We start from the raw sequence: 72,089 nt of genomic DNA on the forward strand, positions 1-72,089 counted from the left end.
GGATAATATTGTGTTATGATCCGGGTGGCGCCTCTGGGGAAACCTCTGGGCGTAAATTCTTGCAGCCAAAGATGCGTTCCTCTGAGATTCCGCGAAGGCCAGGATCATGTCCACTCGTTCTTCGTTGGAGTACGAACCCATATCCTGACATTTGACATGGCGCAATATTCCGGGGTTTTTATTGCCTCCAAACCGAAGTTGCGCCCAATGAAAACAAGACATATCAGTGTCACATGTGCGATAAAGTGCGATTTATCTTACCCTATCAATGTCATGTACGAAGTCAGGTGCTGGCAGATCGCGTTGATCAAGGCCAGTCTCACTGTGTGCACAACTTAGTGATATCAGCACATCATTGTCAAGACAAACTTGACTTCACCAGGGGCGCTACAACGTACGGAATTTATTGGGTACCTGCAAAACGGTGCCCCCCTCCCCCAGCCGAGACACAACCACCATGCACATTCAATTCATGCCTACGTCCCGCAAACTCGAGCTAGTCTAAGTAAAGAAAAGAAAATGAAGAGTGGCAGATGCTACTGTCCTCGGCACAGGTTAATGCGGCGCTTCTTATCGCTTTATTCGCGCTTCTTCGGATTAGTATCCCGTTTCGAGCTCTGGCACGGTGAGCCTTTACGTGAAACGGAATACACAAAGTGAATTCACGTGTGGGAAGTACTACCATCGAACCGTCATAGCTCGCGCTCTATCTGCAGGGGAATATTGAGCCCCTTGAGGATCCCTGGGGGGCGGGGGGGAGTAGCCCCCGGAGCCCCTTCCGCCATCCCAATAGGGCACCAAATTCCCCTGCAGAAAGTGTGAATAGTACAGCGCAGTGTATCTACGGCAATTTCGTCAAGCCCCATACGAGAGAGCCATCTGCGCGGAACGGGCAGAAGACTACGGCACAATCGCGATCTGGGCGCGATGCAAATGTCAACGTCCAGAATCAGCACTACTGGGATCCTACTAACCCGCACTGGCTGCTGCATGGTAAGCACCAGTGGCAGTGGTCATTTAATGTCTGGTGTGGCATTCATGGTGACAGCGTCATTGGCCCATACATTTTTGACGTGCACCTAACTTCACATAGGTACATCGGTGAAGTGCTCGGGAACGTTGTCCAAGACTACGAAATGCTTTTGTCCGTCCTAGTGAAAAGCGGCTCCGTATGTGACTTGCCGCGGAAGGAAGGCATTTTGAACACGTCCTGTGATTTCTGTGCCGCAATAAATCAGATATGTGTTTTCCTAATTTTGTAGTCTGAACTTAAGAGGTTGCCTTCATTATAAGTAAAGAACGAATCTTCATTGCGGTTGCAAGCACAAGAATACATCGTGGCGGTGCATAAGGAGCACATCGCTCTCTGCACTGTCACACCACCGTCGATACATCGTCCAACGGTCGCCTATGGACATTCAGAGACTATGGCATTACAGAAGCGAAACCAAGTGGGGAAATGGCACGATACGCATAATTTCTCCTGCTTCGAGATTGAAAGTGAATAGAAGGTCAATTGGTCAGAAGTCTTGTTATTTCATGGTACGAAAGCTCAGGACAACAACAGAATCCCCGCTTCACTCCTTTGTTTTGCTTGTTTGTTTCGTGCGTACATTCTTTGTTTTGGCGATAAAAGCACGTTATCTCGACTACACGACGGCCCCGTAGAGCGGACTGTACATCAATCAGATAAACAGGAAGGAAGGTTGGCGAAGCGGGTTCTGCGGCTGTTACTTTTCTATCAGCACTCCCTGCTGCCAAACATGCGGAAGAACACGTAATTCCGAGGCGGATAGCAATGTGAAAGAACTTGTGTTTGCGGTCCTACGCGAGGAAAATATGTAAACCGAAACTAATTAATTATTCGCGAAAATGACTAGACCCGATGATTTTTTTTCTCTGAGGGGTATGTAGGGGTATCCCCAATGGTGTAGTAGATGTCGCGGTACCGACGCATACTTTGAAAGCTGTCACTTCCGGGTAATAGATTTTTATTTTTAGCTAATTAATGAAAGTGCGCACATCAACATCACACTGCATGGCTGGTGGACGATATCTCAGAGATGGTAACAAAAAAGAAAGTTTCCCGATAGATGGTGCCGTTCCCGAACTATTCAGCCCGGGGATTTATCTGACACACCCTGTATATATATGCGATAGTCCTGCTGCTTTCACTATTCTCTCTGGGCCGGCAGACATTCTTGGTCATATGTTGCTCAACCGTCAAATGACTACTTACCTAAGAATCGTTGAAAAAGCTGCGAAGCTGTCCTAAAAGAGAACATCTGTTCCTTACGGTGACATGATATCGTTACCGTTTTGATAAAAATAATGCGTTCGGTAGATAGTCCGTGAAAAATTTGTGGAGGAACACCATTTTTTTCTATATTCTGTTCATTGCGCATCTTCGGAGAGGCGTCTTTCCTTCACCCCCAGTGTGAGAGGGTGAAGGAGCACAGCACCGCCTCATGCATTGAAGATGAGCTTTAACTTGTACAAAAAAAAAGCGTGTGTATGGGGTTGCATTTTCTCTTTTCTGATATTTTTTCCAGGACGCAAGAGGCGACAGTGTGGTCTTTCTTCCTCTCACATTTGGGGTGAAAGAAAGACGGGTCTCCGAAGATGCGCAATGAACAAAATAAAGAAAAGTCAACGTACAGGTGGACGCATCAGCACAGTATCATGCGCGCAGGAAGAATTTGAAAATATTTGAGAAGGAAGAAAACAAATGCACAAAAACATTCCGCTGCGCTGAGCATTTCGTGATTGCCGTTGTTTTCAATTCATTTTCTTCAGCAAGGGGCTCTAAATGTACGTGAAAGTATTGTACGCTTGCAGCAGTTGGAGATTGCCACATGTGAGCCACGAAGTCTCGAGCCAGTCAAACTCACATGACCATATGACTCTCGTTTTGCAGGATAGCGAAGGAGGGTGAATGCCATAAAAAGCATCTTGATCAGTGCTACCAACATCTCATCCCTGCATATAAGTAAGGCTCATCTTTCATAATGGCTTCTCTCGGCGGATGTGTCGGTAGCGTGTCCGCCCGCCGATCCAAAGATAGCGAATTCAAAGCTGTCCGATGACGCTGGTAACTTTTTTGGAAGGGTACAAATCGCTGAGGAACTCCGCTGTGGCTGGTTTTTACATGTTAATAGTACGTCCATGGACTATCCAGTGGATTAAAATGGATATCTATTACAAGTGCACAATATCCAGGACTACACGTCTTATGGATGTTCATAAGACGTTTCTGGTTATCTGGTAAGATTCAAAGCAGGCCGATGACGATGGTAAGTTCTTTGGAAGGGCACAAGTTCCTGTCTTCCGCGACTGACATTAAATCTTGTGTCTCATGTGCCGAGATTTCGGTGCACGCTAAAGAAAAATTCCGGACTATGATTATGATCACGATTACTTACCTTCACAGTGGGACAGTTGGCCTCCATGAAAGGGGAAGATGCTTACATTAACGTATAAACTACGTGTTTTCTACACTGCACGTAAGCAATACCGTTCGAAGGTATAGACATGGAATCATGGGAATGATGGCATGTAGGCTTGCGTCGGAGTGCAAACATGAAAGGAAGGCTGCTGAATAGACGCATTGTTTTCATAAAAACTCAGGGCAAAATATGTTTGCCGCATGACGCCCTCTGTCCCAGTCGCAGAGCCCACTGGTACCCTTGCCTGATGCCCCTCAACGGAGAGCAGAGCATAGACGCTTAGCACGGAGACACAAATACGGATCGCATTTACAACAACTAAGAAGTCAGAGCAATGTATCTCAAGAATGATTAGCTCCGAGAGGGTTGAAGATGGCCATCTTAGTTCCAGTTTTTGGACAGCTCTTTTCCCATAGCGTAGCTACTCTGCCTGTACCAAAATTTCTGGACGCTAATTTGTTTGTTTACAGGGATGACTTGAATAGAAGCCTATGCTACACAACGACAGACACGCAAAGGGCGCCTACATTTTCAGGAGTAGTGGGATTCAATGTAGACAATTTCTGTAAGGCGGCCGCTACTTTAGATGGACTAACAGCGGTAAGCATCACTACGGGAAAAATCATATCTTTCGTATTTTCGTATTGTTTAAATTATGGAAATGTAAACGAGGTCGTAGTGCTGCGAAGTAATAGAACTTTTTTTTTCGACTGTTCGAATTCCTTTAAACTTTTTTCCGTGAAAACTCTTTGTTTTGAATTTTCCCGTAACTGCATTTCCAAGGAAATTGCTTCGCGCGTGTTGAAAAGAAGATGCGAGGATTGACGGCATTAACGTTTAATAGCGATCGATTTGATTGATTAATATTGTGCGAGCTCTAAGCGTCTCAGCAGCAGACTATTAGTGATGAGGTACTCTGGTACTACGGACGGACCGCTTCTTGATGGAACCAAAGAATAAATCCTACACTCAGGTTTAAGGAAATCCAATGTTGCAAACCTAGTGGAGTGGTTGCCAGGGTGTCCACATTCACGTATGATTAGTGATACTTTACTGACACAATGAATACGTCACTCACAAAGCAAGTCGTCTACCTCAGGCGGATCCTTCACCTCGCAACCAGAGAAACAAAACTCCTGGCATGCATACATTTTTTGCTCAACACAAGTATATCAGTGCTATTTCGGATCTCAGCACTAAATGGTACATTATTTACTACACCTGAAGGCATTTCAGGATAAGCACGCTTCATTTATATGGGAATACTACCGGTTTCAGCTATAACAACACTCTGAAAGATGTGTCCTTTATGTGCGTTTTATAGAAGCCCCGAAAGTGGAGAATACGAGGCCTCTGCTTAGGCACCACGTTAGGAAACACGCGTGAAGCAACATTAAGCATGGCGTGAAAGCATAGACATTATTCTGTGGTCATGTCGTTTTAGCGCTTGTCGACATATTCCGATTGGCTTCATGCCAGAAGACGAACGTATTTTGGCAACGTCAACTATACGATGCTTCTTTCGAGACATAGTAGCAGATTGCCCCTCAGTTTAAGCCAATCGCATCGACTCAGTGTGTAATAGTACGTCGTCATTGCATCTTTGAAAGTGGTCAAAAGTAGGAGACCTCACGTAGAAAACAGTGTTTAGTGCGAGATTATCGGATGAATATAACTACCGAGATCGAAGGACGCCCAGAACAGTGCACAAAAAGAGTAAATGGACTGTTTACAAACGATTTTCGAGCAGATCACGGGAGTAGTATAGAAAGAAGTCCTATAGCCAAGAGTTTTCTCTAATCCAATTCCAATCCAATTCTAATCCAATGCTAATCCAAATCCAATCCAATTCTAAGCCATAATCCAGTTAAAATCCAACACAATCCAGTTCTAAGCCAACTCAAGCCAAATCCAAAGCCATCTGATTGGCCGCCATTAGCTCCGCCCACTTCACGTTGATTGGCCCATGCTAAGCCTACTGATCTGATTGGCCGCCATTAGCTCCGCCCACTTCACGTTGATTGGCCCATGCTAAGCCTACTGATCATTGATTGGTTGACTGTAGCTCCGCCCCTTTATGCTAATTACTCGGCTCTGCCCACTTCACGCTGATTAGTGCATGCGTATCGCTGAGCACAGCTCCGCCCCTTTACGCCGATTAACTGGCTCCGCTGATTGGTCCATTCGAAGCCTACTGATCACTCTCCACATTTTCCAGACTTTCTAAGCCCTCTGATTGGTCGTCCCCCATTTAAGCCTACCGATTGGCCCCATTCTAAGCCCACTGATTGGCTGACTAAGCCCGCTGAACATAGCCTTCGTTAGCGCCCGCCAGATGGCGCACTCGGCAGCGACCCTGCTGCGGCTTTATCTCAGACAGACAGGAAAAAATACCTTTCAACGTTTATTGAGTACATGTTTGAGAAAAAGCATGGCGGTCTTGGAGAGATTGATTCCTTTGATGCTCGGCATGGTTCCACGGAAGTGACGGATCATGTAGACGTCTCCGAGACAGCGGCTGAGAAAAATTTCGTCCTCCGTGAGCTGGCACATCCGCGTGCACTGGATATCTTCGTAGCTGTCGCTCGCGTCCAGCGAGTGAAGGCACGCGCGCAGCGATCCAGTAGCGTTCCTATTCAGGTTAATACCGGATCGCATAGGCACCACATGCCACTCTCTGATGGCCAAGATGTCGCCAGGGCATTCGTGTGCGTACGTGTGCTTATCCTTCTCCAGCTTGATGCTCGCAGTACAGTTGCCAGCGTCCAGCGCCAGCGCGCACGAGACGAGCGAGAAGAGAACGAGGTGCCACATCCTTCCAGTGACGCAGGTCAAATGATGCTACTCCTACTCATCCACTGCATTATCTGTGCGGCGGGGGAAAGAACGCCAGGTGAAATCTCGCTATCTACGTCATCCACTCGAGCTTACCATATTCGCAGCTTCCGTACGGGTAGGAGTCCACGTCATTGTAGAGGTATTGTTTGTCGTCGTACGCCATCAGACTTCTTTTCACATTTCTGATGGTGTACATGCACTGTTTCTTTCCCACTATTGACACCTGTTCGTGCGATACGCTAGCGTGCTTGAATAGGGTATCGCGGTACGTATCATGGAGGAGGTGTTTGCGCACAATGTTCTTTTTGACCCCTTTAGCTCTTGCAATTTGTTTTCCCCCGGCTAATTTGATGGAATACAATTTGGCTTTCAAGCATATTACTTCCTCAATGGGTGCGCTACCCGTTTCACTTTTGAACGCGCCAAGTCTACCGCGATTCCTCTCGCTGTACAGTGGATGATCACGATCGAAGGAAGACAAATCTAAATGGTTGTCGGCGATCGCGCGTAACTGATCTTCATAGTCCTTGCAGAATAGGCCGAGGATCAGAGAATCCGTGTCAAAGTAGCACGTAATCACCGGACAAATGAGCTTACTCAACAGGGTTTCATAGTAGAACGAGTACATGGTTAACTTACTCAGTTCTAAAATCGTGAAGCCAATCCTCAGGGGGAAATCGCATCGCACTTTTCTTTTGCGCATTTCGTACATCACGCAATCGGGGGACAAAATTTCCATTCGCGCGCATTCCACCTGGCTCCCGAGGCGACTCGCCGTCTCCTCATCGAAGGCTACTCGAATGTCCCGCATATTAAATTTATTTAGTAGCGTACGCCCGAAGACCGCATTATTTGAGATTTTATAGAAATTTTTATCGAACGTCGTGCTCGATGCGACGCGTCTGGCAACATTGTCCTCGATGTAGGGACGCAGGAATGGTGCCTGACGAAATTTTAGAATTCGCTGAATTTTTGTCACCCGCATGCCCAGTCTACAATAGAGAGCGAGCAGCGCGTAATGAACAACGTACTCGACCTTGTCCTTGCACGTGAGCAGCAGCTTTTTGCTGTTCGCCGGCTGATACATTAACTCTTCGAGGAGCCCTCGCTGGAATGGCGAGAGCCATTCCTTCGGGACGACTGCCTTCTCAAGAGCCAGGGGGAAGTACCGCGTCAGCGCGTGGATAGATTTTGGATACTCCAAATCGCACACGTACACGTATCCCACATCCGAATCTGTGGGATGACGCATAAAATCCACGGAGCTAAAATCCTCGACCCATTCGAAATCGCAGACGGGGAGGTGCTTTATCATACTGAATCCGTAAAGATTGTTGCAATCTATGTACGATATGTACACCTCCTCTTTATCGGGATCGTAGCCACTGCACAGCGGGTTGTTAGCCCGTAAATGACGCCTGCTCGCCTGACAGAGTCCGCCTCTAACACCCGATTCGATGGTCCGGTACATGTCCTCGTCGATGATCAGCTCCAATTTTGCCAGCGTGTAATTTAGAGCGCATTGCCACGAATAGGATGCCAGAGAAACGCAATGAAGCAATTCCAAACCGCGCGCGTCGTAGCACAGGCGTCGGAAGTGCTGCATTACGTCAGCATGTAACAGGGCATCCGTTTTCAGGTACAATGCATTATAATCCCTCAGATTCGAGCATCCAAAACGTTCAAATACGTGCAGCGCGTACTGATAGTCTTCATCACTTATATCCTCCCCCGTCAGATCGTTTCAAAAGGCGGATTTTGCCGGCAGAGCCAATTCGTCGTAGACCGCGAAAGAGCTAACGTGGCTGTATGGGAATACTCCTTTAGGAAGCAAAATTTTGTAGTCGTCTCCAAATACCTGCTTCAGGCATTGGAACGCCTCTGCGCCCCCCATGGATTTGACGGTTTCCACGAGCTCTCCCAGCGACAAATTTAGGTACTGCATGGTATTTCTGAATAGGAAGGTGCCAATTTCGAACGATCGGATTTTTTCCATGGAACTGGCCACGATGAAGGGAGCTCGCTTCCACCCGAGAAGGTGAAATTCCCGCAGTAGTCCGGCCAAATTGTAGGCCAGATTGTGCACCATGATGGGCAGTTTTTCCCGCGTCGTGCACGCCACGTTACAGGGGTTACACAGCGTCGCGATGTAATTTGTCTCGCCGGCAGTACAACGCTTGGAATGGTCGTGGTGCCGGACACGGGGTAGATCTTGCGCGAACTCCCGCCCGCAGTACGCGCAGTGGGTGGCTCTGTGCCGTGCTCGTTGCTCATCATTCAGCACCATTTCCGCGGGGCAGGCGTTCAGGGCGATCATCTCGTCCCGCATTTCCATCAAAGCTCTGACCCACTGCCTCACAGAATCTTCACCGTGGTGCGTCCTGATGCGCATCACCTTCGAGTCGTGGGTGCGTACGAGCACGGCACAGAAGCTCGAGGTGGCGTGACGCTGCATGCCAACACCACTGGGCGCGAGTACGCTCTCCGTGTCCAACACGACGACGTAGTTGTACTGCTGCTTGTACTGTATTTTAGTAAACTCTACAAAGTTTTTGCCTGGTTCGCAAAATTCCAATATAATTTCGTTTACGTCCGCGCACAGGCGACGATGTTTCGCCATGCTCTCTTCCTTGTTAAAAGAGCGCGTGCAACGCTCGCAGACGAAACGCTTGTCTTTCCTAATCAGTAACCGCTCGAGGGACTTGATTCCAAAAAAATGCTGGTCTATAGCCAATAAGTGAATTTTCTTTTCATACTCGAGTTTTGGAGGTCGCGACACGTGCACTCCCTGATCGACGTAGTCATATACGTACACGGATATCATGTTTTTGTCTTCGAATTCGTCCAGGTCAGAGTAGGAAACGGGGAAGCGACTAGGCCACCAGTACTCCGCTGCATAATTTTCATATTTTTTTGACCATGTATTCCAACTCTGTGGATGCAGGAGGGCGAGCGTGTTGTATTTAAAACACTCACCCTCCTTACGTGACGGTAAATGAATATTTGTTAGCACGTTCCTGCGCTTAGCCAAATGATCGGGAAGTGTCCCATTGCATCCGATTTTTTTCGTTTTCACGGCGGAAATGCACATTTGAACGTTTTGGACGTCGGTGGACACGAACCCGCTCCCTTCCCGCTGATAATTTTCTACGCGTCCCGTGGACTCCTGAATCACATCCATCAGGGTATTCGCGATGGCTCCGTCGCTGTGGACTTCGCGAGCAAACGCCATAAAGTGGGCAATGTGCGCGATTATCTCCCCACGAGTTTCCTTTACCATTAAAACATCCGAACAAATGCAAAACCTAAAGGGTATTCTTTGCGCTCTCAATATAGCGACCATATCGTGAAAGTGACTCATTAAATATTGTCGCAAATCCTCTACTCCCTGATCGTGAACAGATGCCAATAGCACGTACCTTTTAACGACACTTCTAAATGCACTGTCAGTCTGGAAGAAGGGCAGGAAAGATGTATCCACGTCGGGGTGCGATCGCATCACGTGAGCAGACAGTGTAGGAGGTGCGCCGTCCCGAGGATCGTCGTCCGATTCATCCGATTCATCCTCGATATCGTGCGGATCAAAAAAGCAGAACACACACCGAGGCACTGAAAATAAACGGATCCGTAAAAAACGTGCAACAAGTGAGGCGAATAACTTACTTTTGAAGCGAGTGAAAGCAGACTGTTCCCCCCTGAGGCGATCGCGCGGCTTATAAACCAGCAGCCATGCTGCATGTCAGAACACGTTGGGGCCATGTGTTTTATAGCAAAGCTCGCATATTCCCATGCTTTGGCAGTCGTAAATCATGTGTTCCGAGAAATGAGGTCACAGAGGAGAAATGAGGTCACGGAGCTTCATCGGCCATCCCAACACGTTGGAGCCATCTGTTTTATATCAAAGCTCGTGTACTCCCATGCTTTGAAGGTCGTAAATCACGTTCTCCGAGAAATGAGGTCACGGAGCTTCATCGGCCACTCTGCACGTCAGAACACGTTGGGGCCATCTGTTTTATATCAAAGCTCGGGTACTCCCATGCTTTGGTAGTCGTAAATCATGTGTTCCAAGAAATGAGGTCAAGGGGCCTCCGCGGTCGTGGTGCACGTGTCAACACGTTGGGGCCATGTGTTTTATATCAAAGCTCGCATATTCCCACGCTTTGGCAGTCGTAAATCATGTGTTCCGAGAAATGAGGTCACGGAGCTTCATCGGCCATCCCAACACGTTGGGGCCATCTGTTTTATATCAAAGCTCGCGTACTGCCATGCTTTGGAGGTCGTAAATCATGTTTGTCAAGAAATGAGGTCATGGAGCCTCGGCCGCGGCGCTGCATGTCTCAACAAGTTGGGCCATCTGTTTTATATCAGCAAGCTTTCTGTAATCAAAAACAAAGGGTTCGCTGATGCACTTTGGTTTCCAAGAAGTTCCAAATGTCCTTCGCGTGCGCGCGCGCATCATAAATCACATGCTGTTCCTGCGTGATTGTGTAAACAGAATCGCACCACCCTTGCGCTCCTCCAGGGGTGCTTTATATAAAAGTTGCAATATATACAACTCATTTGAGGTCTGTGAAGCTACTTCCGTCGGTTGACTCTCGGTGAAGCGCACAACGAGAAAGGTATGTTTCACTATTGTCTTCAAGATGAGGAAAGTTAGGTAATAGTTGTCCTCATTTTCAGTTCATTTGGCGTGCGTAGAAACTTGCGCTGAGAGATATGTCATCTATTTTCGAGAAGCTGGATAAACTGAAGAAACCCGGTGATAGGGACATTCAGAAAATGAGCACTGTTCCGAACAACAAAAAGCTCGACGTGTTGGACTTGCGCAAAGTGGATACTATGTACGGGGAATCCGTGTACGTGGAACTCCTGACGGACAACGATAAACGCGTAAAGGTGTACCTACCCAGTCGTTTTAAGCGACTCACAGATGAAGATTTGCAAGAAATGCGAGAATTACCAGATCTGAAACTAGAGAAGGAGAGATTCAGGGATGGTAAAAGAGTCGCATCGCCCGACATCATCTTTACTCACGCGAAGAAGAAGTGACCGCGAGACCAGCGAGCGTCCCATATGTAATTAGCAGTAAAATAAAAATACATGTATTTCTCATTTTAAGTGTTGCGTTATTGTAATGGATTAGGAAGATAGGCTGATATGATGGGAAGCTGTATTGATAGAATGATATGATAGGGAGCTATAGCGTGTATTCATTGACTAAGCAAGTATAGTTTGTGGGGGAGCTATAGAGAATAAAGGACACCAGGCGTTTTTAAGCGACAAACAACTTTTCTAGCAGCTTTATTGATTTTAGGTCATTAGCGGCGAGATTATCGGAAAACAGGGATACAATGCTCTTCAGTGATTTTCCTTTCGCCAACAATGTCGCCGCGATACAACAGTACACACCACACATTGGAGAATACAGGCTTTGGATACAGACATCATTATATTCGTCGACGGTGAGGCGTTTCAACTCGGGTTCGATGGGCGGCAATCCGAAGGAATCAAAGTAGATGTGGTCATTTTTCATTTTCGCGTACAGAATCCAGTGCTCCCCAGCCTGCTGTCGCCGATCGGTGTTCACCACGATTATACCCGGTCTATCCAGTGCGGGCAGACGGTCGTCTCGAGCGTATACACCGCGAAAGAGCGCCGAAGTGTAATCGTTGTACTTCAGGAGTCTCTCGATATCTTGCTCGAACATTGCTAATCCAGTGTGACGTTCCTGTTCTTATCGATGGACATAATTCGCACACTCTCGGACAGTATCAATACGGTCGTGGGTTCGGCCAAGGCACGTCGGAACTTGAGTTGCAGACGAACGTTTCCACGCCTGATCGGTGACAGGTGGACGGAGGATTGATCCGGATCCAGGTCGTAGTACAGTAGGAACTTGTTTCCAACGTAGTGGTCGTATTCGTAGGAGACGTGCTTCTCACAGAGCTGCTCCAGGAAGTTGAAGTAGCTTCGGTGGTTCAGGTTATTGCTGAAGTCGAACGTGTCTATTCGCTGCGTCCCGTTCACGGTGAGCGTCGCCGACTCAATGTCGCAGTTCACGAATCGGTACGGGTCCCGATTGAATGCTCCCTGGTAGGCTAGGGTGGGCACGAATGCGACCACCACCTTAGAGGGTATCTTCTCAGGAAATAAATCTTCCAGGCATGCATCCAGGTTGCCAACTGGTAGCGAACGAATACGCGATTCACTTCCGGCCAGTGTGTAGAGAGCCTTGCGCTTCTGCAATTCCGTTTCGTGTCCGAGGAATAGGCTGGGGGACACGGTGATTTTCTTTATGTACAAGGTGGCACTCATGATTTCCACTTTATGCGTGTGCTGCTCCTGATCGGTCTTCATAATGCGGAACGCGTCGGAGCCTTGATAAAAAACAAGCCTAATTTCCACTCCCGATATGAGTAGCTTAGGCTGCAGGAAAATGTCCGAGTTGATCTTGGAAACCAGGTCGATGGTCTTGCCGCCACGTGTGAGGTTGTATCGTTCGGCCGGTCCACGAGCGCGAATGTTGTTTTCCGTTTGACGCGCTTCTTCTTGCGTGTACAGACCTGCTTTATGCACGGTATTTTGCTCCGTGGTGCTGGCGTGAAGCAAAATATCCAAGTAGCTTCTATAGCTATACAAATCATTATTCGTAATCATGGTCTGATTCAAGAAGACGGCTACGTTCTTGAAAAGCGAGCTGGCGAACGCGTTGACGGGGTAGACCTCGTCGTAGGTCGTCCGATCGCCAGCCTGTGTTTCCGGTAGCGAACCATCGTCACGTACGATGCGGACTTTCGTCACTATGTACGCGGAGTTGAAATCGAGATAGTGGTGCCCCAAATTCGAAAGCTGGAACTCTATGACGGAGGATATGTCAGCGACCGGGTAGAATACCTCATATTCCCCCTTCAGTATATGCCACTGCGTTCCCGGCACGGAAAATAACTGTGTTTCCAACTTATCCAACAGAGGAGTGTCGGGATGTACGACGTTAATCGTGTCCATCTCGCAACTAAATTGTGGCTGCGCAACCAGCGTGATTTATGCCGTCGAAGACGTCCGGTTTTCTCCTCTTTCTTCGCCCGCCAGCCCCTCCGAGGTCGCGGAGAATTTCACGGCCCGTATCTTTCGCCGACCTTTTAAGCGCACTTCGGAAAGAGTCTCCCTCCGACAGATTTTTGGCCACGTGCTTAGCGGCTGCAACAGCCGTCTTTTTTAAGTAGGGCGATACGCGTTTAAAGAGTGGAATAGCGAAACGCCCGAGCTGAGAAAAGAAATTGCCTCCCCTCTGGTACACGTGCGACCTGTATACCGTTGGAACGCCAAATCCGTAGATTGGTACCGCTTTAGTGTACATGCTTAAAGTGCAGCGTCAGCGTCGATCTACCGCGATTTTGTAGCGGTAGCTTGCGACCCGTGTCGTCGCGTATGGAGACGGTGATTGAGGAAATTTCGCGCTGCACTAACTTAAAATACTGAACGGGAAGAAAGCTGAAACTCAGTTGTTCTTTCGTTCTATCGAATACGAATGGAATTAATTTCAGTATCGGATGCCGCCCGTTTCCCACTACGGAGGGCGCGACGAGATCCGTGTATATCATAATACAGTTAATGGGAAGATCTATGGTCACTTCGTCGACGCCCGTATCGTTTTCGGCAAATACGGTTTTTGCGCCGAAACCCAGTAGGTACGCAAAGTAATCGGATAATGTAAGCGACACGTTTTCCCGCAAGCTCAACGAACACTTCCGTATCGTACCTGAGGGAAGCCTCTGGCTGCACACGCTCATGGATGGCGCTCACGAGAGCTTCGGGTGTTTCGTAGTAATTCGGTGGAAGTGAAATGCGCCGACTTTCCGTCTCTCGAGTGTTTATGTGGATGCGGTACGTCTTCACTATGGGATTACACGTGATGCGCTTTCGGGATCCTTCAACACGGACGTGCTTCCCCTGAATGAGGTCCAGGAACTCGGTCGACAAGTTGAAATTCACCGGGAGAGAGAGCGAGTAAGTGTTGTCTTTGTATTCCACCCTTGATTCTGTATCGTTCGTCGCTCTGAAGAATTCGTTGAATGTGTCGGTAATGAGCGATTGGGGTTCTAAAATTAGATCGTTATTGATCACTATCACCCGGCGAACTCGCATCATAACGGCTCTTTCCTCCGCGAGCGGTAACACGTTTGGGACGGCGCGTACTTTACCGCCCTCCGGATGATCTCCATCGATGTCGACGATTCCAAAGGCGAGATGCAGCGGTCTGTCGATTAGTTTCGCCGAGCGCACGCGCGACGGTAGCTTAAACGCGTAGTGATCTTCCTCGTAAGTCCACTCTATCCCATATTCGGGGAATATTTTATTCAATAGCGTGTCCGTGTCTTCGAACGTGAGCTGTTTTGTTTGCCACTTCTCCCTTGATAGCGTTATCAGGTTATCAGGCGCTTGGTTCACGTTCAGGAAGCTGTTGGGAATGGAAAATCCCTCTAGACGGACGACGTACGAATCATCCAGGTGTAGCGGCCTATCTAACGCGATCGTTAAGTCATTCAGCGTGTTGGACGGGTACAGGTCCATGCTAGCGTTCGAGAGCAGATACATGTAAAATTCATTTTCTGACATCGCTGGCGAGCACCCAAGAATCGTGATCTTTGGCGTATCTGAACCAACAAACCAAGTAGTGCAATACCCCGTTAATTTTCTTCTTTCTAATCACCGCGGATATGAGTCTCTTATCGTACGAGGAAAGATGGTGGACGGGCTGCAGCTCCTGCTCGTAGAATGATCCCAGTATTTCTTTTCCCGTCGAATCTTTCACGTACACTACGGGCGGATCGGTCATTCTCGTTCGTGACACCTCGAACACTTCGGCCGTCCACCTTTGATCGTAGCCTTTGGCGAACACGCCGCGATCTAACGCGAGCCTCACCTGGTCCCCTGATTTATACTTGCTCTCGCGCGGGGTCGTCTTACGATTCAATCTGTTGAACAGAGCTACTGCATTTCCGGCGTTCACGTTTTTCGGCTTTTCGCCCGTGACGGAGTGTAACGAGTCGTTATAGTCGGCCACTATCTTCGGCAGCGCGTTGATATAATTAAACTTCCCCGTACTAGTGAAATGCCTGGCTATTCTTTCTCTAATTGTTCTCTGGACGCGTTCACAGGAGGCCGCTTTCATTCCGCTCTGTGTGCTATAGTGATTTAGTAGCGACTGAAAGTACTGACGAACGGGGGAACCCGAAAATTCGCTCCCGCGATCAGTGAGCAAATTCTTCGGAATTCCGTGACGGAAAACTCGTTGGAAGGCTTTCTTTACGTCTTGCGGGCGCTTTGTGCGAATGGGGACCATGTACAGATACCTCGATAGCGTATCTATGACCGTTAGGATGTACCTGAAGCCCTTGTTAAATTTCTGATATTTACGCATATCCAGAAGGTCTGCCCGATATAAATCCCGCACGTGAGTTGCGATGATGGAGCGCCGCTTAAATTTTTTCTTCACTGGCTTGTGAAGGGTGTAAGCATCTTCTTTTTTCAGCTGTTCCACGGCTTCTGAGCGCGTGAGCTTGTGATAACGTCGGTACCGATCCACTCCACCTAACCCTTTCTCCTTGATCTTTCTATAGGGCCCCATATTTGCTCCAGTGAGCAATGCGGTGTATTTTCAGAGCGCTTATAATTTTCAATACTTTTTTGTACCAGCGGGGTTTCTTGATGAGTGCGCTACGACGTGCTAAGTAGCTCACGAGAGCCACAATGTTTGAGCGATTGATTCGATTCCCTCTATATACTAGCACATTATCCGCCTGCCAGGTGAAAACTTTCTTCAATTCTTTTAGCACAGATTTTGCGCGTGCTTTATCAACGCCGGAGGGTAGAAGATTAAAATCGAATGGATTGGGTTCCGGTTCAGGCTCCGAATGGACAGGTTCCAGAGGAGGAGGAGGAGGAGGATGATAGTGAGCGCGCTTCAGCAAGTAATAGAGGGCTTCCAGTATTTTGCCCACTTTTACATCGTCCGAATCGTTAGATTTCAGAACTTCACCTATTTCTATTCTATGAGCCATGACCGATGGCTTTGGATATCGCTCGCCCGGCGACTCCCGCCACGAGACTTGATAGCCCTGAGAGGAGCAGTGGAAGTATGGGAATGAGACCACCTCGTTGTCCCCTAATATATTTCTTCAACTGCCGGGGGCACTTATGAAGTGACTTGTAGGCGAGGAAGCGGAGGATTTTTTTGTGTTTCTTCAGGTTTGTATGAAGTTCCATCGAAAGTGGGATATTTTCGCGTAGAATATTCAGACAGATTTCCGAAAGGATTCGAATGTCGTCGCAGCTGAGCTCTTTAAGTAACTCTGCGCGGTGCGTCGGTTTGCTGGCGGCCAATACTTTGAGGAGCGTGAGATGTCTTCTAAGATCGGCCGTCATTTCGCGGGCATAAACAGGAACTGCCGGTCGTGCGGTAAAATACCCGTTCGCAGGCTACGAGAGGGAGGTGTTTGCGCGTGCAGATCCACAACTAAATAACCGTGCGCATTCTCCGTCGCCTGGTTATATGCGTCGAGAAAATAGGAGAGCCCCTGTTTCCCGAACACCTGACGTCCGAAGGTTTCAATCTGTTGTACGGACCGAGCGTTCCGGAACAATACGATATAACTGGCGTTCAGCGATATCGTTCGAAAAGCGGCGTTGTGATAGAACAAGGCTTGTGTGATCAGGATCATGGACGCAATCTTATGATGGCTACCACGTACAAACGACGACTCTACCTCCGATAGAACCCCCTTTTCCGTGATTTGATCGTCAATAACTATGAGAGTGGGATAACTCCACACCGTCAAAATCCTTTTCCCAGCCGGCTGCATACTTTCGTACGTAGAGTATCTTCTGCGGTGGAACGCTAAATAACTCGGGGTGTCTCATTATATTCTGCATGAGCACCGTCTTCCCACACATGGAGGTGCCGGAGATGAGAATTCGAGCGGGGTGCTGGAACTGCATGCGCATCGTGGAATAACTCGAGCAGACTGTGTAGCGAGGTGTGATGCATCTTTATTTTCATCCATAGCTCCTACCGCGATTGATGATCGTCTCCAGGACTTCCTGACATAGTTCCTGAAGCTCGCGCAGTGATTGCTCCCTGTAAGCCGACAGGTACTCATCCAAGATTTCGCGTATGATTTCCCGCAACTTGTTTGCGGTGATACGGGAGCGCAATATGTGGCAGCACATCTCGACGAAGTTCTCTCGCTCGTGTGACGCCTCGAAGTGGAACAGCGTGGAGTTGATGCACCTGAGTCGCGCCATCTGGTGGCATGAGGTAAGTTTGGACGTCTGAGATAAAGCCGCGGCAGGGTCGCTGCCGAGTGCGCCATCTGGCGGGCGCTAACGAAGGCTATGTTCAGCGGGCTTAGTCAGCCAATCAGTGGGCTTAGAATGGGGCCAATCGGTAGGCTTAAATGGGGGACGGCCAATCAGAGGGCTTAGAAAGTCTGGAAAATGTGGAGAGTGATCAGTAGGCTTCGAATGGACCAATCAGCGGAGCCAGTTAATCGGCGTAAAGGGGCGGAACTGTGCTCAGCGATACGCATGCACCAATCAGCGTAAAGTGGGCAGAGCCGAGTAATTAGCATAAAGGGGCGGAGCTACAGTCAACGAATCAATGATCAGTAGGCTTAGCACGGGCCATTCAGCGTGAACTGGGCGGAGCCAAGCCAACTAATTAGCATAAAGGACCGGAGCTACGGGCAGCCAATCAAAGATCAGTAGGCTTAGCATGGGCCAATCAACGTGAAGTGGGCGGAGCTAATGGAGGCCAATCAGATCAGTAGGCTTAGCATGGGCCAATCAACGTGAAGTGGGCGGAGCAAATGGCGGCCAATCAGATGGCTTTGGATTTGGCTTGCGTTGGCTTAGAACTGGATTGTGTTGGATTATAACTGGATTATGGCTTAGAATTGGATTAGCATTGGATTGGAATTGGATTAGAGAAAACTCTTGGCTATAGGACTTCTTTCTATACTACTCACGGGTGCGGCCATATTTATAGTCACGTGTGGGTTGACATTTCCTGTGACGTGCGACGAGGACCTGTCCCAAATGCATTGCCTTCTCCCAGCACGTTTTCGTCTATGGAGCAAGATTGGACGCTGCACCTGTGCCGTCGAGGCAGGGGAATTTCCTTGCCTGTTAGGCCGACTTCGGCGAGAACCGTCCTTATATCCATGCCGAAAGTAGAATACTCTTTTAAACCTCACACAAGTGTGCCACATAAGGTGTCGAGTAAAAAAGACGCATAGCCGTAGGGATGATCACATGCATTTGATTTCAGGCTTGATCCGAAGCACGCAATTGGCGTCAGGCGCTGCGTGAAGTCCTGGCGCTAGCGCGAAGTAAACTAAAAATAAGACGTTATAGTTCAGTCCAATCCCGGGCCCCGTGAAAATTCATCTAATGCTGTTGATTCTGAAACTTAACTGAAAATGCTCATGGGTGTCATTTTCATGTTGGATGTGTGACAATGATATGGTGAGTGATGAATACACGTCTCGTCTGTCACCGTTCTAGGGCCAAGGCTCTACAGTGAGCGAATCGTGTACCACGCTGTGTGGGGTTTCGGGACACACGTATAACACCAACTTCCTTGGTCCATGCAAGGCTCCGCAGACTGTAAGTGCATAGGGCAGAGTCAACACTATCTAGATGGATAAAGCCTTGTCACCCGTGGATGTGGCGTAGCCAATCAGAACAGTGTTTTTCACGGCGGTAGCAAATCCCGGTCGAAACTTCAGCTTCACCGGTCCTGGGGAGCGTCTCCACTCTTTTTTCCAAATTGGATTATGGATGTGCTGTGTACATTTCAGCACGGCCATCAACACTTAAAATTCTGGGCCCAGTAGGCCTCCAAAGACTACGTTTAGTTTTCAGAGCTTGGCCAATACAATGTCTATACATATAATCAAATCAGTGGTCTTTAGAGCAACGCAGGTTTTACCTGGCTGCTTCATCTGCATTAAGAATCAAGACCATCAAAACCCAACATATCAATGTGTGAGAGGCACACCGTTCAGACAGCATTTCTTGAACAGGCATTCAACCCTGTCTTCTTTTAGCGTTCGAATGTCACAACCAGGTGATCACTATGGCTTTCCAGAGTACAACTCTATCATCCTTGAGTCAAGTAAAAAACTCATTCATGGCAGCCCCTCCAAAATGTAACATGTACCTCTCCAGATACAACAAACGTGAAACTGTGAAACAACAAACTGCAACAGGAATTTGAGGTGCGAAAGGATAGCTTTGGCAGCGACAGAGAGTTGTACACTGATGGTTCAAAGGGTGTTTCCGAGGTATCATGCGCTATGGTCACATCGTGTGAAGGTCACCATGTCTGTCTTCACAGCAGAAGTGTATTCCATAATTTTAGCCCTTAATTATATCTTACAAAATCGTATGAAATTATCAGTCATATACCCAGATTCTTTGACTTCGCAGACTATCTGTAGCATTTATTGCACAAAAGACCCCATTGTCCATCGTGCAAGGAACCTAGCAAGTACAGAGTTTTTCGGTTACTTTTCTGCTGGGTACCCTGCCATGTTGGGATACCAGGAACAGCCGATCGAGCAGCTGGTACTGCCCTAACATACGGCATAACGCCCTTTGACATTCCATCAAAAGATCTCGGGCTATGTTTAAAAAGCAGCAGACACTGGCAGAGCTTTCGGGACCAACAGACAAGCAACAAATTACGCACTATAAAACCTATAAAACCTATTCCTCCATCTGCATCCAATGAACTGTATGAGGTGCTATCCTGTCGGCTCCGCCTGGGACACACCTATCTCTTACGGGAAGTAGACTGTCCCGAATGCAGTGACTGTGGGGAACAACTCTCAATCTTTCACATCCTCATTGTATGCCCAGCCTACCAGCATCTCCGTGAACGCCATTTTGTTTCGTGCAATAGAAACTTCTAGCCACTGCACCCGGCTCTTCAGCTCAGCAATGAAAGTTTTGTACCCTTTGAAAAGGTATACATGTTTTTTTAGAGATACCGAGTTTTTAAAGGATCTGTGATTTTAATTACTAACCTAGCACTTAGCACAGGTTTAGTAAGCACAAAAATTTTACCTAGGTAAAACATGCAGTACTATTTGACGCATTATGGCCTTATTAACTAATGCACCACAAAAAAACCAAATCAAATCAAATCAAAGCTTTTAGCTGTCGTAGCCACGTAGACGAACCACTGCCGTCCAGGCGTAGTAAATAGAAAAACTTCAAAATCAAGCTCAAAACTGTCCCATATTTCTATCGTGAGTAATTTTGTGGAAAGCGTTCTCTTTATCGACAGATTCGTGTCTACAGGCCCCAAGTTAGTTGCAATCATTTCGGAGTTCGTAACAGGGTAAACCGCAATCAGACGAAGTCAGGCTTTGTGTCCACGTAGAGAAGGAGGGAGACAAGGTAATAAGCAGACCTTCTGTATCTAGGTGGCGTTGGCAGAGGCCGCCAAACCGTTGGTGTTGGAAGAGCGCAATACAGCGTAACCGGCGCGGATTTTTTCCCCGTGCCATTGTTATATGGCGTCTAGTTCCACTACACCGTTGTCGTCATTAGCGATGCGACGCCTTAGCACCATGTGCGGAACACAGGGATTACACATGATCAGTGTTCTCTTGCTGGGTGATAACAATCGTGCCGTTCGTACGAATACGCTGCTGTCTTTTGGCTGTTGCCGTGTCAAAATTCCAGAACGCCTTTAGAAAAACAGAACAAAGTTATTTTATGTTCCGCTAAACATACGAGAGAATGACGTTGGGACGGGTTGCACACTTTCAATACAGGGCGCTATTAGCGACACTTCCCCGTTAACGGCTCAAACTTGGCATTATGGAGCCCCTATTGCCAAGTCTAATCGAATACGGGGAAACTCCTGGCAAAACCTTATGTGCTGCTGCCGACGCTCCCTACATCGGCCTAACATACGCTTTGCAACACCGCTCAGAGTTGGGCCGATGTCGGGTCAGGATATTGGCCAGATATGATTTGGACATGCTGCCGATGTCATTTCGACATGCTACCGATTTGTGAACGATGTTGCGCCAACACAATTTTGTATTTTTATTCGTGTGTTGGCAATCATAAGGATCAAAACAATGTGAGACTGGCTGTTTGCGAGGAAACTACATATTATTTCTACCATTGTTTATTACTCGTTTTATTTTCTGATGGTTTCCTTTATTTCTCGTATTTCCCATGGTGCAATGAGCGCGGCATTACAATAAGCAAGACGAAAAAAAGTTGCTGCATAAAAAACGAAGTGCAAGAAAGTTTCAAAAGGTACCGGTATTCCTTTCGAAACGAAAACACATACTATATATTTCATGTCTTACGAGCTTCCGCAAATTCGAGAGCCCTGTTCGTCTCGGAATCAAAATGGTGGAGGTGACGTGTCTCATTTTGATTCGCTCACACATACAAACAAGGCTCGAATGAGGAATTGCTTCGCATATTAACTCGACATCAACGTACCTAGACACGAATGTGTTTCCTACTTGCTTTCAGCGCGGGACACCAAGTAGGTCGATGGAAAGCCAGTGTCTGCGTCATGTTGTTTGCTGCGGTCAACATCTAGCCGACGATGCCAACTTCAGTGGGATGTTGGTCCCAAGTTGGCAGTGTCGGCGTCATGTCTCTCCTTTCTGTGATCATCAAGCCGACATTGTCAAGCTATGAGATGTCAATCGCGCGTTGACATTGTCAGCGTCATCTCGCTGGTGTCGGTCAACATCAAGCCGACATTGCCAACTTCAGCGTGATATCGGTCGCAAGTTGGCAGTGTCGGCTAGATGTCGCGTTTTCCATCAACATCGAGCCGACACTGCCAACTTCTGTCGTATATCGGTCACAAGTTGGCAGTGTCGGGGATATGTTGGGCCGACATGCCCAACTAGCTGCCGATATCGGCCCGGTGTCGTGTGCTGCCTGGGTTTTTGGTGTGCTGAGAACCGTCCTGGACCATGTCGAACAGTGGGAACACATGTCAGAACGCTTTTTCAGTACAGTCCGGCACACACAATACATCGACGCTGTGCCAGAATATTTTCGAGGAATAACTACATACCCGAATTTAAGCATGGTACATTTGCTCTGATGTGAACCCAATACGAAGTAGCAGGGTAAACGGGGTAGCAGGGTGTAAATATGTAGCACGAATACGGAAGCTTACTCTGTGAGATACCACGGCCATGGCCACGGCAGACATCGCCGTCAGTGAGACATCCACGGATGACGTATCGTCATGCAGCGTAGGGTGACGTAGCGTAGCGTCCTAACGAGAACAAATGCGATGGTCGATACCCTATCTGTTCTCACATCAGGGGTTGGTGCCGAACTTTGTATGATCTATCACACGATGGGGCACAGAAAATGTTTTCCTGTAAAACAGAAAAAAAACATTTTCCTTTGTACCCTTGAGTGTGCTATGATCTGATCCAAATGTACGAGAGCGTCACACAACTGTTTAACATTTCGTTATTGCCTTCCAGTCCCGACAAGCATGCTTCGACGACGACCATGTGGTACGTGCACTTTTATCTTCTAATTGGACAACCAACTTTATTAGCTAAGCCATGACCAGATGAAAGCACCAAAATATTTCGTGAAAACTGGTTGCATCTTTTGGCATTCCGTCAAACACTCTTGAATGCTTTATGGTGGCACTATAGGACATTGATACCAAATTTTTAATCACAGCGCCAAAAACAACCCAAAGGACGCACGCTTAGACACAGGCAGACACGACGCAGACACCTAGCTTCTTTATGTCTAGAGAGAAGTGCCCGTTTCGTCTCCGGTGACGCAGCTTGCAGCTCACGCACTCGTTTGAAGCGTCTGAGAAACGTCGTCCCTTCCAGAGCTCGCTCTGTCCTTCAATCGTCATTCGACTAGTATACCTTCAAAACATATCTAAATATAGAGGTGATAGACATGTAACACAACCCTCAGGAGAGCCTAAAATGTCTTGTACTTGTGCGCTACCACTCTCCTGGCTCTCTTAACGCGGCTGTCCTACGCTAATATGTCAAATACTTGAGCCCTGACTTCGACCTATTTTGGATGAAACCTCCAGGACGAGAGGGCACTGAAACATCAAGAGAGTCACCACGTCGATAGTCACCACGTAGTTGATACTGAGACTGAGTTACTGAGTTGACTGATACCAAGTTGATAGGATGATCTCACAATCACAACTTAGCAAGCAGACGCTTCATGGACAGACCGCTATACTTTCCATCACCCCATCCAAGATACTGCAGGCACCTGTGAAAATAGACAGTAAATACGTGAAACAAGTACACTGATGAACAATTTGTGCGCGTGTGTGTTTGTGTGTGTGTGCGCGCGTGTGCGTGTGACCACTGCCAGTATCTCAAACAACTGAACTACGTATGCACTATTTACGCACGCAATTTCTACTACAAAATTCTGCTACCCCAGGGAACGGGTTCACTGCAAAAATCAAAGTACGATTAAATGATGCATCATTAATGCGGCGGGATGCGCCTATTCTTTTTTTTTTCGTTTATTGCGGACGCACCGTTCACCCACTACCACTGCGCAGCTCTGTCCACCACTACCCAATCACTATCACTAGCTGTTACTAACTACCACTAACTCCAAAGCCACAACATGGACGCCAGCCTTCTCCCCCCTCGCCCCTGGCCTCGCTGCCTTAGAGAGGTATTCCATCTACCAGTGCGCCGATGCGGAATGCCGGTATTGAATGAGGAAGGGAGCGGAGAGGTTTTTTCTCCGGCCCTTCACACATCACTCAGACTGCCACGACTTTCCAACTAGGAAGCTTTAATGCTAAAACATAAAATGGTATTGCACTTTGTTTGGTGTTGAAAGATAGAATACATAAATTAATTAGCATAGTAAGTGCGAATTTAGGGGTTCCTTCGTTAGTCCCACTTAGTTCACACTTAGCATTCCTGTTTGTCCTTCCGTTATTTTATCATGTTATTTATGAATTATATATTTTCGATTATTTCGAACTTTATTAATGCCTTTCTAGTACTCGAAATCATTACACACTTTCGACCACCTTAGCAACAGAAAAATCGTACAACAGCCACGGTTCTCGGTCATACATTTCTGGCTGTGAGCGGGTCTGTCTCCAATCCACGTAGCACCCGTGTCGTGTTACTCTCCGTTGGGGAGCCTAGTGGCGCGAGGAAATTTATCGCATTAAAGGGACAGTCGCATTCTCCGAGGTCAATTTCGAAACTAATGCGAATTCTAATTCCTTGCCGAGCACTGAAATGGGCCTGAAAATACCATTTCAATCCGCGGCGTACTTTTCGCGCAATCCGATGAAAAGGAAACCGCAATCCTTACGCCCTCGCTCTCTAAAAGTGGGAGCAAACGTCACCCGGATAAAGCCAATCAGCGCGCGCCCTGGGTAAATGCGAGCCGCGCGCCTGTTTGGCGATCGCGAAGCGAAGGCGAAGGTAGCAAACATGGAGTCTGAAAACGAGAGTGATGTTTCTCTGTCTGGGGGAGATTCTGACGAACATGTAAGCGGTAGCGGCGACGAGTTAATGCTGGATGATGACCTATACTCTACGGACCCAATGCCTCTGGAACCCGCCGACCATGCACGAGATGTGGCTGCGGCTAACCCGCGGGATGACATTTTCAGGTGACGTATCTCTTTGCATGGTTGCCGTCGGATGTGCGAAACAGTTTAGAATGTTGAAATTGTTGTCGGCAGGTGTCTGTGTGGAGTCTGCGACCCACAGGAGCCCGACGAGCGCCTGTGTTGCCATTCTGTTGCCAGGGTGGTAGAAATGTGCAACAGTGCCGCCGTGCAGTGCATAACACAACACCCATTACTCAGGGACATCTGCCTCCGTAGGGAGCTTCTAGTGGTGTACGCGCCTCAATTCTGCCGCTATGATCAACATTTTAGGCGACTCAATCCCCAGGACCACAGGTAAGCCTGCTGCAGTGCTCTTCCGTTTGCTGTGATTACGACCGTAATGATTTTTTCGGTTTAAATGACCTCCCATCAAGATTCGGAAGGGTAAACTCGGGTGCTAGTCGGGTGTTGTTGGTTACGCAAATTGTCGAACCTAAAGTGGACAGGGGTTGTATACAAAAGGGGTGGCTATTCTCAGCAGCTTTTTGGCCTACACAAGTTTGTCCCCCATAAATCATAAGCGTGGCCGACAGCCGTGGAACGACCCAGAATCCTGGTCCAACAATTCCATTAGGAAAAGTGAAGCAACACAGTCGCCTCAGCTAGTCTCGATATGCTCTCAATTATGCCAGTTAGCCATGTCCTGATTGGCAATACAAAACTCTGATTGACAGATATCCAGTGAGAATTCTGAAGGACAGTCTTACAAGTCTGAAAACAGAAGCATTTGAGGTGCCAATAAAGGGGGGGGGGGAGCATGTTACTGAAGAATGTAAGAGTAATATATTTTGGGAGAAATTGGATTTTGCCGGAATTGGAGGGAAGCTGGTTCGGGAGGGAGTTAGCTGTTGGAATCGGGTTCATCCTGAAAGAGGCGGACCATTTTTCTGTTGCACACCTGCCAACTTTCCACATTCAAAATGCGGGAGACCCCGGAACTAAGAAAGGAATGCACAGGCTTTGAACTCCAAGGTTGGGATAGTGTCTGTTCTTCTGTTCTGGCCATTGTCTTCCCAACACTGTGGGAGATTTGGCAGGTATGCAAATGCCCACAAGATATAATGCTAAACAAAAAGAAATGTCATGTGGATTTGTCTTTTCCAGCTGCCTGAGGTTCACGGCATACTCGTCATTCACGAGATGGGTCTGGGGATACCTTCGTCCAAGGAACAGACGACAGGTTCCTGGATGCATTGTCCGAGCCATCAGGAGGGAGTTCCCATTTACGTCCTATCAAGGCTATCAGCGTTAGGACCATCGAAGTAGGGGTGTCTTGACAAGAGAGACAAGCTGGTGCATACTGATGGCTGGAACTGGAGACATGTAGTGGCAAGACAAAAATTTTGTTGACATAGGCACACTTTGTGTAAATGAGCCCTTGGTCATCCCCCTTGCCTCCCATCAGAGGTTTAGGAGGATGCTATTGGTGTCTGGTGTACGGATAAACCTATTCGCACACCACACACCTGTAGTATCCTCCAAAACCTCTGATGGGAGGCAAGGACCAACGATGGGACCAAGGGCTCATTTACACAAAATGTGCCTATGTCAGCAAAATTTTTGTCTTGCAGCAATTTTCGTCTTTTCGTAATTGCAGTGTGGGGGATGTTTTGTCTTGTCACTCTGTATCTCCAGTTGCAGTCAACAGACTGTCTACCCATCTGTACAGCAAAAACTACTACACGTGGCAATATTAGCTCTGGCATCAAATCCAGACTGTACTGCACTAATGCGGTGTAGTGACGGGAATAAAGAATGACCCTATAATTGTATCGATTTATTGTACAGTGGAGTATGATGGAGTGGGAATAACGAAATAGCATAGGTTTATTATGTTGTGCTGTGGTTCTACATTAATGTGGTGTGAAGTCTGGGCGGTTACAGGTACGCTGCCACAGGGATGTTAGGAGGGTTCATGTTGGCAGATCCATATCTGGTGTACTAATACGCTATGCAAGTCTGTGTCCATTGTTTTCCTCTTCCTGGAATCAGGGGATGACAACCCCCTTGTGAGATGCGCCGTGAAGTGGGTCCCCAGTACTTGCTTCAGCCATGACCTCCACATCTGAAATATGGCCTTGAGCGTTAACACTCAAAAGAATATGTTGAGGGCCTAGCAGGTACAATAACAAATATAAAAATGACTATGCAAATAAATCTTCCCCTTTGCGGTCCCTATTTCACTGGCACAGTTATTTTCCTGTCGACATTACGTTATAAACGCTGGCAGCCGCATCACACAAGATTCCTTTCACAGAACTCTACAATTTTCAGGGCTCGTACATATCCATTATTTTGTGGGACGTGCAAAAAGAATTGCAATATTTTCGTGGCTTGACAAAACATACCAAATCCACTTGATTCCATTGACGTGGTTGCAGCCGCCTGAAATAGAGCCAGAAATTAGCAACAAGGCTGCAGTAGAATACTGATGCAAGTGTCTCGGACGTAGCCAAACACAGATTGCGATGCTTTCACATCCCTGAATGCTACCATCAGGCTTACACTATGAACTGTAGAAACATCCACTAGCTGCAATAAGATTAGAATAACGCTGTCATGTGGGAGTGTTATGTTACTCCTGCATAATACTGGCAACAATTAGCACAGCAACAACACACCAATCTTTTTTCTCTAGAGTACGCGTACTATTGCGTCAGGATGCTGCAATCATTGTAATAATTTGTGTACATTAGTAGCCGGTGTGACCGTGACGTTACAATCGGCGGCGAGGCCAGGTGTTCGCGATTATGTTTACTGTGACAACTGATATTTTTCATCGCAGCGTATAGCTGTGACCACGCAAAATTGTCACTTACCTCCGTTACTGGTTCCTGCCCTTGTTCCTGATCGAATGTGGTAGGGGTGGTAGGCACGGCGTCAATCTTCAGCCGCTTCTGTTTCTGCCGTAGCCCAAGCCGAACTTGCAATATCTTCTTCATCAAAATAGGCGTCGTCGGCGAAATGACAGGAACAGACCCGTGAAACATTCAATCCTTGGAACACACCACAGTAGTGGCTGGCGATCGCTGCCTCCCACTTTCGTTTCGTTTCGCCATTGCGAGGTCGGTGAAATGTAAGCTCGGGATTCGCGTTATAAGTCTTTCTGCACCCGAGCACGTAGCACCGGTTTCCTGGCTGTGACATCGCACGTCAACGGCGTGAAATCCTAGGCCACACGCTATGGTTCAAAGTACTTCAAAGCAAACGCGACAAGACAACAAGAAAAAGGGGCAGCCGCACGCTCAGACACACACAGAATCTGCGGCGGGAAGGAGCGCCTCCTGATGGTTGGTTTATGCGGGTGACGTCATCCAGTGTCGGCGCCTTGCGGGGATTGCCGTGCGCGCCGGAAGCGCGAATATTTAAAAATCGTTTCTGAGTCAACCAAGTGGATTTGTGCGGAGAAAATTTGCCGGCGTACATTATGAACGACAGGGAACATGACCATAATAGTTCCGGAACACGCTTCCGGATGCGACTATCCCTTTAAGTTGTCAGTTGCAACGCATTCCGCAAAATCAACAAGCACAATTACCTGAAGCTCTCCTATGACATACTAAACACGAACAAAGAGAACGAAGTGGAGAAGAAAATTGTAACACAAAAAAAGAATATACCTCTGACTGCTTAGGATTCCTACGCTTGCGAGCCTTGCCGGAGACAACGATATTCCACGAAACACTTTTCCGGTACCCTCTGCATTAAAGCTTCACAGCTGGTTTGAGTCCTGTGTTGTCCTCTTCGTATTCTTTGTTGCTCAAATTCAACGATTGATTCAAATCAAATTCAACAATCAATGTACCTCTTTCATTAATATCCCTTGAACATCTCTACCTGGTCACGAAAGTCCTGAAAATCCGGATATCGTTGTGACATGTAGGGGATATCCCACAAATCCATTTACCTTGTGATTCTACCCAGTAAACAACACATGTCTCAGCACATGTCTGTGTACAGAATATCGCGCTCTGGATGTTTGCATTCCGATGTATAAAGCGCAGTTCATATATCCTGGGGAAGTTCCTGGACTATCCAAGAGACCAGGATATGAACACTCATTGAATGTCGCTCGAATGTCATTGGGAAGTCGTATTCGATATACGGATCTGTAGGATGTTTATACAATCTATTTTTTACTGTCAGTCTTATTTTACTGAGTAGTATTTCGATAGCGTTGGGAGCAAGCAAAAATAGCGTCTGAACGTATTATACAGCGTGAATACATAGTATTCTCGTGTTGCTCGCTTTGCAAAGCATTTACGTAGCATTCTTCAAGCAACAGATAATGGCCTTACAGCTCTACTTAGCAGGTACTCACAGTAGAGCTGACATCCTGAATTAAAAACACAGTAGTTGACAGGAAATTATGTCGGAATTATTTTTAGCATGCATTGACTCGATGCAGGTGTAGCGAAATTGCAAAGGCACATCCATCCTCGTCACCGCTACAAACTTTTTACGCCCCTCTATAATTAGCGCGATTTCGCTGAAATAACATTTGAAACGTTTTGTTTTATTCTGCGGTTTCGACCGATTGGCATCAAGCAAGGTGGTGACTCATTACAGCAGGTATACCAGCAGAGTTCCAGTGCATATTACAGTGGCATTGCCAGATATGTTGTTTCGAGCAATGTGTATAGTCTGCGGGAAGTTATTGAAATGTAACGACGCGTTGAGTAGGGCGCTTCACACGCTTCAAATTCCGATACTGCCGTGCGACTTGGCCATTTGGAACAGGTATCAATTCGGGTTCGTCCCATTATCTGTATTTTCATCATTAGGTGGTACACATGGGTAATATAGGTATGAGTAATATCTTGCTGACATTTTCCCCATATTGGTTGAATTTTTGCAATATGAGCCCACATTGGGGGGGCGACATTTTCCCCATTAGTGCTCACACTTGGCAATATGGAGCATAGACAAAATGGCGTAAATGCAGGCTAGCTCGTGGATAAATTCCATGATAGGCAAGCCAGAGCGACGGGCAAGACACGTAAACAAACACTAACACGGTGGCTCAAAACCAGCAAGATGTTCAATATGTAGTACTTCATGAACACGTAGATGGTGCGTGGGAAGACAGAGAGGTGGGGAATAGGGAATTGAGGACAAAGTCAGTAGAAGGAAGGTTAGAGGAGCCGCTTGAAGGCAGGGTGGATACATACAGACGGCACACTAACACAATTGCCCTGTATGGCCCCTATGGCCCTACTCTGTATGGCCAATGCTTCTCTCAAAAGACGTTTTCGCCTGTCTGGTTCCCACGCCAGCACCGCTGTCTGCGACCATAGGGGTTGACAATTATTACAGAGCCTTAGGTGGTCCGACAAATTTGAATCTGGGCTGTTTTTATGCTGGCCCAACCTTTGGTTAAAACCTTGAGATTCGGGGGCCGATTCACGAGCCACACGTTGCAGTTCTACCAAGCAGGATCGGGAACGAGCCATAAATATCAGATCATCAACGTATCTAGCCACCAAAACAGCGTCAGGCGAACACGAATTTACAAAAGCACGTAAATGAGAGTCGAGGCAACCTAAATAGATTTCAGATAAGAACGGTGCAAACAGACGAACCTATGAAAACACTATCTATTTGGGTGTATAAAACGCCATCTGTGAAAGTTACGTTAAATTCAAGTACAAATTCAGCAATTCCAAAAAATCACTTATAGCTATGCCAACCTGAGACTGGAAACGTACCAAATTTTCGTTCAAAAGACCCAAAGGCGATTCAACAGCAAAGGTTTCTTAAAAGAATAGTACAGATCTTTGACATCCAACGACATCGGGAACATTTCAGAGCCATGAAATGGCAAAAGCATTTTGACAAATTCTGACATTCTGGCATTTTAAAACTGTCAATGATTTCTGGATGAACGCTGATACCAACTTCTGCCAAGCGCTATTTTCATTAAGTACAATTATAAGGGGTGTATTGGGTGTGTGATCCTTCAATAAAATTTTTGAGAAAACTTACACACACTGGTTCGACGTAACAATGAAACAAAATGTATTATAATATGGGCAGTACACACACCGATGGTATTATAAAAGAAAGTTGCCAGCAGTGAGTCTGAGCACAAGGCGATTGCCAATTAAGAAATGAGGAATTAGCCAAGGAAAGGTAACTTCATATGCTATCAAAGCTCGCCCGAGATGTCGGTATCTCGGAGGCTCTCAACTGGATGTACCAGCGGCTGTAAATTAGGCTATAAACACAAAGCGCTTAGAATGCAAGTCACGTAAATCTAGTGCTCGAAACAGTATTCCCTTTTTCTTTTCTTTTTTCTTTTTTTGCACTCGCTTACATGCAATTTACCTTGATAATAACTCTATTATTCATGCAAAAATGACATTTTGGGATGTATATTTCTGGTAAGTAAGCATTATCAAATATTTGAATTCATTTACAGGGCGTTGGTGCAAAATACTTTTCAAAATTTTCATCGTAGAATAGACTTCTTTACCCGAAAACTTCAGTATTCCGTTCCCCCATGTTCCCTCTTCTTTTTCTTTCACATTACATCGGCTCAGAAAAATGTCAGTCGACAACCCCCAGTGACAGGGGACTCCCTTCTCGCCTTGGTGTGCCAGTCTGTAAAACCGTACAAAGGAGGCCAAGGGCGATAAACGCTTCGGGTCGACCCAACCAAGGAAGATACGGAAAGGTCGAGCGGCGGGGCCTTGCAGCGATATTCCCAACAAACTTTTTTTTTCTTTTTTCTGGATGCCAAGAGCAACGATTCGACAAAAAATTAAAGGACACAGAGTAGAAAGATATTAACAATAATCACCTGACAACATAACAGGTTCTTGCTTGACTGTTGCAAAAACTGCAGTTTGGTCTCGTTATCATGTGGGTCAGGAAAATCACTATTCTTGTAGGGCAACACAGATGCAATTACAAAATTGGTGTTTCCAGAGATGAATATGAGCGCTAGTTGCCAAATGGAGGAATGATCAGAGAGAAGCCGTTTCATATATTCAAAGCTCGCCCGAGATGCCGGATTTTCCTACCCGGAAAAAATGTCCCCGGGAAGAACCCTCCCCAGGAAAAAATGTCTCCTAGAGCAATCTCCGCAAGAACGAAAGCCGTTTGATCGAACGCGGGGCATTTGGTCGAAAGCCATTTGATCGAACACCGTTTGATGGAGACAGCAGCGGTCGTTTGATTCTTTATTGGTTCGTTCGAAACACATGCATACTCTAAACAATATTGAACTAAAATTTTATATGGCTGTTAATATATCTGCTTTCGAAATTTTTTTCTTAGCATTCAGACTTCGAGTGCCTTTCGTGCACACATCACTATCATCGTTCCCTGTCGCCAGCAATGAAAAGGGTGCACAGAAGAAGCACACACTATTGGCTGCTCCCAACTTGAAGACATTTTCTTCGGTATGCGTCCCACTTGTTCGCGGGATACAACAACAACAACAACAACTTTATTTCAGGATGATGGGTCGGGAGTTTCATCGCCGGGCGCGATACTCTACCGCATTGCTGGAGGTGAAGCGGGAATTGAAGTAATGGGTCCCGTTACAATTTCGTGGGATACTTCCGCATTGTTCTGTTCAACTTTATTTTCCTTTCGGATGGGAGAGCGTAAAAAGCCAGAAGGCCGTGCTGTTCGTGAATGACAAGGTCTGTAAATAACCAGTGGCCTCCTGTCTTTAGCTGAATAAAAAAGAAGCAAGAAACAAACAAACAAAAAAGGACAGGACACTGATTGCCTGCTCCGTATGTTCGAGTGAAAAGTTACAGAAAAAGAGGTGCTTAGGACACGCTGCGAGCTTAGAACTCCCTTCGAAGAAACCCTTATCAATTACGTTTCTTCAAATAACAGCTTAGGATATCGGAATATCCAGTTATAATGTGATGAGGACGATGCGATGAACTGTGGACGGTGGACTGTCAAAAACAAGCCTGAACTAACCTAACCTCTGAAAACTAACCTAGGACCCAGTTCTAAACTAGGTTCCCAACGGGGGCGCTTTCTCCGTATCCCGGAAATTACAGGAGCGCCGTTGTGAACAGCTGAGGCAACGGATCATAGCCGATCAAGCGCTATCACATTATTTGTTTAAATTGGGAGACGCGATTTTTTAAAATTAACATTCATGCTAACGCACCCATAACATAAATGCACCCGCTGCGCCGCTTGCGTTGTGCCGATTACATGTGTTATTTCTGTTCCTCTCTCGCAAATTTTGCTGAGTACTGACAACGCGGTGAGATTAGGAAGCGATTCTCCATCAACAAATAAATCTTGACTATGACGTTAGGTGATTCATCACTGGTGATTTTCCAAGGTCTTGCTGCCTTCTACGTATTTCTGGCAGATATGTTGGAAAAATGGTTCTTTTATAAAGGGGAGTGCTACAGAATACTGAGCGCGATAACCTTCTGTATTCGTACCAATGAAATGAAACGCATATGCCCACTATCATGACGCTCTGACTTCACGCTCGCTGAACGTGGGTATCGTCGGACTTAGTTCCCAACTCGGAATCAGTGGCGTAGACAGACCTCCAAGGTAGGGGGGGGAGCTCTATACCCCCCCCCCCCGCTGATCCTGGGTGCGACAACACACAATACTTGTGCACACCGCAGCATGCCATTGAAAAAAACGAAAATAATTAATTTGAACATTCACAATACGATAATGTCCAATGAGGTGGTGTCACGAGATTGGAAGGATATTTAAAAGCTCATACTTTGGAAACCATTCCAGTGTGCCGCTTGAACTGAAAGAACTTTCGCGATCGTCAAACTGTTCCCCCCCATATATTATGTTCTCCTCGGATTTGCACGATTTGCGTGGGTCGGTCAGTGGCATGTAGGGCGGGCTTGAGCCCTTCCCTAGCCTCCCCGTGGCTACGCCACTGACGGGAATACTAGTATTTTCATATACAGGGAGTCCCAATAAGTGTATACAGATTTTTTTTAAATATATATAACGATATATATATATATATATAGATACTCATGGAACGATGCGACAGCTCCAGGGGACACGTGTTTCGCCGAGTTTGCGGCTCGTCAGCCCTGGGTAGCTGCGCATCGTTCGGGATTGGCAAACCAGGGGTCACTCAGCGAGCGATATACACCTGGGAGGGTGACTGAGCATTCCTCATGCCACAGTGCAAGCCAGTGAATTACAAAAGGGGGGAAAAGCCATTAAAGAAATACGTAAATGACGCTAGACGTGTTTGAAATTCAAATTTACAGATTAAGATGGCTTCCATGGCTGCACGTAGAGAAACAGATACGCATGGAACGATGCGACAGCACCAGGGGACACGTGTTTCGCCGTGTTTGCGGCTCGTCAGCCCTGGGTAGCTGCGCATCGTTCGGGATATATATATATATATATATATATATATATATATAATGATGTAGGATGTGGGAAGACTATGAAGAGTATGTAATGTAGGATGTGTGAGGACGAGGAAGAAGGAAAGAGAAAAAAGGTTATTCGTACTTGACCGTACCAGGGTGTGGTTGTCTGAGGCTCCGTTCCTACACTGTAACGCCAGAGCCGTTACAACTTAACGCCCGAACTCTCATCGCTTGATGCACGGACGACGGTCCCTGGCACCCGCTCTTCACCCTCCGCTCTCAACCGATCGTCTTAAACCTACGTCCAAGATGGCGGACCATTCTTCTATGGAACGTTCCATCGCGAACTTCGACGAGATGGACGACGTCGGTAAAGCTGCGATTTGTGCCAGAGGTACAAGATGTCGACGTTCTCTTCTGGTCGATTGCAACCTATACCAGCGCACGCTCCATTCCATACCGTGGGCTTGGACATCATCGGTCCGTTCCAGCCGTCGCGCCGTTACAAGTTTGTCATCGTTGCCATAGACTACTTGACCAAATTCGTCGCAGCCAAGCCGGTCAGAAACATCGAGGCAACTACGATTCAGAACTTTATTGAAAGACGTCTGGTCCTCAAGCACGGCTGCGCGGCAGTGATAACCACTGATCGTGGAACCCAGATGATGGCACTGTCAACTGAATCGTTGCTCCGACATCGAGGGATCAAGCTCAACCCGACCACAGCATATCATCCGGCTGCTAATGGGCTTTGTGAACGGGCCAACAAGACAATCAAGCAGATGATGACGCTGGCAACGGCGGGGGGAGAGAAGTGGGCAGACATAATCTCCTATGTTGTATTTTGCTACAACACTGGATTCCAAGAATCCACCAAACAGTCTCCCTTCTTTCTTGTGTACGGCCGCGATCCGGTGCTGCCCCTCGATGTTGTCTTTAACCGACAGGAGCTCGCCGAGCTGAAAGACTCCGCGACATACACCACCGTGGTTCATGAGAGGCTGAACTGTGCAAGGAGAGCTGGCTGCCGAGAACATCAAACTGGCTCAAGAAAAACAGTCCTACTTTGCCAGGCGACGTCAGGACGTCACTTTCGAGAAGGGACAGTTGGTGCTCCTCAAGTCGCCCCCAACCGGTTTCAAGGGCTCCAAGAGCTTCCGGGGACCGTTTCGCATAGTGTCTCGTCTGTCTCCGGTCAATTATGAAATCGAGCCTGAGGACTGTGCCTGGAGCGACATCGTTCATGTTGAAAGACTAAAGCCCTACCTGAGGCCTCTTGCCTCCTATGATGTAAATATGTATATGATCTAATGTAGCCACTGTAACTATTGTATATACGATGCCGGGTCGGCACCTTTTAAAACTGGGCATGTGATGTAAGATCTGGGAAGACGATGAAGAGTATGTAATGTAGGATGTGTGAGGACGAGGAAGAAGGAAAGAGAAAAAAGGTTATCCGTACGTGACCGTACCAGGATGTGGTTGTCTGAGGCTCCGTTCGTACACTGTAACGCCAGAGCCGTTACAACACTTTTTCCAAGATGAAATCAATTGCAATGTAGCATATGCTGAAGGGCACTCCCTAAGAGGGCATTAGCAAAGTCCAAAGGCAATGTCTTAATTAGTTTTCATTAATTAGCTTGTTAATTATAAAAGCTACAAAGTTGTCCCAACGGATCATCTGTTCCTTTCGGTCACCTGATATCGTAGCCGTTTTCAGAACAAAAATCCGTTCCATAGATCGCCCGCAAAAAAATTAGTGAAGGAACGCCATTTTTTTCTTCATTTTATTCATTGCGTATCTTCGCAGATGCGTATTTCCTTCATCCCAACGTGAGAGGAGGAAGGAGCACAGTGCCGCCTCATGCGTCGAAGGTGAGCTTTAACTTGCGCAAACAAAACAAAAACAAATGTATCGGGTGACTCTATCGGAACTGGCCTTATCTTGGGTTGCATGTTCTGTTTCCTTTTAATCTTTTTCCAGGACGCGAGAGGCGATAGTGTGCTCTTTCTCCCTCTCACATTGGAGATAAAGGAAAGACGAGTCTTCTAAGAAGCACAATGAACGAAATAAAGGAAAAAATGGCAATTAATGTTGAACCCAGAACCATCATGTTTGTTCCATCTGCAAAAAAAATGTTGTGTATAGAATTCCGCTAGCTTATCCATGGCTTTGTATACATAGGTCAAACCACTCAATGCGCGCTCAAGGTTGGGCCAGCATAAAAACAGCCCAGATTCAAATTTGTCGGATCATCTAAGACTCTGTAATAATTGTCAACCCCTATGGTCCCAGACGGCGGTGCTGGCGTGGGAACCAGACAGGCGAAAACGTCTTTTGAGAGAAGCATTGGCCATACAGAGTGTGGGCAATTGTATTAGTGTGCCGTCTGTATGTATCCACCCGGCCTTCAAGCGGCTCCTCTGACCTTCCTTCAACTCACTTTGTCCTCAATTCCCTATTCCTCCTCTCTGTCTTCCCACGCACCGTCTACGTGTTCAGGAAGTTCGTTATTACCTATTATGCGTCTAGCTGGTTTTGAGCCCTCGTGTTAGTGTTTATTTACGTGTCTTTCCCATCGCTCAGGCTTGCCTATCATGGCAATATGGAGCCCTTGTGTCAAGTTTCAATATTGGGAAAATCCTGGCAACGCTTTCCCTTTGTGGGTCAATATTGTGTCTCCTGAAAACACGCGCTATAGATGTCACAGCGCTTTTTCAGTACAGTCTGGCCGCTCGATATATATTTAAGAGAAATGCTAAGCAGCTGAGACTGAATATAAACAAGAGGCTCAGCGAAAGTAAGTTCGAAAGTCATCCGCAGAACCATCCACTCCCGCCAGGACGCGGTCGAACAAGTTTGAATCTCGACGGGTGGATGACACATCCCAGACTGCCCCACAACCGCCCCACCACCGCCACTGCCCCGACTAGCCTTGGCTACGATCCTCGACTGAAGCACACTGTGACAAAATCCGTAGCCGACGGAAGCTCCGGAGCAAGCGTTGCCAATTGGTTTCGGAATTGCGCCTGCTTTCACCAGCTAAAAATGCGCTACGTTCCCTCGACTGATTCGGTATGCCTTCCTGCGGCCACCCACAGAGAAATTAGAGCTCCGTTCAGCTCATTTGCTCTCTTTTGGTCTTCCTCCCCGCCTTTCCTTCTAACCTCTATCCGTATGATTTAGTTGGCCTTCAAGAAAGCCACCTTTGCCGTTATGTGCAGTGATTGTTACTGAAAAGAACATTGTGTGAGCATCATCATGGTCGTCATCACTCCCTCTGACATTTCATCACTTTCACCGTCGCGTTCATGAAAGCGATGGGAGAGGCCACGAGAGTTCATAGGCCAGAATCGACGCATCATTATCTACGAGCTCTAATTCGACCTTTTACGAACCTAAAGTCTTAATGCTATCTTCTATAACGTCTAACTTGAATAAAAGTCGGCTTTGCTAGCACGCCTGCTGTTCACACCTTTATTCATCGATATCTGTCCTTCCCAAATGGAGATATCATCTGGACCACCACTGTGCCATCACGCGACCAGCTGGGCGACACCGTCATTAAATTTTTTGTGCCTGACATGGCGCGGTCGACAGGAGTTCCACTCTGTTACGGGGTAAGATGGTTCCATATTCGGTCGGTTCCGATTCCCTGCGGCATCTATTTTGTACAGTTCAGTAGTCACTGTTGCGTTCACCTCGGAGGTTTTCGGAGCAGAATAGAATTTTCGCGAGCTTGTCTCCCAAGCTGTAACCTCTTGGAGATCAGGAAAGTTCCTTACCTTGTACTTTTTTCTCGCCGCCGCGGAACACCGTCTAAGGCTGATTAGCAATATATGCGAGTTTAACGTGACGCATTTACGTCATTTTATGGCTTCGATCACGGATGATTGTGTTAACAAGAAGTTATTTTTATTTTTTTTTAATCTTACGCAAGTTCGGTGGAACGCTTTGCCACTGAAGTCTCTCGGGAAAATCAGTCGCTCTACCAGGACAAGCTCGTCCTACCTATTACCGAGCTAATGTCTTTCATAAAACGCCTGCTGCTCAATAGCTTTATCCATCACTATCGATCTTGGTCAAATGGGGACATAATCTGGACTGCCGCTTTTGTCATTACCGGCCGTCAGCGACTAGCCAGTCTTCCATTTTTTGTCCCTCGAAGTTCCCCGCTGGTTGTATTCGTTTTCATTCATTGGTGATTAAATATTGGTAACGATTTCCGTTCCTGCAGTATGTATTTCGGTTGTTTTTTGTGTCTCAGCTCAGTGTCTGGCTCCGTTCTCGTTTCTGTTCCCGATTCTGGTAAGACGAAAGAAAATACATTTTTGTTTCTGTTTCGGTTTCTGGTATTAGTAACGAAACCATTATCGTTTCTGTTTCTACTTTTGTTTCCGATGAAATTCACGTAGATACAATTCATAGTTTCAGCATCTGTTTCCCGTCACAATCCCTGGTTGCGTGGCACGAAACAGAAAACAGATTCATATAGCCGCGCAGATGCATTTTGTACTCAAATAGCGCACAATACACGACGAAAAGTCATTGGCTATCCAAGTGAGTTTGGACAACGTCGCACGTCTTCATGTACAGTTCTACGTATATCACATGACTGTTTATTTTTACCAAAAAAAAAAGAGAATTCGCGTGCCGATGCTTTCATTCCAACGACTCAGCTGAAATGACGATGGGTCTAAAGTTGAATAACTCTCGTACGATTCACGTTATTTGACCGCGATTTGGATTCAGACACAGGCGTTCATCTATGCGTACGTCCATGGTACGATCTGTTTAATGAACACAACAACACAGCGCAGCAACCATCGACGACAGGCGCTGAGTAACAGCTGAAGTTTATGCTGTGCACCGCAGGAAAGGAAAAGGGAAATGGGAGGGAACAAGGGAATACAGGGCACATTGGCTACACAGGAGACGCCTCTAGATAGGCAATCTCCCGTAGTTGAAACTCAATGCAAAGTGCACTGACACAGCTTTCTTTTCTGTCACGCATCGTGAGAGCTTCGAATATCGCTCTAGTGCACTGATCTCTTTGTCTGGCGAAAACCCGAGTGCTCCCTAACATCGGCCAGTAGCCAGCCGCAGCGCCAAATTGTTTCCTGTCCCTGATTTCAGAGATGTAGCATGTTACATAAGCCTATCATTAACGTACCTCCCCGTCTGGCTTACGCACGAATTGTCACAAGTCACCTGAATGTCATAATGGACAAAGTCGCTCTACTTTCCGTGCTAAACAATAATCGTTTCTCCTTTTTTTCCTACAGCTGTGCTTCTGGAAGCAATGTGAAAAGAAATACAGCGAGATAAAAGCGCTGTCCCGTCGTAACTGGAACATACCAGACATCCATTACGACGAAATCGATGCCTGTGCTAAATATCCATGACGTGGCGTTACTCTGCTCAAGATTACCTGGTCGTGTCGTGCTTTCTACTTCGATTCGACTAAGTGGCTGCTGCCGCTGTCTTATGTTCAATATTGCATTGAGACACTGTTTCAGAACTGGTCACAGTTGTGGACTATGTGGCTCTATAACAGATTATTCTCCTTTGCCACTTGTGTGTGATAATCGTTGAAACTGTGCTACAAGATCTATAACGTGAGGTTGCGTAAAGTTTGAGGCAACCCGAAACGTGGCTGATTCTTGGATGGTGATCCTACATTACGCGCTGTGAGTGCCATCAAACTACTTTGTAAGTGTAGGTTATCCGAATGGTTTTAAATTTGGTTTGCGAATGTCATGGCGAACGACAGGACAGAGGTAACTATGACAACATTACGCGTTATAAATACGCAATAACACTTGTACTTGTACACCTGGTTCGGTTGGGTTAGGTTAAAGGGAGACTCCGCAAGGATTTTTTTTTTTTAAAGGTGAGCATCACACCGAACACGGAGCACTCCTCAGTGCCGAATACAGCAAACTAATTCTTTTTGCGCCGGTAGTTAATTCGTAAATGATGACAATAGCACACTCAAACCGAAATGTGAAGAGCAAAAAAAAAAAAGAAAAAGTTGCGTACTAGGGTTCGACCTCAGTGGCTATTTTCAGTTTTGTTTCAAAGCAGCTTGCTTGTCCGGATAGTCAGCTATACCATTCTCCAGCAAGTATTTGCACACCAGCCGGGTGACACCCGGGCTGTGACGCCATCCAGTCCATGTGCACTACCAGGGAAAAAGAATGGAATGGCTCAACGCATGTGATCTCGCAGGCACGGTGGCCGTTCATTTTTTATCAGTGAGATCGCAAACAGCAATCCATCAAACATGCACACTATATATTGTCAGTTTATGTATACGTAGCAGGAGAAAGCGAATAGGTTACTTGCCTCGTGCACCTCTTGGCTACTTTCTACTTCTATCAAGGGACCGTGTCAGCAGACTCAACGTGCTAGATCGCGGTTTTACTAGTGGAATAGTTTTGCGCCCTGATAGCAGGTACCCTTCACAAACTTATTGAGTGGTTCACTGCACATTTTTTTCTTCCCCTGAGCTTTTTGCTTCGTCATAGAAAACAAAAAGTGTAAGTGTCCCACTTTCCTGCGTCCATGCATAGGTTATGAACAGTGCACTTGTTTATTGAGACTATTTGTGTCAGAGAGTCGAACATAATCCGAAAGGAACACTGTTACTAACCGTTATTTTTGGCCGAGCTGGAACTGAACCAAATCGCAACCGCCGACGCAGTTTTGGTGCTGAGCTACAACTGAACCGTTAGAAAAATACCGGTAACCGTTTCGGTGACGGGGAGGGCAGTCCCTCCATGGCACCGTCACTGCTAGCAGATAACAATCTTTCGTCATCAAAAGAGTTGATCACGTCCGCCGCTATGAGCTACCCTTATGAAAATGGGTGTTTAGTTTGTTTACTTTCTACAGACCCCAGTCAACATGGGTAGCAAACTCTCTTCAGAGTTTCTGTAGACATCGTGTTGACAGCGTATGTTTACTTCTTGTTGACTTATGGCCCTCAACTTTCTGTGGACATTTGGCTACAGAATAGCTGTGCGATTTTTGTTCACTTTATGTGTACTGTCAACACACTGTCCGGCGTATGGTGTGAAGACTTTTTGTGGACTTCCTGTGACTCTATACTCTTAGAAGTGAACTTCACCGCATAGCACGCTCCTGGCTAAACATCTCGAATGATATCGTTATCTGCCGATCTGCTGAAAACGGGAGGCGTACGCCATTTTTGTGACAATTATGAACAGCGTAAGTGTCACAAAAAAGGCGTACGCCTACCGTTTTGAACAAATCAGGGCACATAGCAATATAATTCGAGTTGATGATCGGCTAGGAGCGTGCTATGCGGTGAAGTTGTATTTCTATGAGTGCATATGTTCACTCACTCGCTGCACGCATAAATTGCACGAAATTAAGTACTCGAAAACTATATTTATCTATTTTATTCCGAAAATGCATACCTTGAGAGAAGCATCCAGTACCAACACAATCATACAATGCATCCCGGACACACAGTAGTGAAGTATTTCACAAGTACACATGCTTCGTGCCACACAGTGTCGCGTCGCACAATTGACAGTCAATGATCTGCTGTTCTTCTGGCGACCCACGATGAAACACTAAACGCTGGGCCTCAAAATTCATTGAATTTCGGCGAAAGCGACGTCTCCAAGCGTAGGGGAGAAATGTGTCTGAAATAGGGCGTGCAATTGCAAATTAATAATGTTCAAACGCAGGTGAGTAAAACTGAGTAAAATGTCCATAGGAACAACAAGGTTCGTTCACCCAGCTTACTGTTTAACAAAGTAAGGCCTGCAAAAACGAGAATGAAATTAGCAGAATCAACAACGGCGACGAACTGATACTTGTACACTTACCCGAACGGGACGCAAGACTGCAGCCGGTGCTCGAAGCAAACAACAAAAACCTACAGCACAACAGTCATGGTGTGAATACAAGTGAAGCTTAATCACACACTTCGGTCACACAGCTTACCCATTACGACGCAAAATCATATCCTACTTTGTTCTTTCATGGCCTGCAACAACGTGAATGAAATTAAAGCAACAACGGCGACGAACTGATACTTGTACACTTACTTGAACGGGACGCAAGACTGCAGCCGGTGCTCGAAGCAAACAACAAAAACCTACAGCACAACAGTCATGGTGTGAATACAAGTGAACCTTATTCACACACTTCGATCACACAGCTTACCCATACGGCGCAGAGTCACATCCTCCTTTGTTCTTTCATGGCCTGCAAAAACGAGAATGAAATTAGCAGAAGCAACACCGACCACGAAATGATACTTGTACACTTACCTGACAAGACTCAAGACTGCAGGCGCTGCTCGAAACAAACAACAAAAGCCTACAGCACAACAGTTATGGTGTGAATACAAATGAAACCTAAGAACACACTTCGATCACACAGCTTACCCCTTACGACGCAAAATCACGTCCTCCTTTGTTCACTAATGGACGAGCCAGTTGAAACATGTCGCAACCGTTCCAACGACATTCCGATGATGCTAATCGCGATGACTCCTTCGTGACAAGGCGAGGGCGAGGCACGGAGGCGCAGAGTCAAAATGTGGAGCAAACCTGTCGGTCGCATGTGCATGATCCTCATGTGGTCGTTGTATGCTGAACTGAAGTATAAATAATACGAGGAACAGCCTTCTCAAAGCCAACAAAAATGTTTACAGTTTTATAGTTTTAGTTTACAGTTTTAATGTGCAGCTAAAAGGTGACAAAGTGGCATTCAAGCTACTACATTTGATCATAAATTCAGATTCAAACACCGCTTTGTTTAGAGAGCCGATAACACGAATCTGTCTACCTCCCAGGAGGGGTGTATACCCGATATGTGTTGTTGTTTTTTTTTTTGTTTTTTTTCGCAACTCACTCTGAAATTGCTATCCATCCATCTATAAGATAAAACGGTCGAAATAAAAACTTGTTACATAGGTGCACAGAAAGACCACAAATTCTGCAGAAAGGCCACAGAAGACCACAAGAAGTCTGCAGAAAGGCAAAATGCATTTTCATAGGGGTGTTTCTGTCAACTATCAACATGCTCAACCTTCATAGACATAAGTAGTCAGCGGTTGAGCTGTTTCTTTGGGATGGGATAACGTATCAATTGTCTCTGTTGTAAATATGATGATGGTTATTGAATGAAGTTATGCGGTGTTAAACTTTGTTAAAGATTGTTTGTGTAACGTTGATGTTGTCATGCTGATGATCAAAAATATGTGGAGGCCTCACTCAGACAATCCATCTTCCTTAAATGCGTGATATACGGATGATGAACTGCCAGCTTCCCCGCGCAGACTGAAAAACATCTAAGTTGGTTTCGTAAGCCTTATTCTTGTCATTGAAGCTCGCGCATACCGATATTAACGTGCTGGTTGAGATAACATACAGATAATGCACAGAAAACATATTTCAGAAACTGCATGTATGTGAGGCATTGGCGGGGCTCTCTGCCCTAGTCAAGGTGAAACACAGCGCATGCAAGAAAGAATACATACTCTTGAGCTAATGGCTCAGAAGCTGTCACGTAACGATTAGTTCGGCGGAAATCCGTGAGAGGCGATTCAGTCGCGCGCGATGCGCCATCGAGACGCATGTAGAACCATCTAGTAGCGAGAGTACCATCCTTCGCTCAGCGCACCACTAATTCTAGTCCACAATATCAGAAGTGTGTTTATCTGAGCGCCCTATAGCTTCACAGAGACGCTCGTTTTGTAATAAATAGTTTTAATAAAATATACGCACTTCTGGAACGAGATATTTCCGATATACCACATCCTTTGTTGTGATTTCGTTGCTGAGTCAGGAGGACAGGCGACCAGGCGAGGACAAACGGCAGAGGACAATGAAATGTACGCGTGTATGCACTGCCGCGCATTTTGGTATTTCACGTAAGCAACTCAACGTAAGCAACTACGAAGGAAGTCCACCCTGTAAGCAATGTTCCAAGCTTAGCTGTGGAAACGTAGCGTAGTATTTGCTCTACATGATGCAGTTGCCTTGCAATAAAGCTTCGATATTAGAGTTGATGATGGCTGATTATCACCTTGACTGTTTGGTAGTGCTAGCTAATCAGCAAGTGAGCTGAGGTCAATGCAACCGGCACGTCCCGTGATGATAATGAAAGGGCGCTGTCTAGCTGGTTCGTACTGACGACCTGAGCAAAAAACGAGGCGCAAATAACAGACAAGTTCTCAGACACGGAACAAAATCTTAATGGTACCCAAGGCTTAGTCTCCGGAGAGGAGGAATGTGCAGAAAGGATAGATTGCTGATTCAATTGCCACGTGTAGCTGTCTCTGAAGATTCCCTAAGTAATCTACGCCATAAGTCCCTTTCTTTACACTGTCAAATTTACATGTTTTCAATACCTTTTTATGGTATAAAATCGGACGTGCAATAACTCGCACCTTTTTTTGCATGAATTTATACCACCACAAGGCATCTACTGTCTATACCTTCATGGAAGTATACCTCTGGGGATATATAAATTATACCTCGACAAAGGTATATATAAATATTTAGGGGTATATAAACTATACCTCTGTGGAGGTATACATGAGCACCTTAGGGGTGGATAAACTATACCTTTGCAAAGGGATATATGAATACCCGAGGGTATATAAACCATACCTTTGCGAAGGTATATATGCACACCTTAGACGTGCATAAATTATGCCTCTTCGAGTGTGCATTATTCCCCTTGGGGCGTACAAAATGGTGCGTTACATGCTGTACGTAACATGGGGCGTTCCATGGTGTACATGAGATATGCTTGGGATGTGCCTTGTTGTTACGTGCATCAGCGTTGATATATGTTTGTGCAGTACCTTATTTTACACTGTTGCTTGAACACCGAAACGCAAGCCTGAACCATGTATCATTGATCGATGGCAAGCACAAACTACAAAACGTAATTGGCAACTTGGCAAGAATATTTATTTTGTTGTGATATAATGGTTGTAAAAATTTATGAATTGCAAACATTTTACCCTTGGTTTTGTTTCGGAGAGCCCAACAAGCGCTATCTCAATAAATGTTGATGTGTTAAGTGCCTTCTTAGGGTAGACTATATTAATAATCCAAAAGGCAGCAAAAAGAGCAGAAACGGCTTGTGCTGCTCCGTCACATGCACGAACCAGCTGCCTGTCTAGCTGCGGTCTTTCTCCAGGATGACTGGGTGAAGCGGTAGGACGTCGCTCTGAAATTATTGTATTACACGGTATAGCACAAAGAAAGATGTGGTAATGAAAGCAGGTGACATTGTGGGTCTCCATTGCTAAATGGAGTTTGAAATAAATACCACACACCTTAGTGAATAGTGCATCCATGCTATCTCCACAGCGCTTTACCACTTGCAGCAACTGTGTCATCTGAAAGTCATAAAGCGAGCCGGCAACTGGTTTTACATTTACGACTTCAGCATAAATATTGCAAGTGCGTATACCATGCTATGCGGTCAGAAAAAGAAAGAGTTCAAGTATCCCAACACACGAAGATGCTTGTGTTCGCTGCCGTGACATGAATGTGTGGGGTAAGATCAATTTGTTTGGCACAGAAAACAAAAGGCGAATATAGATAACGCAGCTGGTACTGGGTAGTGTTGAATGTTTCAGAAACTATGTTGTCAGTAGCTACCATGTGAAAACTCAGACGTACTTCCGTATATGCGCTGTGCAAGCTAATAGAATACGGTCATGAAAGACGGTGGGCTAGTTGGTATAGGTAACTCATAATCACAAGCGCACAAACACACGGACGAAGGCCAGAAGACAACACAAGCGCACTTGTCTAGTGTTGTTCGTCTGCGTGTCTTCGTCCGTGTGTGTTTGCGCGCTTCTGAATATGACTTTTTTGTGGATGTCCTACCGTGAGCATTATGAGCGTGAACACCGAGCGGAGGGTAAATGACTTCGTGCCCGCCATGCAGAAGGTCGCAAATAGATAAAAGTAACATTAAAACACGACATCGCCGCTCTCGACCGATTTGTTGTTCAGATCGTGCACTGGGCGCCGCCACAAGTCGTGTGCGAGGCCGTTTACCACCGTGTTCTCTGAATGCTCACAGTAGTACTTACGCAAAACGAATTACGCTTACCTGTATACTGTACACTCGTGATATCTTCTTCACTTCCATGTTCATTAATGAAGGCTGTTATGGTCGTCAATCCACTCTGGATTGGCATAACCAGTTTCCTCTCTGTATTTCGAACTCCAATATGACCTGAATTCAGAGAAGATACATTGTGGTAACTGATGAAAGAGCTCATTGAGGGTCCCGTGGCAAGGCATACTAACCGCTGTCTGACTCTTGAGGAATGAACAGACGTTTGGCGTCTCCTGGACGGTCAGGGACTTGATATGTTATTGCCTTGCCTTTGCTGTAACCACCATTCTTTCCTTGTAGTGGTCCGTCTCCTTGGGTGCTGATGTTTGCTGTATGGTGGTGCTATTTTCACCTTCAATTTCAAAGTGGTCCATGTTCTGAAATCAAGTTATGTGCTTCGTGTGCTTCGGATCGTATGTGATTTCAATTGGTAACATGGGAGAACGTATTCAACGAGCCTGGAAACGTCAGCCAGAAGACGGCTTGTTATTCCTTTGAAAAGACGATAGACAAGCAACAGTTACTGTCTGTGCAATGCAAATGGCGGCATACAAGTGGTGCACTAAAAATTCTGGCCTGAAATTGCATCAACAGAATGTCCTGGTAACAACGTCAGAAAGTTGTAATAAAACGTATACTCGGCAAAGGCCCACGGTCCACGACATTTAATCTTATTACGCTTTTGCCAAATCCTGATGTGGATTCATTCCGTTTTTTTTAGCTTTATCCTCATCAAATATCACAACACAGCCCCGAAATTTGTAAAGTTAAGCTCGCTCTTTTATGCTACCAGGTAGAATCTGCCGGCGTCACTCCATTTTGTCACTATGCAAGTCTGTGTTCACGACCCAGGTGGCAAGAAAAATATCGTTATTATGTCTTCCTGCTGTCCTACGCGTGACCAGTTTAGCGGCCCGTTGCTCTCTGTGCAACGAGAGGAGGCTCTTAATCAGAGCCCAGACAACTTTAGGAGGAGATGGTGGGGGAAAAATTACAATTCCGCAATTGCAATTGCAACGCAATTGCAGTAGAAGTGAATGATAATTGCATGTGGTTATTTATACAATGTGCCCCGACTAACACTGCACCAACAGGTTTAAAGGAGCACTAAAGTGACTTTTAGCATGACATTGAATCTAAACTAGCCCTTCAAGCGCTTTATCAAGAGGAACCATGCATTTTTTTTATTTTTTTTCAGTGAGTCACGTAAGCGCCGCACAATCAAATTTGCAAAAGCGCCAGGGAAACGCATCCCACCGCCCCGTCTGCCGGGCCCACGTCCGCGTTACCAGATCATGTGGCGAATTATGTGAAGTTTTCTGCTGTGCCCCAGTGAAAGAGCAGAGGGCATTGCGAAGGGGACGCCATTCAGTGGCACGCGCCGCCATTTAACCAGCGTACCTCGTTCTTCGCAGCTACTCATTTTATGCATTGCAGAACACTCCGAAGCAAAATAACAAAAATCGGGGTTACTTTAGCGTAGACAGGACGCTTTACATGAACCAACACTGCAGGGCAGGGTAATATTACCAGTTCCAATTTATCTGTAGATGTCATTTTACAGGCGCATGTGAAGGCTCGCTGGGTACTGTGACGATGTACGTGCTTGTATATCGCGCTTTCTTTGTCAGCAGGAAAAAAACGCCAACGGGGGGCGTACATAGACGGAAACGGTCGCGATTGCGGTTTCTCAACACTCTCTACAACTTTGCAATCTACACCTTAGCTCTACAGTGAAAAAATTCCAAGTTTGCTAGTTAGTTATGCGTAATGAGAATATCAGAGGTGGTTTTGGAACACAACTTGCGTTTAGACCCACCGGTTTTCATTTACATGGAGCCCATCGTCTTTTTGAACCGTTCGTGCGCGTTAGTTTGGACACCCTGTATATAACACGATAGGAATGAGATGGTTTGTACACACACACATGCGGGATTCTTAGCTCACAATCTTTGGTGCTGGCGCATCTTCTCCTTTTCTGCAGGGCTTGGCCTTCTGCTTATGCTTTTCGCGAATGTTCCTCACTCCCTCCTCACTTGGCTCTAGCTTCGCTCTTTCATTTTTTAACTGTCGCCTCAGGTTCTCTTTCCACGATTGCTAAAATAAACCAAGTTTCGCGAGATACAGGAAGCGTAAGTAAAGTAAGTAACTTCTACAGCAGTCAGAAGTATCCATCTGACAGCATCCTATTAAATGTCTCCTCAATAATGAACAACAACAAACGTACCCCTCCAGTTCCAATAGTATCCATCAAGTGGGGGTACTTCAACAAAAATAGATCAACCGCCCTCTCGTATAGGCATGGAGACGGAAACCTAAACAGAAAATCGCGTTTTTTATGTAAAAGATATCGATACAAGCAAAAGAAATCATAATGCTGGTAGCATAAACTTAGCAGCGGTGGCAGACTAAGCTGCCGTGGCTTACCATGCAATTTTGACACACGCTTGAAACAGCTCTGAAACGATATGGCCTCTTGTTTTCCCATTTATGGGAGTACCCTTTGCCAGGACTCTTTCTTGGTTACCAAAGCCGGGAAGGACGAATTTTTTATAATCATCCGGGCCCTGCACTGGCGAGTGCGCTGTCTCAAGGGAAGCTACAAGCCTGAAAAATGTCAACACTTGGTACTCAAATAATAAAACTGCCGGAAGTAAGCTTTGTTCTGATAATTAGACAAAAGTTGCACACTTTGATAACCATGCAGTAATTGGTGCATAGGCTTCAGGAATAGTGCATTACTGTCGGCCAGGGACCATCAGGGGTGCTGCGTCTTCAAAATATTGCGTGCTGTTATGCTCTTCTGACGTGGCCTTCAAGTAATATGATAAAATTATGAAATCTCCAAACAATATAAACTAAAAGAGCCACATTATGAAACGAATTCCGAAATTTACCGTGGTGGCGGTAGTGATCCGGGAGTTGTGAACAATCTTAATTTTTGTAGCGTTTTGTTTCACTTCGTCCCACTCAAGGTCAATGAAATCTTGGAGATCCTGGTCAAACACCTGTGCAAACTGAGGCGGCATGTATAATGCAACAAGAAGAGAAGTCATCCTGTTCACGCTCTCGGTGTTTCTTTACAATATTTTCACTAAGCTACATTTTAGACTGTGGAGAGTCTAAAAGGAAAGCGAGGCGCACAGAAGCACAGCACTCGTTACCATGAACCTGCAAGCATGATGCAGAGGAGATGTTAGACAGAGGACGACGAAGCGGATGACAGGCGGGAAACACACACTATGGCGGGCTACACACACTGGACCCGTCTTCCTGTTACCTGCTTCGTCGTCCTCAGACTGAAATTAACGTTGCCCGTTACAAGCTAATACCAGTGTGAATGCATCATTTACCTGCCTCCAGGTAACCTGGTCTTCCTACATGCTTCAACTTGCAGTACTGTCCTGCCGAAATAGTCTCAACTTCACCATTTCTTATACTAGTCTTCATATATTTCTATTTCGTCACTGTTCGCTGGCTACAGCATACCCGTCCAGCGACATGTGCGGTCCGAAACATCTCAACGTGCCAAATACTGAATCAAAACTCCCGAAAAAGTCGCCACAGCGTACTAATGGGTAAACTTATCGTCATCAAGCCAGGACTTAAGCTTCTCATGTCAGTTATCAACCTTCTTCGCCGTGCCGTCGACGATTTTTGAAAGTCACAGAGTTCGCAATTCCAGTGATAGGCGTCAGTGTGTGGAGTTGGTGGGTGGAAGAGGGAGGGGGCAAAACCGGAACTTGCACCCCCCATGTTCTGACGTCCCTGACTGTGCCTGTGACTGTGCCGGTACCAAAGTGTGCGAGTCCCTGTGTCTATTGAAGTTCAAGTTAACATGTGGAGCTTTCACTGATTGTTTATTAGTAATTATGAAACTCAACAACTTATGTTGTAAATTTCAGAGGTCAATACGTACACCTGCACAAAATGATATGTAAGAGCTGGTTCTGTGAAGTCCCTTTTTCGCCATTTCGGTTTCGTATACATCAGTGAGGAAGGCTGGATATGCAGTCTCGAGGGCTGCGCACAAAGTTTCAAGCCTTATGGTTCCTTCAGTAAACATGCAAGGAGACACCAGATGCATTTCTTCACTGACACTGAACAACGCACAGAAGATTTTGCGGTGGACCGTTTTTGCAGGACTATGCTGACAGCGATTAGTCAGGCGACGTGGAGGAAGACATTCGAAAAAAAAAAAAAAAAAAAGAAGACACTCTGACGAAGAACGAAGCATGTGGAGCGCTGTGGATCGATTATCCTTTCTCCTGCTCAAGTGGAAAGAAGCCCAGCAAATTCCAGACTCCACAATCAGTGAGATGTCGGAAGATTTGGTTGAATAGTTATTTAGATACAATAATGAAATTTCGGAAGTCAGTGAAAACTCAATGAGGATCATTTCTATTAGCCGTGAAAGAGAGAGCCACTGGAAACGAAACTTGGGGTTTGTAGAACCATCCACTGTCAGGCTGCCGCAGATAGCAGGCACATGCGATGCAGATAGCTATGCATATGTTCCCATCCTTGAACTGATCCAGTTGATTTCCAAAGTCGCGATGTATGCTATGAAAGTGACGGCATCTCGGAGCCACATTTGCTCGAGGACGTCTATGATAAGGATCTTTTCAAGCAACATAGGGTATTTCAAAAGGACGCACAAAGCCCCAAAATTGTGATACAATTGTATTTTGACGAGTTCGAAGTGTGTAATCTTATAGGCACTAAAAGAAGAAAGCACAAGTTGCGCGCTGGTTACGTGACACTGCTTGGCAAATGTGTTGAGCAGCGCTAAAAAATGTCAGACAAGCACTTAGTTCTCTTGGCCAAGTCCAAGACGGTGCATAACCACGGGCTCTACAAAGTATTAGAACCGTTACTCGCGGACAGAGAGTTAGAGAGTAGCGGAGTTCACATAAAAGAAAGCGCAGTGCTAGGTTCAGTGTTATGCGTAACAGGGTTCAACTTGTCAGCCCATCAAATGGGTGGCTTTAGACAATGCTCCTGATGTGGCCTAATCTGTAGGTTTTGTATGCCACATAGGTCACAGGTCAATGGCAAGTGGGAACAGCGAGGCTTCATGCTATCAACTACAGCTGCCTGTCGGACAGAGCAGACCCGTCGGTATCAGGATGGGCTTCGCGTGCCGGCGCGCGTGTGTGTTCTTCTGTTATACATGTTTGGCTTGGTTGGTAGTAAAAACAACTGACGTGGCTGGGAACAAATCGTCGCTTTCTTTGGCTCCTCACTCAGCGAACATGGTGTCAGATGTGGGATGTCGAACACGCCACCAATAGCCGCCACCTCTACGTCCAGCGAGTCTGCACAGCGGGATCGAACGTCGTCAATAGCGCAGCAGGAGGGTCAAGCTCGGGTCATGGCAACATTTAGCATCGCCCCGCCTAAGCCTTTCCACTATACGACGCCGAGCGAGTGGCCCACGTGGAAGAAAAGGTTCCTAAGGTTTCGCACCGCTACGGGACTACTGCAGCAACCTGGGGAGCACCAGGTGGACGCACTGGTGTACATTATGGGTACACAGGCAGAAGAAATATTCGGAACATTCCGTCTTCCGGAAGCACAGCAGAAGAATTTTGACGCCGTCCTTAAGAAGTTTGACGAATATTTCATTCCAAGGAGAAATGGGATTTTCGAGAGGGCCAGGTTCAACAACCGCGTCCAGTTGGAAGGAGAAACCGTCGATGACTTTGTTACAGCACTTCACACGTTGGCATATACTTGCAGATACGGGGAACTCCGAGAAGAGCTCATCAGAGACCGTCCCGTAGTGGGAATCAGGGACAAGTAGCTCTCAGAAAGCAAAAAACTAGATGCAGAGCTGGATTTACGCAAGGCCCAGCTTGCGGCGAGACAACGTGAAGAAGTTAGTCGTCCACAGAACGAAATAAGGACGGCGACCGACAACGAAGCTTCCATCAGTAGAGTGTCTCGTCAGAAGCACGGAGCACAGCCACGTCAAAACTGTGTGAATCGATCGCCAAATAAAGCTGGGAGGCAGGACTCACAGATGCAAGGTAACTGCAAGTGGTGCGGTAAAGACTGCCACGCACGGAAATTGTGTCCAGCAAAAGAAGAGACATGCAGCAGATGCGGAAAAAAGGGCCATTTCGCCAAAGTCTGCAGGTCTTCGGAGGCGGTACGTTCACCTGATACAGCAGAAGTAGGTTTCCTAGGCACCATCCGGCACAACAACGACTCTAAGTGGGACATAACTATATCAGTAGGAGACGTCCCGTTAGGATTCAAGGTGGACACTGGAACTGATGAAACAGTCATTTCGGAAGAACTGTTTCAAGAACAGTTCAAGCGTCACGGTCTTCTACCACCGCCACGAAGACTACACGGACAAGACAGAGTATCCCTCCAAATCGTAGGGACCACAGAACTACGCCTTTCCTTCCAAGGGCGCGAAAGCGAGACAATCTACGTTTTGAGAGGACTAAAGCGTCCATACTGGGAAAGCCAGCAACAGAAAACCTGGGGGTGCTAGGGAGCCTGTGCACCGTAAAGAAGCTGGAGCCGAAGAGTGAGTTTCCAGAACTCTTTCAAAGTCTCTGTCAGCTACATGGTGGCTACCACAACGCACTTCGGCAAGACGCCAAGCCATTTGCGTTGTCATCTCCTCGCAGAGTTCCGATACCTTTATACGAAAAGACGAAGAAAGAGCTCACCCGAATGCACCATATGGGCGTCATATCACCTGTGGATCAACCTACCAGATGGGGCGCACCAATGGTCGTCGTACCTAAACCGTCTGAGTCAGTACAAGTCTGAGTTGACTTCACGGAACTGAACAAGTACGTTGAGCGAGAATGGTACCCAATTCCTAGCATCGAGCATATACTGGTACTTCTGCAAGGGGCAAAAATATTTTCCAAGCTCGATGCAAATTCTGCCTTCTGGCAAATATCCTTGACAGAAGACATCAGGCTGCTGACAACCTTCATAACTCCGTTCGGGAGATTTTGCTTTAATAGACTGCCCTTTGGCATTGCTTCAGCTCGCGAACATTTCCAGAAGAGGATGATCGACATCCTGGCAGGGCTTCCTGGAGTATCCTGCGATATGGACGACGTCCTAATATGGGGGAGCAGTCAAGCGGAACACGACGAAAGGCTACGTAACGTGCTACAGCATCTCCGCCACGCACGAGTCACACTTAACGAAGACAAGTGTCTCTTTTCAGTTCGTGAGGTGATTTATGTTGGACATACAGTCAGCGAAGCAGGTGTCCGACAGGACGAAACAAAACTAAGGGCACTTCAAGAAATGACCAGGCCAACGTTTAAAACAGAACTCCGTCGACTCCTCGGAATGACTACATACCTCGGACGCTTCGTCCCACGCGTAGCGGACATTTTACAACCACTCTTTTATGCTAAGTAGAAAGCAAGCCTTTGTTTGGGGACCACAACAGGAGGAAACTTTTCTTCAATGGAAGCAGATGCTTTCTTCCCCCCAGTTCTAGGTATTTACGACCCCAAAAGAGAGACTGTAGTAACTGCCGACGCATCATGGTACGGCCTAGCGGCCGTCCTTCGACGGAAGTCACAAGGACAAACGTTTCAAGTCAGTGCGTATGCTTCACGAGTCTTGACCGACACTGAAAGAAGATACGCCCAAATCGAAAAGGAGGCGTTGGCTCTTGCGTGGGCGTGTGACAAATTTCGCGACTAGTTTGTAGGCAAGTCCTTCAACCTCGAGACTGACCATAAGCCACTGGTGCCAATATTCTCTTCCAAGCAACTCGATGACTTAACTCCAAGAATTCAACGAATGAAGCTGCGCTTAAAGGGATAGTCGCATCCGGAAGCGTGTTCCGGAACTATTATGGTCATGTTCCCTGTCGTTCATAATGTACGCCGGCAAATTTTCTCCGCACAAATCCACTTGGTTGACTCAGAAACGATTTTTAAATGTTCGCGCTTCCGGCGCGCACGGCAATCCCCGCAAGGCGCCGACACTGGATGACGTCACCCGGATAAACCAACCATCAGGAGGCGCTCCTTCCCGCCCCAGATTCTGTGTGTGTCTGAGCGTGCGTCTGACCCTGTTTCTTGTTGTCTTGTCGCGTTTGCTTTGAAGTACTTTGAACTACAGCGTGTGGCCTAGGATTTCACGCCGTTGACGTGCGATTTCACAGCCAGGAAACCGGTGCTACGTGCTCGGGTGCAGAAAGACTTACAACGCGAATCCCGAGCTTGCATTTCACTGGCCTCGCAATGGCGAAACGAAACGAAAGTGGGAGGCAGCGATCACCAGCCACTACTGTGGTGTGGCCCAAGGATTGAATGTTTCACGCGTCCGTTCCTGTCATTTCGCCGACGACGTCTATTTTGATGAAGTTGTATTGCAAGTTCGGCTTGGGCTACGGCAGAAACAGAAGCGGCTGAAGATTGACACCGTGCCTACCACATTCGATCAGGAACAAGGGCAGGAACCAGTAACGGAGGTAAGCGACAATTTTGCGTGGTCACAGCTATACGCTGCGATGAAAAATATCAGTTGCCACAGTAAACATCGCAAACATCTGGCCTCGCCGCTGATTGTAACGTCACAGTCACACCGGCTACTAATGTACTGGGGACCCACTTCCCACTTCACGGCGCATCTCACAAGGGGGTTGTCATCGCCTGGTTCCAGGAAGAGGAAAACAATGGACACAGACTTGCATAGCGTATTAGTACACCAGATATGGATCTGCCAACATAAACCCTCCTAACATCCCTGTGGCAGCGTACCTGTAACCGCCCAGACTTCACACCACATTAATGTAGAACCACAGCACAACATAAAATAGCTTAGGTTTATTTGCCTCCCATACATAATGGGAGGCAAATAAACCTATGCTATTTCGTTATTCCCACTCCGTCATACTCCACTGTACAATAAATCGATACAATTATTGGGTCATTCTTTATTCCCGTCACTACACCGCATTGACAATCTGCACAGAATTCAAAATATTCCCACCTCGGCACTAACTTAGTGCAGTACAGTCTGGATTTGATGCCAGAGCTAATACTGCCACGTGTAGTAGTTTTTGCTGTACAGATGGGTAGACAGTCTGTTGACTGCAACTGGAGATACAGAGTGACAAGACAAAACATCCCCCACACTGCAATGACGAAAAGACGAAAATTGCTGCAAGACGAAAATTTTGCTGACATAGGCAGACTTGGTGTAAATGAGCCCTTGGTCATCCCCATTGCCTCCCATCAGAGGTTTAAGAGGATACTATTGGTGTGTGGTGTACGGATAAACCTATCCGTACACCACACACCTATAGTATCCTCCAAAACCTCTGATGGGAGGCAAGGGGGATGACCAAGGGCTCATTTACACAAAGTGTGCCTATGTCAGCAAAATTTTTGTCTTGCCACTACATGTCTCCAGTTCCAGCCATCAGTATGCACCAGCTTGTCTCTCTTGTCAAGACACCCTTGCTTCGATGGTCCTAACGCTGATAGCCTTGATAGGACGTAGATGGGAACTCCCTCCTGATGGCTCGGACAACGCATCCAGGAACCTGTCGTCTGTTCCTTGGACCATGGTATCCCCAGACCCATCTCGTGAATGATGAGTATGCCGTGAACCTTAGGCAGCTGGAAAAGACAAATCCACATGACATTTCTTTTTGTTTAGCATTATATCTTGTGGGCATTTGCATACCTGCCAAATCTCCCACAGTGTTGGGAAGGCAATGGCCAGAACAGAAGAACAGACACTATCCCAACCTTGGAGTTCAAAGCCTGTGCATTCCTTTCTTAGTTCCGGGGTCTTCTGCATTTTGAATGTGGAAGGTTGGCAGGTGTGCAACATAGTACAACAGAAAAATGGTCCGCCTCTTTCAGGAGGAACCCGATTCCAACAGCTAACTCCCTCCCGACCCAGCTTCCCTCCAATTCCGTCAAAATCCAATTTCTCCCAAAATATATTACTCTTACATTCTTCAGTAACATGCTCCCCCCCCCCCCTTTATTGGCACCTCAAATGCTTCTGTTTTCAGACTTGTAAGACTATCCTTCAGAATTCCCACTGGATATCTGTCAATCAGGGTTTTGTGTTGCCAATCAGGCCATGGCTAACTGGCATAATTGAGAGCATGTCGAGACTAGCTGAGGCGACTGTCTTGCTTCACTTTTCCTAATGGAATTGTTGGACCAGGATTCTGGGTCGTTCCACGGCTGTCGGCCACGCTTATGATTTATGGGGGACAAACTTGTGTAGGCCAAAAAGCTGCTGAGAATAGCCGCCCTTTTGTATACAACCCCTGTCCACTTTTCCACTTTAGGTTCGACAATTTGCGTAACCAACAACACCCGACTAGCACCCGAGTTTACCCTTCCGAATCTTGATGGGAGGTCATTTAAACCGAAAAAATCATTACGGTCGTAATCATAGCAAACGGAAGAGCGCTGCAGCAGGCTTACCTGTGGTCCTGGGGATTGAGTCGCCTAAAATGTTGATCATAGCGGCAGAATTGAGGCGCGTACACCACTAGAAGCTCCCTACGGAGGCAGATGTCCCTGAGTAATGGGGGTTGTGTTATGCACTGCACGGCGGCACTGTTACACATTTCTACCACCCTGGCAACAGAATGGCAACACAGGCGCTCGTCGGGCTCCTGTGGGTCGCAGACTGCACACACACACCTGCCGACAACAATTTCAACATTCTAAACTATTTCGCACATCCGACGGCGGCAACCATGCAAAGAATACGTCACCTGAAAATGTCATCCCGCCGGTTAGCCGCAGCCACATCTCGTGCATGGTCGGCGGGTTCCAGAGACATTGGGTCCGTAGAGTATGGGTCATCATCCAGCATTAACTCGTCGCCGCTACCGCTTACATGTTCGTCAGAATCTCCCCCAGACAGAGAAACATCACTCTCGTTTTCAGACTCCATGTTTGCTACCTTCGCCTTCGCTTCGCGATCGGCAAACAGGCGCGCGGCTCGCATTTACCCAGGGCGCGCGCTGATTGGCCTTATCCGGGTGACGTTTGCTCCCACTTTTAGAGAGCGAGGGCGCAAGGATTCCGGTTTCCTTTTCATCGGATTGCGCGAAAAGTACGCCGCGGATTGAAATGGTATTTTCGGGCCCATTTCAGTGGTCGGCAAGGAATTAGAATTCGCATTAGTTTCGAAATTTACCTCGGAGAATGCGACTGTCCGTTTAATGCGATATTCCTTTACAATCACATACGTTCCTGACAAGCAACTTCTAGCAGCTGATGCACTTTCCAGAGCACCGCTCCAAGATACTACGGAAGCCAGAGAACTTAAACAGGAGCTTGGAAGTTATGTAAGGTTGGTGACATCCGCAATACCGGCGACAGGTACATCCCTGAACTTGATGACGTTACGGCAACGGAAAGACCCAGTGTGCGTCCAAATATCAAGGTTTATCGACCAAGGGCGGCCAAGCCACCGTGACCTTCGACCAGAGCTGAAGGAGTACTGGACACACCGGATGGATATTTCGAGACAGGGTGATCTTCTGATGTGTGGGATGAGAATCATCGTACCCAAATCGTGGAGAATGTCAGTCCTCCACACCCTTCACGAGGGACATCTTGGCGCGGAAAAATGCAAGAGACGAGACAACCAGGCTGTGTGGTGGCCCACTGTAAACAAGGACATCGAACATCTTGTGAAAGGCTGTCATCAATGTTTACGCAACAGCACTAACCGAAAGATGCCACTAATGCCAAGCGACTGGCCTGATCGTCCTTGACAAAAGGTAGCCATGGACCTGTTCTTCGTAAGAGGCCGTTGGCGGCTGATTGTGACAGACTGTTTTTCCCGCTACCCCGAAATAGCATGTCTCGAAAACCTATCTTCCGCGTGCGTGCGTGGTTAATCACTGTAAACCTATATTCTCGCGGCATGTTATACCCGAAGTTGTGGTATCGGACAATGGGCCACAATTTTCCAAGACAGGAACCTCTTCATTGGCTTCCTTCGCTAAGGAGTACCAGTTCATCCACGTAACTGCAAGCTCCAGGTATCCCCAGAGCAATCGTGTCGCCGAGGCTGCTGTCAAAGTCATCAAGCAATCCATTACGAAGACTGGGGACCCGTACAAGAGCCTGCTATCATACAGGACGCTCCCACTCAAGAATGGATATAGTCCTGCTCAACTATTGATGTGGAGACAGTTACGCACGACTGTCCCAGCTGATACGCAGCACCTGGTCCCGAGTCTGCCAAACTACAACGCACTTCGTCAGTTCGAGCAGCAGTACCGACAACGGCGGAAAAGGGACTACAACAGACGGCAAGGGGTCCGGGACCCTCCCGAACTCCAGGAAGGGGATGACGTATGGGTTATCGACTTGCGTCGCCAGGGCATCGTCACAGAGAGAGCCCAAGAACCAGGTTCCTATAAGGTTGAAACCGAGGGACAGCAGGTGCGACGCAGTTGAACTCATCTGGTACCTCTGCCTTCTCCAGCAGCGATCCAAGAAACGGAAACCAGCGACACGGGCGGTTCTACTTCTGGGCAGAATCGTGTGGTACAGGACACTCATGTTCATACTAGGTGTGGCCGTTGTTTTAAAGCACCGCAAAGATACCAGGCGTCGTAAGTGTGTGTACAGGGACTAAGTTTAACTTCATAGGTTTGCTGGACTCAAAGGGGGAGATGTGGGACAGAGCAGACCCATCGGTATCAGGATGCGCTTCGCGTGCCCGCGCGTGTGTGTGTTCTTTTGTTATACGTGTTTGGCTTGGTTGGCAGTAAAAGCAACTGACGTGGCTGGGAACACATCGTCTCTTTCTTTGGCTCCTCACTCAACGAACACTGCCCACGCTGGTCATGTGCGTTTAGTAGAGTGCTTGCCTGCTCTGTCAAGCACATACGGCGTCACTTCCAGAAGTTGTATGGCCGAGCTACCATCCTTTGATGCTACCAAATCACTGCCACCAGATATAATGCATGACATCTATGAAAGATTGATTCCCCTTGTGATGAAGAGTGTGATAAAAGCATTGATAGCTGACGGGTAATTGACTTTGAAAGAGCTAAACAGGAGCTTACGCAGTTTCCCGTTTGAAGGAAACGACAGGAAGTCAAGGCCGCCATCCTTAAGTACGTAAGACATATTTGGTAAATTTAAGGTCAAGGTGTCGGCCTCAGAAACCGGATGTTTTTTTCGAACATTCGCGCTTGTTATTGGTGACCTTATTCCAGATGGCAACCAAGCCTACGAGGTCAACCAAGTGGTAGTCAGTGGTAGTAGTCCTGGTAGTCAACCATGTAGTACACTGAGTCTCCGTCATCAAATGCATCTCATATACAGCCTACATGCTTCAAGAGAAGGCACCGTGACTGGTGGGTGCAAACAGTTGACATTTGAATCTTTGCCGGACGTTCTACAAGCAAAACTCACAGAGCAGAACATTGCGTGCCCTCATGTAGGTGTGGTCCGTTCTGTTACAATGTCGAGGCAAACATACACTGTAGGATCTGTGTACACAGTGTCAGTGTTTGATGATGACTTACCGGAATTTGCAGAAATCAGTATAATTGCTCTGTGTACTGAGAAGCTCTTCGTGTTATCAACGCTGTAGAAAACGGTGTGTTTTAACGAACACTTCTATGCCTTTAACGTTGAGCGCACTGGGAATCGCATTGTTATGGAGCACCTGTACATACAAGCATAACTTTCCCGATTTGCTATACTTGTATAAAATAAGTGGAAAGCTGTACGTTAACCCGAGGTACTCCATGCTCACCGGCAAGGATCGCTTTACACATTAACGACATAAATATGTAAATGTGTATTGCATCTTCCAACCAACTTTTTGAACCAACAAATGTGAACATGCATGTGGTATGTGAAGAAATATTTTGTATTTTTTTTCTTTAACATTTTGCATCGCAGGTGACTAAAATAAGTTTGTTACTTAAACGAATAAACTAGTATGTATAAAATGTGCTTACTCCATATCACTCAACGGGAAAAGGAAAGAAAGAGAATCAGACCAGATGAAAACGGCAAACAACCGCCCGACAACCCGACGGCCGCCACTTCGGCTACAAAACCCAAAGCTTATCGTTCTTCTGCGAAAAGAATGTTCCCCCAGGATTTTCCCCCGTTTGCACGAAGTAGGTCACTAATTGTTACCCCGTGGTTAACAGCTGCGACGGGTGAAAGCCCAAGATCTGTTATCAGGGGCGGAATTTGCCAGAGCCGAAGAAAAGGAATCAGTGATAAATTCTTGGAGCGATTACTTAATTTTTGTACACCTTGCCAAAAAAAAAAAAAAATAATCGAACTTGAAATTAATGGCTTGCTTTGTGTCTCCTGGATAACAACATGTTTGTAACAATGATGTTGTTGCGCGAATCACTCATCACCCTGATCACATGTCCTGCACTGTATTCTGTAATGTCACACACTTGGTATGTGTATGTGTAACATATGAACGCGAACAAAGGCAGGTTTTATTGTCCTTTTTGGGGCTTTTTTTTTGCTCTCTTGGCCTCGGCTAACAAAAACAACATCACAACACGATGTGGTGGTTTCATAAAATAAACATCGGTGAAGCTTAGTAGACCGCCGATAACGTCACCGGGAAGCTACCTCACCCGCCACAGCCAATGCACAGACAACATTCTGAGCCAGGCTACGCCCGCATTGGTCCCGCCAGCCACAGTAGATTCCCGGTATCGTTATCGACGCTTTGCTAAAAGTCTCATGCGGTGTTCTATCGTTGCGAGCATTATCCGCGGCATCCAGCCTGAAATATTAAAATGTATTTCAGCCTGTTTTACAGAAGCCAACTTGCCAATAATCGAATAACGTTCCCTGAGAGGTATAAAGCACCATACCGTACCCCTTTTTTATACCTTCGCAGGTATAGAACTGCAATCACAAGGTACAAAAAAGGTGCGACGACTGTTAATTATACCTCTGATATATCCTCGTTCCTGGTCCAAGGTATAAATTAATATGTTGTACCCTTTTTATACCTCTCAGACATATAAATCGGGAGTGAAAGGTACAAAAAAGGTACCTCGGCCCTCTATTATACCTTCTTTAGACCTTTTTTTCTAACAGTGTAGGTTCACATACGTTCACATTCGTTGCATTCACGCAAGTGCGCGACAAGTTCTACCCCGTATTCAGGTTATGCTCGAGGAGGCTAAGATGGATACATCTTTTCCTTTGCCCTACATGCCAGAGTCCAACCAATGCCTCTATATCTAAGTCTACTTTTGTTCTCCTCTGTGCTACCCCGACATTTGGTTTACCAGTGATGCCTTCGAAATTCGATGTTGCTGCTATCCTATCTAACGTTGCCTCTAAAATAACTGATCCCTCGGACAAAAAGCTCTTTGCTGAGATCTCACGAATCCCCTCCAATGCCTATTGCACAAGAAGCAACCATACCTCCCGCAAGATTCGTAATGTTGAGAATGAGCTACGCGGCGATGCCGATCTCAAATTGTTACAATGCGACAAATACGGCAAATTTGGTGTTCTCTCCATGTCATCTTTCAAGTCCAAGGTATAAGCCGTGCTGGATTCCCTCTTTTACAGGATCATTGATATTGACCAGATTCTGTCGAACAGTCAACATCCACTTAAGAATTCCGTCAAACATTGTAAGACTGCTGAAACACCATAAGCCGGGTGTGCCGTTGCGTGTTGTAATTAGTCAGCGTGGTTCGTGGCAAATGATGGTTTCGAACATTTCGCAGAAACCCCTCCGGTCACATCAGCTCCCCCGGATCGATCGCATTGAGAAACTCGGATGATTTGCTTCGGTACTTCGCCCCATTTCACGGCTCAAATGTCACGATATTTTTTCCTTCGATATCAATGACCTTTATTATTCTATGGCTATACCTCCGTTTGAAACGCACCTCTGAATTGATTGATCAACACATCACTGCAAACACGGTTGGTATGCCGGCGGTGAACTGTCTGTCGATTCTCCAGTTATACCTGCAATCTACGGTTGAGATGTGGAAAGGGAAACCCTTTATTCATGCTGAAGGTGTGTGTATCGGCTCGTCCGGTCTTCCCATATTGGCTGAAATTTATCTCAACGCCCTGGACCGTGCCATTCGGGGATTGGTAGCAAGCACTGACAAAAGGCTCATCATTATGCGTACGGTATGTTGAGGATATGATTATTTTAACCAACCTTCCTTCCTTGAGACCACAATTTTCGCGTAACAGTATCATCATATCATTTGCCGCAGCGCTGGAACTTCCATTCCAGGCTAAAGTTATTTGGTCTTACCCTTGTTTGATGGCAAAGACAACGCCAAACCCTTTTTGCCTAAACACAGCTCACATTCCAAGATTGTCAAATTCGGCATTGTTTCAAATCTCCTCAACTTTGCCGTTTCGAAAAGCTGTGTGCATCACTCGCCATTCAGCGTATAATACAAGTGTTCGAGGTTGATACAGGCTGCATATAACCAGAGTTCCATGTAACTCGTTACGGTAACTAAGTTCCTTTTTTTGGTAACTTGTAACTTAAGTCGGTACTTTTGCGCCGTGGTAACTTTCAGTGGAACTCGTTCCTTTCTCGGGTAACTTTGCCAAAGTAACTTTACCTACTTACTTAGTAAGTTACTTTTAATTCGCTTTTCACTCACGTCCATATACAGGGTGTTTCACTTCACGAGTGACCCTCAATTATTAAAAACTGAAGATCAAACTTGTGATGGTTTTTGTCGCGAAAATAGGCGCTTGGCATCAGTGTGCCTCATTAATTTGTGTAATTAACTTAATTGAAATCTAAAAAATTCAAAGAAAATGGAACTTTTTGCGCTAATTAGAAAGATCATGGCCACAACACCCAATTTCAGTCACAATTACAGGATATTTCATAATCTTTCCACAAAAATTCGACACCCGAAAACTTGCCATCTCTGCAAGCGCGCTTACGGATTTCGCGGCGCCGGAAGTATTGTCTCGGTCCGAAGACACTCCCACTGCACATGGAAACGGCATGGGAAGATTTAAAGGGCGGGCGGGGACCGGATGCAATCACGTATTTTGCCTTCACAAGCTTTTCTGCTCGCAGCCATGAGTTACTGATAATCACCGAAGTCGGCTGTGCTCCTGGGTGATTTTTTTTCAAAATCCCTTCCTTCCGTTCCTCTTGCTCATACTTGCCGGGCCAATATGGCCGAACGCACGCCTTGACGAGCGGCGCTTTTTCGGGCAGTTTTTACGTGTTTTCGGGTGTGAAATTTTGTGGAAAGATCGTTAAAGGTCCTGTAACTGTTACTGAAACGGGGTGTTGTGGCAATGGGCTTTCTAATTAGCTGAAGAAAAGTTACCTTTCTTTGGAATTTTTTAGTTCTATGAAGCTAGTTAGACAAATTAATCAAGTAGACTGATCGAAACCACCTGTTTGGGCGGCCGAAACCTTCACAAGTACGACGCAGAAGGTTGCTCATTTTTCTCTTCAGTTCATTTTTTTTAATAATTAGGGATCACTCTGAAGTGAAGCACCCTGTATTATTCAGCGTCGTCCCGGTGCCTTCCTGACATTTTTTGCCATAAAACGTGATATTCAGTCAATGACAGTATTCTATTCAGGAATTAAGAACCGCTGCCATTGAAATGAAGCTGAACGATTGTGTGCCCACTGGGAGTAAGATGCAAAGCGGTCGAATACACCTCTACAAGTGAAACGTCATCACGACGTTGGTAGACAGGCTCAAACCGACAGAAATCGGATGGAGAGGGCTGGGTTCCAATAATGGACAATTGTTCGCTGGCACCCATTGAAAGAAAAGTAGGATGGATCGGCGTGCCCCCTTCAGGGGCCTTCATAATACTCTCAAGACCGTGGCTGTCTTGCGCACCCTTGTTCACCTGTAGGTTCCTGCGTTTATGGCGCTGTCGACCACTATGACGTCATTTGTCTACAAGCAGGGAGAGCACTATTGTTGGACAACGAAAACGATCTAAGTGTGTTGCACTCTTGCGCAGGCAACTCAAGGTCTAACTCAATTGCTCACACGCGCTGCTCCTGGGTAATTCAGTCCGAAGTAACTTGGAAGTAACTCCTTCATTTTTTAAGTAACTCAGTAACTCCGAGTTACATTTCAGGCTGAAGAACTTTATTATTAACTTAGTTACCTTTTCACTGAGTAACTTATCTTGTAACGAGTTGGTTTTTTTTTGGGGGGGGTAACTTCTCTATCTACGGGTATAACCGTAGCATTCTTGCCAAGCGTGCCATCCTTCAGTTACGCAAGATGATACAACCCCATAGTAGCCGACCACCAACACAGGCGTCTTTCAACCATACTGTGTCTATTCCATATTTTCATTTCGTCTCGCACGATATCCTACACAATAGCAAAGAACTTTGGCATAAGGGTCGCGTAAAGTAATGCTTTCAAACAGTCTTCACTGACGCCTTTCTGTTCCTTTTCGAAATGTTGTGATGTTGCCCACACAAAGACCTTTGTACCTTGCTCCGACGAAGTGGTATATTACATCCCCTTTAGCTGTGGACTGTATTATGTAGGGCAGACGAAAAAATGTATCTATCTTAGGCTTTTCCAGCATAGCCTAAACACGGGGAAGGACCACATTTCAAGCGAACTTGTTCCACACTTGTGTGGTAATGGTAATAAATGCAACGGATGTGAACCTATCTTTTCTGAAACTGAAGCATTGTGCAAAGAAAAGGAATTATGGCGTTGATTACTTAGAGAATCCTTGTAGATTGCTACACGTGTGAATTGCGTGAGCAGCCCATTGCCCCTCTCCGGAGATTTTTGTGTATTGAAACCTTGGGTGCCATTAAAATTTGGTGCTGTGTCCGAGAAATTCTTGTCTGTTATTTTCTCCCTGTCTCGGGTGTTCACGTCGTCACGTCCGGTGATACATGAAAATACGTCACTGGACGCGGATTCATTGCTGCCTCTGCCTCTTCCAGCCTCTTCCAGTTGTCAGTTTCTCAGATGTCAGGCACTGCCGCCATAGAACTCTTATCTCCGCTTCATTATGCGCACTAACCGCTCCCACCAGCCACCCCAGTGGGCGGCCTCCTCGACGATAAACTTTCCCGTTATGCCGCGGTTAGAGAAGTCCTGTACTGCGTCCCGCTGAACTGTTTTCTGCAGTTTCTCGACTTCCTTTGATGCGCTGTCTGAATAAACTGTACTAGCAACTACCTCTCTCGACCATCTCCCGCGAAATGGTTAGTCACACAGTATGCGACACGCCTGTTGGAAGCGAAAGCGGGAAGAGGAAATCAAGCGTGTAGGTTTCTTTCAAACTACTCCCTGTAAAAAAAAGAAAAACAAAGGAAAACCCTATTGGAAATTCCTACTTGACTCCATATGGTATTATGACACCAGGTCCTACATGATGAAGGAACCTACATACAAATAGGATCTTGTTTAATTGTGGGTCCTACATGCAAATGCGATCCTACATATAAACAGGATCCTATTTGGTTGTGGGACCTACATACAAATGCGATCCTACATATAAACAGGATCCCATTTGATTGTAGGACCTACGTTGGGTCCTACATACAAATAGGTCCAAGTCTCTCGTGGTGATCCTGTATAATTTGTGCACCCTATTGTGCTGTGTATATTAGGAAATAACAAATCATGCAGCTTCTATTTTTTATTTTTTATTGACATCGTTCATCATCCCTCTGACATGACTGTTGAACAATCACACTCTTGCCTGATGTACAGCGTCTTCAACACCTTTACAGATCATGCTAGATGATAGCTCTAAGATATATTTCTTGTAGGCATCTGAAACGATAAAGTGAGTTAGGAAGTTAGATTTAACAAGCGATAATACATTATGTGTCACATAAAATATGCCAAACTCGTGCACAGGTTAACCAGACTTCCCACATATGCTGTTACTTGAGGTCCAAAGAGAATGGTTTTGTTTGTTAGCAGTAAGATTAATTAACTATGACAACTGGGGCTCCAGCAAGGGTGTCAGTAAGGCATTACCTGAACAGGGTGAAAACAATGCACGTTGAGTTATAATATCCGCAATTATTTACATTCTGTACATATTCCTTCCACACTCGGGGAAAATATGCATGACCCAAGCTGAGTTATTCTGAATTAATAACAAAAAAAAGGAAGATCTTTAGAGCACCGGTACCCTGTAGCAGGGCCGCTGAAGCATCACACATGATATCAACCTGATGTTAAGTGATGATACAGGTTAACCAACGGGGTAAGAGCACAAGATTACAGATCGAGGATAAGGAAATAGGTAACAATAGGGTAATAATCGCACTGAGCGGATAAAGTTATAGGAACCCACACGCTAGGAAGAATACAACGCAAAAGGTGCACGAAACATGGCATTACATGCACACAACTAACCTTCAATTCACGAAATCCAACAGCTTTCGGTCTTCCAAGGTACACACACAGAAACAGGTCCAGATACCACTAGTAAGGCATGAAATACAGTCACAGCACTGCGGGGCACCAAAACCACCAAAACTACGACGAAAGACGCTTCCCGAACGAGAGCTCTCTGGACATGCGTCCTAACGCTTCTAAGATTTCCCTTCGAAATGAGCTGGAGGAATTCCAAGCTCCAACGGCGCCACCTGGCTGTAACGGCTCTCCACCATGCTCTCCTCGCGCTACATCCAGAAAGCAGAAAGTCGCGCGTACGGGTGACCAGTGCCATTGGAAAGAGGACGTTTTTCCCGTCAAAATAAGTCTTCAATCACATTTCTACGCCAACAAACAACCGACATCGAAAAAAATGCCCCCAGACCCATGTATAACGAGCCGCTTTTGCCATGTTGTCCTCACTCGAGAATGGAGAGAGATAAAAGGATCCCACAAGTTTCTAGCCGTTCGGTGTTCGGAGTGCACGAATCCGTTAATAGGTAATTCAGATCTCCCACAGGGTTCAAACCTAAAAACAGGGCCGAAGGTTGCAGAACTAGGAGAGTCAGCCTAAGGAATTTCGGGAATAACGTAACCTGTAGCAAATAGACGGAAGGTGCGAATTGAAAAGTTGTAGAGCAAAGAACGAAGAACACGCATCCAAAATTTCCAGTAAATTGGACGTTAGGTAAGCGAGATTACGGCACTAAAGGAACAGCACTCACGGAAGCGTCTCCGAGCAGCGTCAGCCAGACTTGCTGGCGCAAGTGCCATGACCCTCCAACTCCAAAGCCCATATCTGGGAAACGGAAAGTCGCGCGCTTACGGGATTAAAGCGGTTGGAAAGAGCACGTCAAGAGCTTCAAAACTATGTCAAACACGACTCTGTAGGTGCGATGGAAACGGTTTTAGGGAAAAAACAGCCGGAAGTCCCATGTATTGGGAGGAGTGTAAACACGGAAACCTGTAGCTCGAGAACCAGAAGACTTTGACAGCTGTAGTAAATTTTGCCACGTTCACCGATTTGAGGCGAGTACACACTAGAAATATGAAAACTGTCCATCGCGGGCTTCCGTCCGAAAAAGGGCGTCAAAGCTTAGAAAAACAGAGTTACGAACGCGTCTCTGCCCACAACCCCCGAACCGCTAAAGACCGACCCATGGTTCCATTTGACCGATCGTAGAGCGACTCAAGTCCTACTAGGACGGAAATTCTGGTGTCGACATGACCAGCGGGGCGGATGTTACAGAGCTCCGAATGTATCGGAAGTGCAGACGGAGGCCTGGAATTTTCAAGTATCTCGACTACTCTTAGGATTCCTGCGAGCCGTGAGCGTGTACGTGAAGGCGAAGGATTGGGGAATCCGTCACAACAAATCGCGTCCTGATAGAACCGGTTTAGTCCTAGAAATTAGACCGAGAACCCCATCGACACCGCAATGTCGCTCGATGGGGTTCAACCGCCACCTCGACCTGTTGCGCACTGCTGTCGAAGTTTGTGCTTAAATAGCACTCAAAGGAATGCACGCATCATTGTATGCTTGATGGTTCGTCGACTAGTAATGTACATACTCTATGCATGTTCCATAAATGAATGCAACCAGTCCATTCAGTTGTTGTTAACCTAAAAATATATATTTATTTGCAGTGGTTCTAATAGAATTCGCACTTGATAACCTGCCGTATGTATGCGCGTTGGCAAACATGATTGAATATGACTAGTTCGTTCTAGGCCCCAGTTTTGAAGGATATATATAAATATATGCAATCAAATAATGTTTGTTGCTGTGTTAATATATCACTTCCATATCTCAAAATAATTCCCCAAGTCCTCCACACATGAAACCAAACAGGTCACGTAAGATCTCCCATAGCTCCTTTTTGATGCCTTGTAGGATCCTACAAGTCTGCTACGTAGCCGGATATAGGCATTGTAGTGTCCTACAACTCTCCTATATTGCCGAATATGGGACAAGTAGGACACCACAACTCTCCTACATAGCCTAATATGAGACATGTAGGATCCTATGACTCACCTATATGTGAATGAATATAGGACATGTAGGATCCCACAACCTTCCCACATGATACAAAATAGGACATAAAGGATCCTACATCAATTTGTATAGGATAAATAGGTTCGCATACAACCTATTTGGCTTTTTTTCAACAGGGAAGCAAATAATAAAGATCATTAACCTAATTGTGTATTCTATGGAATATTAGAGAGAAAGCAATTTGAGGAAAGGAAATTTTAACGTCCTTTTCTTGCGTAACGACATGGAATTTACGCTGTTGCTGATCGCCATTCTCATCGGAAACCCAGCGCCAGCAGCGTCAGGCGTTGCTTGCCACTTCTCACCATCAAACGACAGCGTAGGAAACGTCCTTATCCTGTTGAGAACCCTCTGTCCTCCGTCCCTCTCTAGTTTATCTTCTCTGTGGCGTGGTTAGGAAAATATGTTGGGAGCTGCTCTATGGGAAGTTTACATGGGAGAGGTGGATCTCCCCTCTTTCTCCTCTCACAAATGCACTGCAAAACGTATGATTTCGGTGCTTTGAACCCCTTAAACCCTCTCGGCTGACTGTACCACTGCCTTCTCGGTGGTGTTCCCTACAGAGGATGCCCGTAACAAAGATACGTAAGTAGGTAGGAATATATAGGCTTTGTGTTTTCTGCTGTTGTCCAGAATGTTGAGTGTCCAGCTATGTGGCTCATACTTCGAGTGAAAAGGGTTAAAGCATGCTCTTTCTGTAGGTCCTTGTCGCCGTACTGTTGGTTTTATCGGTTTAATTATAATATTTCGAGTCGCTCATGTTAACGACGCACGACAGTTAGAGCGGGTGATTATATCGGAATATTGTTGCAGTCGGGAAATGTCTTTGGTGTGAGGATGAGTCTGAACGTGGAGTCATCGCCTGATATGTATTTCTCGGAGTGTGGGTGTAGTTTCAATTGCAAATCACTAGGATGCGAATTTTAGTGATTTTGCTGGTACATTTATTTGAGATATGAGGTCAATCCTCTGACCCAGGGTGTAACCGAGGCCTTAGGCAGTTGTAAGTATAGGGGTATTGGAAGGTGGGGGAGGGGGTCGTTCCCCTGACTCCGTGTGCCCAGCCTCCGTAAACTTTCCCTCTTAGAGTACAGCACTCCAGTTTCTATCCATACGGGTCTTCCAAGACATATTCGCTTGGACAGGGAAGCTTGAGTGAAAACAAAGGCCGGTTTCCAAAAGTAATGGTGAAGACGAAATTCACCTAACTAGGTACTTCATGTAGATCAGCTACTGCATGGTAGTTGAAAAGTAGTAAAGTGGAAGTGTTGGTAAAGTGGTAGTAGTTAACTTTTGATAGTTCAGTACGGTAGTTAAATTACAGCGGGTTACCAACTACTTTGATGTTTTCGCTTAGCCTTTCACGGTCTTTCATTGTGCTTGTTAGCGATAACTCTGAATTTTACTTTTTTCATTTTGCTCATCAAATATCAGCTCCATGCGGCTGACGCAGGCAGCAAAAGCTCATTCAGCACATTCACTCGAGGAGAAACAACAACTTTATATCAGGATAATGGGTGGGGAGCTTTATCGCCGTGGGCGATACTCCACCCTACTGCTGGAGGTGAAGCAGGGAATCAAGGAATGGGTCCCGTTACAATGAAGATCGCAGTCCTGTGGCGTCCAAAAAGGCGAAGAGAGCCTTGAGGACATTGGAATTTGGCGGGAATTAGGAGGATTTTGACGAGGGAGAGGGGACAGGAGTCGAGCCCGTTGAGGGAGGCGGAGAGTAGGGAACGGGAAAGGGTGGTAGTATGCGCAATGGAGAAGAATGTGCTCGAGATCTTCAACAGCGCCGCAGTGAGTGTAGTGGGGAGAGTTAACTTGTCGCAAGCGGTAGCGCCACTGTGCTGTGAAGGCCACGTCTAGGCGCATTCGATGAACTAATGCGGCGTCGTGACGAGAGATATGTGCTGGCATGCGGAAAGCGAGTGGTGGGTCAACTCTGCTCAGCATGGCGGGGGGTAGGATGCCAGCGGTCCGTTGGCGGGTAGCCATAGGAGTCACAAGGCTTCGAAGTATGGACTGCCGATCGCCTCTCAGCAGTGCAATACGCGTCCGTGTCCGAGACGAGAGAGCTGCTTCGGCGGCGCTGTCCGCCAGTTCATTGCCTTCGACACCGCAACGGGCGGGAACCCATTGGAGAGCGAGCCTATGTCCTGCGTTGTATACAAGTTTGTAAGCGGTTAACACATCCATAACCAACCCAGCGGAGCCTCGGATGCCAGAATTTTCAATTGCTTGCTGCGCAGATGCTGAGTCAATAAAGACCACCCAATTCCGGGGTAGGAATGGAACGATGTGCTGCAAAAAGAAAAGTATGGCGTACAGTTCCGCAGCTGTGGATGCACAATGCCAAAGGCGACGTTCTTGAACTACGCCTTCGTCGGGGATGACAAATGCTGACGCGGACTTGCCATTTCGAGATGCGCCATCGCTGTAAGCGGCGGTAGAGGTGGCGAAGGACTTGAGGGGGAACCTGAGCTCTATGGACCTGGAGCTCAGGAAGACGTGGGAAGGTGGTTGGCACAGCCAGAGACCAGGGGGCGTTCGGCGGTGTGACAGTCCTGGGTGTGCAGCCGGTGAGACGTGGCGTCTCCTCTGCGCCACGCGATGGAAATCACTTTCAGGACGGTAGCGAAGTTTCCTGAGGAGTGGGTGATGAGTAACGTTCACACGCAAACGTAGGAAGTGTCGAGCCGCTTCCCGCTCACGGAGGAGCTCCACCGGAGTAGTATGGGCTGGTCATAGACTGCCGCCAACTCACAACTAGCCTTGAACACGATTAATTAATTAGAGTTAATTGGGACCCCCACATTAATCAGCATCATCCAATGAGCCATCACACTAATTGGGGAGCGTCTAACTCGTGTTCAGGCCAGCTGTGAGTTGGCGGCAACCTGTGTCCATCAAAAATAAAAAATATATATAGAGATAGAGTGGAAAGAATGAGTTTAGTTGAAGATCAACGACGCCATCTTGAAGAAAGCGGTACGGAACGGCCGCTGACCATCGCTGGGCGACGGAGCACAGACGCAGGTTGCAAAGCATCTTCAGCTGTGACCACAAGTTCTGGACATCCTGTGACGTCAGCTGTGATGTCATTGTGGCATGTCTGGGCAGGTTAGGACAGCTCTGGACATGCGAGGAAAAAAA

The 72,089-nt window shown here is 46.6% G+C and overlaps 1 long non-coding RNA gene across 1 annotated transcript; it reads left to right on the forward strand.

Moving 5' to 3' along the window:
* The first annotated feature begins 18,853 nt into the window (after positions 1 to 18,853).
* Positions 18,854 to 39,813, forward strand: LOC135379044 (uncharacterized). Its single transcript, XR_010418683.1, has 3 exons — positions 18,854 to 18,950; positions 22,835 to 22,867; positions 39,630 to 39,813. It is a non-coding gene; the product is annotated as an uncharacterized LOC135379044 (long non-coding RNA).
* The last annotated feature ends 32,276 nt before the right edge of the window (positions 39,814 to 72,089 follow it).

The sequence above is a fragment of the Ornithodoros turicata genome, chromosome 1, assembly GCF_037126465.1.
Source record: "Ornithodoros turicata isolate Travis chromosome 1, ASM3712646v1, whole genome shotgun sequence".
Lineage (NCBI taxonomy): Eukaryota > Metazoa > Arthropoda > Arachnida > Ixodida > Argasidae > Ornithodoros > Ornithodoros turicata.